Genomic DNA, 72,089 nt, shown 5'->3' on the forward strand with positions numbered 1-72,089 from the left:
GAAAGTCCTAAACTTTATTTTGTTGACAAAAAAGTCCTAATTACCGGCTAACCCGGGAAAAAGGGTAAAAGTGTCAAAAACTACCGGTAATTTGGATTTTACTATCAAAAAAATAAAGTTTAGGACTTTCTTGTTAAATCAATGAAAATATTGGGATTTTACTGTATATATCCCTATTGCGTTTCCAAAAGAAAAAAGAATGAAAAATCAACTCTTCAGCCTTCAGGTTCCTTTAAAAGATTGGGTTGCTTGTAAGCACCGTTTATTATATTTGGTTAATTATATGTTTATTGTATTTTTTATCATTAAAATTTGTCTATTTTGCCTTGGTAATCAATAAATTAAAGGACCATAATTTCGTTTTCACCGTCTTGTACAGTAATGCGATTAAATTATTCGAGGGACTTGATCATAGTCAACGGTTATATGTAATAATCTTTAAGCAAAGGGCAATATAGGCAGAATCTTTTAAACAATTTTAAGTTCAGTCTAGATATAAACATCTATATAAACAGGAATAACAAAGCTCCGTCTACCATACATAATTACCACGCATTGGTGCTTTCTTATTCAGTTTCTTTGTTCAAAAAAATCACCAACATATAAAAAAACAATGTCTTCTTCAGCGGAAAACCTAGAAAAGTATCGAATTCCACTCAAAGAGATCATGCGGGCCACAAGAAACTTCAGCTCAAAAACAATGATCGGAGATGGTGGATTCGGTTTTGTCTACACCGGACAACTCTCTGAAAAATGGAAAAAACGCACAGTAGCCATCAAACGCCTTAATCCGGGTGGTCATCAAGGAAACAACGAGTTCCGTAATGAACTCGATATGGTTTCCAGTTTCCATCATCCAAACATCATCACTTTCATTGGCTTCTGCGATGAGGCCAAGGAGATGATCATAGTTTCCGACTTTGCTATCAATAAAAGCCTTGATCATCATCTCCATAAGCCGGATAAGATGCGTAGAATAACATGGGCACAACGCTTGAAGATTTGCTTAGGTGCAGCAAAAGGGCTAAAATACCTTCACTCTGGTCTTGGGGAAGACAAAAGAGTAATTCACAGAGACGTGAAGAGTGCAAATATACTCTTAGATAACAATCTGGATGCCAAAATCTGTGATTTTGGTTTGTCAAAATTTGGTGCAAGAAATGAGGAAGATAGCCAAGTTCAAACGAAGGTTGCGGGGACAAGGTATTACATGGATCCGGTTTACAATGAAAGAAGCAGGCTCACGAAAGAGTCAGATGTGTACTCGTTTGGAGTTGTAATGTTTGAAATGTCGAGTGGGACATTGGTATATCATCCGAAGTGCTTTGGAAGTGATTCAAAGCCACAATTTCTCCTTGATGTGGTCCGAAGCTGCTATGACGATGTCAAGAATGCTGCAAGACCAGAAACGTTAATTGATCCTATTTTAAGAGATGATATTAATATTGATTCTTTTAATATATTTAACAAAATCGCACATGAGTGCATTAACCTGAAGTTAGAACAGCGCCCACCGATGGCTAGGATCATCAGGAAGATTGAGCATGCATTGCAAATTCAATTAGTAAGTCTTTTCATCTGAATCATTTTTAACAAAATATTTCTGATATTTTATGTACCAAAAATAATAAACACCAATCATATATTATACATATAAAAGAAATAAACATATTCTTATGAATGGAATACTTTCAGTTTTCTATAAGTATATTTTGATTATAAAAAAGACCCTACAACTGTGAGATGGCTAATATATAATTTAAAATTTTTACAAAAGATTTTATATTCATCAGAAGAAGTTAAGTATTCGATCTGATTTCCCAATTTATTCGATCAGAGGCCTATACCGACGCTTGAGGTCTTTTTTGGTGTATTGATCTTAAAAGTAGTTAAGTCAAATGTTTCAACGATTTTTTTTGTAGAAGCTCAGAGGCCTATATCTAAACATAAATTTTGTATAAGCTAAGGGTTTTATAGATTTTTTATAGTTGTTTTAGAATATTTATTTTATTTAATCAAAATCCAGCTTGTTCTATATCGAAAGTAGTTAAGTCAAATATCCGAAAACCCTATTCAAGCACCTATTATATGTCATGACAACCAGCAAAATTAATGATAGATATGTATCATTTCCCACTATGTCCCTGGCAACTATTAATTAATAGCTACGCTTGCGAAAAAAAATAATTTGAAATAAGTGTGATTTAATCTCTTTATATATCGTCACACGCATGCCCCTCTAATCAAACTCGGTTATGTTTTTATTCACAGAATCAACACGAATCACCTTCTACCATTCCCACACGAAGCCTAGAAAATTTTCTAATTCCATTGAAGGATATCAACTTGGCCACCCAAAACTTTGACGTGAAAACATGCATCGGAGTGTATGAACATTGCGTAGTGCACAAAGGAGAGCTCAATGGACGCACCATGGCCATACAACGCTTGTCTCCAAACACCGAGCATGAATTCTATAAAGAACTCAAGATAATTTCCAGTTTTCACCATCAAAACATCTCCACTTTCATTGGTTACTGTGATGAAGCCAATGAAAGAATTATCGTTTATGAATATTATGTCAATGGAAGCCTTGTTGATCATCTCGAAAACTGGAGCACTAAGTTGCCTAAACTAACATGGGCACAACGGCTGACAATTTGCCTAGGGGCAGCAAGAGGACTCCAGTACCTTCATTGGATCGGTGGGGAGGACAAGAACATAACACGCGGAAACATCAACAACTTTAACATAATGTTAGACGAAAATATGGAAGCCAAAATCACTTTTTTTGGTTTGTCAAAGAGACATCACATATATCATAAACTCCATGAACACATACCAGATGTGTACTCATTTGGGGTGATAATGTATGAAATGTTGAGTGGAATCACGGCTCATGAACTAGACAGATATGCTGAACGAGAAAACCAAATAGGCCTATTTCAACAGTACTATCGCAACAATGCACTCAACCAATTCATTGATCCCTTTATAAGAGATCAAATTGATAGCCGTTCTTTGAGTATACTTTTAAAAATTGCGTATCGGTGCATAAAGAGGGGAAATGAAAAGCACTTAATGAGGAACTATGCCGGGCCAGGTCCTGGGTGGGGGCCAGCTTCAAGTGGCAAGGATAAACGTGTACGCTTTATGATGGACGAAGTTGTTGAGGGGATTGAGGATGCAGCAGATTTTGAAGGAAATGAAAAGTAGCATTGATTAAAACATAACTTCAAATTTGTTTCTTGACATGTATCCAAGATAATATAATATATATCGTCATTATTATCATTATCTCGTTTAAATAGAGTTCATAATGCCTATCTACATTTTACATTGATTATTGTAAGAAGATTCACTAATATTGGTGACGCCTTTAGCGGTGACAGCCCCCTTTCGTGCCGTATGTTAACGCTAAAGGGGGTTGTCACCCATAAAGTCGTCGGCTCTATTGGTAATAAACCGTGATCCGTGTCAACCCCAGTAATAAACCCTGGTCGTTGATTTGTTCCTAATCCAATAGCTCATAATAGTCGTCATACATAGTAACAATGGGGACGCCTTTAGGAGTGACGCCTATCACCCATGGCTGCTGTTACTCAAAAAAAAAAAAAGACCGTGATAAATTCCCTCTAAAACGCATTGCTGCTAATTCGTTGTTGTCGCCACTTATACAAATCCCTCGCCCCTAATACCCATTATTGCTAAAGGCTTGATGGGATATACACTTCACGCAGTTGCTTTCCTTTCCTCTTATGCCTTCATTTTTCTATGATGATTTCACCGGCGAATGCCAACACAACCTGTCAATTTTGTGTTCTCTTACTTGAATTCTATCAATTTCATGAACTGTTCACATCATTAGCGATGAAGAAGCGTAATATCGGTGATGAGGAAGTAGAACATGCGACCACATAGTTTTCGGCTCCTTCTCCATCGATTTCATTTTCAATTCTTCTCCCAGGACTTAAGAGTCAGATTGTTGCAGCTCTCGTATAACATCCTGTCAAGAAGTTTCTTATTTTGAGATTTTAGACAATAAATTGATCAAGTAAAGACCTTGGGCTTCAAGGGAATACAGTTTAGACCCTACTAGATGTTGATAATATTGGTTATGCAATCCGAGCCTTTGGTTTGTGTTTTGGAGTCAAAGGGTAAAACAGTAAAAGTGATGTTTCCGACTTCTTTTTGGATAAGGATTTTAGTTCGGTATGTCTTAAGTTAAAAGTAATTAGGTATGTTTTAAGTTAAAAGTAATTTGATAGGATTGTGGGGCTCTTCAATACCTATCTGTGCATATAAAGATCATTGAAAACGGAGATGAAATAAAGAAATTATGGCTGCTTAAAGTTAAGGTGGAAATAACAAGTCTTGCCGTACGATGGGCATACACATATACACTAGCTAGTACGTTGGGCGTACTAGGTTGAAGAAATGTGTTTTTAGGTATTTCTTGAAACGATTACAAAGATATTCAAGTTCACCCTATACTATGCCTCTTATATTAGGCTACACCACATGATACTATCTATATCGCTACTTTAAATCTCGATCTTTAGATATATAGATCCTTACTCCTGATCCCTTGCATCGACCCTTGCTTCATCAAGGATAATTTGGAATGCTCTTCCCTCTGGCTTCGTCGACCTATTAGGCTTTGCAACCTCCTTCTTCTTCAAGGAGTCCCTAGCAACAAGCCTTTCTTCATTACATTTGTAATACACCTTGTTAGATGTACACTCATTGGTGTAATCACCAATTCTATTACACCCGAGGCAGCCAACGGAAACGCGGAGGTGCGCTACGTAAATCACTGATCACAGTTATTGAACATACATTTAACAGTACAAATATGTTCTTCTATTGTTACCGAAATAGAAATTACATTAATAATAACTATTGCTAAATCGAGACACTTGCCTAACAATCTAGTTTTTACAAATGTATACTAAAAATAACGGAGAGTCTTTTAAGTGAACACTTTTGACCTGCTAAATTACCTGAGAATAAATACATGCATTAAGATATGTCAACAAAAATTATTGGTAAGTTCTATACAGTTTGAAACAAAGTATTTTATAATAGAAAGTGTTTTATAAAATTTATCCGGCTGACCAGCTTTTATAAATACGTACATTTCTATCAAAAGTATAAAATAATTAAGGTGTAAAAATGCATTTGGACTCGTTTATACATACCATTTGTTCAAATCTAAAAGTACGAAATTTGGCAAAATACACATAAGTAAAAAAAATATATATATCAAATTTTACGGCTCCCGTGACCAAAAATGTCTTTTATATAAGGATTTTGAATACCAGTTTATATAAATTAAAGTCGTATCAATCTTTGTGAAATCGTAAAATATCCGCTTTCACTCTTGAAACCTTGTAAAAGCATTCGTATAGTTTATATGTAAAACCCATATGTTTCGAATTTATAAACATTGTAAAATTGTGTTGTAGTATTAATTAAGTGTTATCTTACTTAATTTGGGAACTGACACTTAACTAGTAGGGCAAATTCCTGCCACAAAAATATGGTGTTTTCGTATAAAAACAAAGAGTTTATATAAATAACTTATTAATTGTAAGTTATTAAACCTTAATTAGTCTTGTCATGATATTAATTAAGTGTTATATGACTTAATTTGTAGTATTGACACTTATCGTTTTGAGTCACAAACTATTCCACTACATAGAGTCTCTTTCAACTAGTTTAAGTGAACAAAAATCTCGTATAATTCTGATATCAATTCTATACGATAACAGGAAAAACCACGGGGTCCATAATGAGCTCATAACCGAACTGCGACGCGACACCTCTACACCATCGCTAAAAGGGCGTGCTAAAAGTTCCATAACATTAACATGGGCGTGCTAATTGTTCCATGTTAACGCTTTATCAACGTTGTGGAGTAAATAAATAGAAATGTGAACACCAAATCGTCTCATCAGATGATGGTTGTAGCTAGCAATAGTGGGCGGGATGTCTACCCGTATAAATAGTATTTTTGATCTGTGCCTAACGTTTCACGATCCATACGGATTAACGGTTATAATATAGAGGATTTTAAATAAGACCACCATTATAGTGTACAAAACAACATAGCCCATAGCTTAGGAAATGACCCAATCTCTTACGAATGTTAAAAACAAACATAGCTCATATAGTAAGTCATGTGGATGTTGGATCCTAACAATGTGTCTAGGAATCCTAATCCTAAACATTATGATATAAGACTCTTGAATACCTATAATTCTTTGATGTTTCCGTACGATTTTGATTTAATTGTTTTCGTATTTGAGATTCGTAACACTTAAACGATTTCCAAATTTCTATTGTCAGTTATGATGACATTTGGACAACATAAGGACTGCTTTTATAATGTTTTCCAGGTTGCAACCAATTAGAAACCATCCATTCTCATAATATTTGATAAGTTGCATAATTGATATGATATATAATTTATTGGGTAACGCTTCTTAAAATTGAAGAATCAGTTATGTTATCATATATGATGGAGATCATATTACAGTAAGAATAGTTTATATTTTTATAAGAATATGAGAATAAAATATTTTGTTTAATTAAAAATGATTTCTACATGATGATTAAGAGTATAATAATAACAATAATTGATTTTAGGTATATTTTCAATCAATTATTATGTATTTGTTCAATCTTCGTTCATAAACCGATTAAGGTAATGTACATTTGTTGTGTACATAAATATGTTTAATAACATATTTGGTTATATGAATAATGTCTTTTTCATGTTTTCTCAACATATATATATATATATATATATATATATATATATATATATATATATATATATATATATATATATATATATATATATATAAAGGCTTTCAATTTCTGTTTCGTCGACTATACTTATATCTTTATAGCAATCTACTTAAGACCTTGTGATTTTTATTAATATTAATTAATATATCACAACAAGATGTAATTGTATCATTTATAGCATTCTACTATAGCTTATATAATTTATTGATGATTTATACACTTGAGATTGGTATTACATAAACTTTTGACTAATAATAAAGTATGATGCTATTTTTTATATAAAACATGAAAATCATCAAAACTTTAATAGATAGGCATGTATTCTCCCCCCAAATATTAAAAATATACACGAGGGGTCGTAGAAACTCACCCTTGAAGCGCGAGTTTGATTCGTTCGAAGTTCGTTCATTTTTTAGAAGCTTTGGGTGGGAAACTGAAATTAACTCCTTCTTAAGCTAAAACAAACATCGAGACTATTTTTGTAATATTTTAAATCAAATGGACTTGTTTGCAAATACCATATGTTAAAAATTGTTTTCAAATTTAACTAACACAAAAACTATTTTTGAAATAAATTATGTCCAAAAGAGACCATTCTTGTAATGAATAAATCAAATATGACTTGATTTGCAAAGATTTATGTCAAGGGGTTGATTTTAATATAAAAGTAAAACGGAGGGACTGATTTGGTAACATCCTAAACAAATGAGGGGTTGCTTTAGGGAAAAACCATAAAAAGGGAACATGTATCCATCTTTAATGATCGTGAAAGGAAGCAGTTAAATTGATGGGGGAGCTACGACTCTATGCTGATCGGAGAAAAATGAGAAAGGCAAAGGCAGTCAACTGCCGCCAACCACCACGGCAGTAAGAGCTACTCCGGCGGCATCTCGATTGCCCCAATTATGATATCGTAGCAACACATTAAAGGTGAAGGAAGGTTGATCGAAAATCGAACAACAGCAGATGCCATAATCAAATATTAAATCCTTAATATAACACCCAAATCAAATATTAAGTTTAGGACTCAATACAATATTCTACGACTCGGAAGAGGGATGCCATAATCCAGTTGTAGAATATTTGAAGGTAGGTAAATGACGATTTACTAATTTCCACCATGAAAAACGAAAATGGAAACTTAGGTTTAAAATGAATTGAAACTCCTAGATATTTTGAGATTCATTGAACTTTTGAATGGCGTGTTTAATCTCGATTATGCCCTTCAAGTTTGTGACTAGGATGTCGAGGATAACAAACAAGGTGTGAATAACCATGGAAATTAGCTTTGTACTCTCGATGTTGATTACCACCCAATCAATGTGCCGGTTAACCACACACACTCCATTGATCAATGATAATCTTACGAGATACCCATTGTCATCCTTCATTTGTCCCATATTAGTGTGTCGGTTAACCACACACGCTCCACTAACGCCCAACAAGGTGTAATGTGTAGTTTCATGGATTAGCACCAAATTCATATTTTTCCTAAAGTAACTAAGATTTGGGAATTTATAAAGGTGTTTAGTTACTTCATATTTCATTATACTTATAATGGAAGCTTATGTCCTATCCTACCCGTTCGGATAACAACCCTCTACTGGTCAAGGGTGCGGTGGGTAAGAGTGGATACCCAATGGCAGTCATTTTACAGGTCGCTTCCTTAAACACCCCTTATAGACCAGCTTCGTGAATGAGGCCTACTAACGGTAAAACTGACCTTTAACTTATACATATCATGTATTAAACTTTTAATTTTATATAGTATAAGGGTGTATTTTATACATTTAAAATACTAAGTGGTTTAATCTATTAATAAATTAAACTTTTAATTTGATTAACCTTAAACCATATAATTATGGATTTATTAATTATCTCTTTTAATTAACCACTTAATTAATTTAATAAAACCATAAAGTTGTAATTTGAACTTTTTCAAAGTTACTAGGGTTTTAGAATTTAATATTTCAAAATTAATACCTTTTAATTAAATCTTAAATTCCAAAACTTAAGGACAAATTTTGAAACCTTTCAAAGTATTAGGGTTTAACTATTTAAATTTCAAAAACTAAAACCTTTGAGTTCAAATTTAAACTATAAAACCTAAAGGGGGTAATTTAAAATTTTTCAAACTTACTAAGTCAAATATTTGAATCCTAATAATCCTATATTATCCATATTCAACCAAATCCACCAAATCTAATAAGGATATCCATACCAATCATAAAAATTCGAATTTAGGCAAGAAAAACGAGTTTTGACTGTTATTCTCATCAAAATCTAGCCAGAATATCAAAAATCTCGGCACCAGAGCACTCAACTCGTCGATTCCACTATGGAACTTGACAAGTTCATGCAACTTGTCGAGTCCATACATAGACTCGGCGAGTCGTCCAGTCAGACAACAAGAATTTTTTATTTTCTGATCTTTGGCAGTTCACTTTTGCATCTATTCAATAGGAAAAGGACCTAGCCTTTAATACCACTATTGGGTTTTGAGCATAAACATCATTCCTAAGGTGTGCATTCAACCCTAATTGTTTTGGATCTAAGTTTTTCTAATTTGAACATACAACTATAAATACCAAAGCAATAACCCTATAACCATCATACATATATCAAAAATCACATATGCGTAGGGTTAGAAACTTTACCTCACTTGTTATATTGTAATAACAAGAATTCCTTGACCTTTGAAAGCTTAGTTCCCCAAGTTTTGCACCTCTAATGGAGTCACAAACACCACTAGCAACAAGGAAGAACAAGATAGAGAGAGAGAGACAGAAAGACAGACAGACAGACAGACAGACAGAGAGAGAGAGAGAGAGGAGAAGGCTTCAAAAACATCTAGGGTTCTCTTAGATACCTTGGGCGTGTTTTTGGCAGCTAATTGGGTCCTTTTATAGTTGAGGCTTCTAGGGTTTTGAACATGAAACCCTAATTCCCTTTGCTTATGCCCTAAGCAGCATATGGACTCCCATTGAACAAGCCTTGGACGAAATCTTTATGAACTCTCATAGAGAATTCGTCCACCTTATACCAATAAGGTCCATGAGCCCAAAATATAAATATTACCTATTTACATAATCAGTCCCCACTAATTTAATCAGTTCCTTTTGATCACCAAAATAATTTCTGATCAATACTAATTAAAATATATAATTTCTCAATTAATATACTATTCTTATAATATATTAATAAATCATAATTAATCCTCTTTCTCCTTAATTCATCATATCAGTTGCTATGGTGAAGGAAACCCAAAAGGATCATGCTCATAATTAAATCAAGTACATACCAAAAATAGTTATGTGCTTTGACACCTAATCCAACATTATTTACATTTGGTGTTATTACATTTCTGTTTGATTCATAATTGATCGTTCTTATTCCGCAATGTCATTTTCAATGAGATTCTTCTATATATATATATATATATATATATATATATATATATATATATATATATATATATATATATATATATATATATATATATATATATATATATAAAAGAATAATTACGGGATAATCACTCATTATAATTATCTTTTATATATATATATATATATATATATATATATATATATATATATATATATATATATATATATATATATATATATATATATAAAGTGATAATTATAGAAGAAAACGTAAAGATAGGAAATATACTTAACTGTACGATAACCTATCAAAGAAAATCTATAAAAGATAATTATTATATATCGGATTAAGAATATGTATGAATAATTATGATATCAAAGAAGATTTAGTAAAGAAAATATAAAACTATAAGTATACTTAATATTAGACAAACACGTGTTAGTGAGCTGTTATTATTCATCTTATAGCCTAATTAAATTCAGCTAAACCCCAAACTTACAATCGTTAATCTTGAGAGAGCCAATAAGATATGTATACATAAATACGAGGCTTAGACCCCCACCTACGATTGCTAGCTACAATCCCGACATGATAACTTTCTTATGGATAAAAGTATTATTTTTTTACATCCGATGAAGCATCATGTTGGGGTTATTTATCGGTCCACAACATCGATTACAGGAGCTCATGGTAATGATGTTTGGGAAATCTTAGCCTAAATGACTAAATGGACACCTTCAGTAGTTGTATGATTCAATTTAAAAAGGATTTTGATGAAAAAGTTATAAAAGTTTAGGATTGGTACTATGTCATAAAAAGAAAGATTTTTAAATAAAAAGGAAATCCAAATTTAACAAAAAAGGATAAAGTGGAAAACTTTAAAAACCTGAGAACTCACCAAATTTATGTTGATATTTTCAAAAACGTGTATTCTCAGGAATATGAGTGTGGATAGTAGTCGTGTAAGGAAGGAAGTTATCAAGGAAGTTGTTGGAAGTCGTTTTAGCTTGTTTTATATTTAGTTATTAATAGGATGTCTCCTTGAACTCCAAATAATGTAACTCTAAAATAATTTATAATAAATAAAATTAACGTTTGTGTTATACTTTTGTGTATTGTTCAGAGTATACCTGCTACTGTGATCCAATATCCCTACGTCGCACAGCGGCGGCATGGCCAGGGGTGTGTCATTTAAGCCATAGAGCAACAGAGAGTACTAAAAGAGAATGTGGTCCTGATCTCTTCCCTAAGCATATTTTAGTCTTAGAACTTACAAAATATGGATACAATGAATGGGAAGAGATAATGTAATCCATCTCAAACAACAAGAGTGGTTTGTATCAGGAACTAAGAACTATAGTAAGAAAACATATGGAGAAGGTCCAAAAACTTAATTATATTGCTCTAACTCCAACTTCTGAACCAACTCAAATGCAAAGAAGAAGAAGGATAAGGTTTGAGGAAGAAGATATAAATGGTCTAATTCCATTTGGATCTACACTTATCAACAACAGCTTGCCTCCTAATGTTTTCCCTAAATGATAAGGTTTATTGGCCGGACAATCTATAGGGTATTCTATTAAGACAATAATGGTAAGATGTGTTTTCAAAAGCAAAAAGATTTGCATATAGCGCCAACACATCACTTAGTTCATCTAAGAGATCTAATCAAAGGTAAATACGTCGCAAAAAACTATCATGTCATCTTGTCGGTGGAACTCACCAAAAGAAAATTAGAGCTGCTGAATAACTTTGCTTTTGTATAACCTAAAATTATAAGTGAAGTTGCAGAATATGAGAAGAGGACTGCCCCAACTCTTCACTTAGTTTTCTATTTATTTTATCTATACTTAATAATATGCATTCAATAAAGAGTTTTCTTCTAGTATAGTTATTGTTTACATGATCAAATAGGGGGAGATTGTTATGACCCTTATGATTTTATGTATCAAAAGTTGTCTGTCAGCAGATGTTGCCACTGATGGACATCACGTTGTGTATCAACTGATGTCATAGGAACCTTCATGAAGATCCGGAAGTAGATGAAACCATCCACTTGAAGATACTCTTTCTTTATTCAGATAAGGATCGCATTAAATAAGGGTTTCCATATAATAGACGACTCCTACTTTGTATGGGATTAGGTTTCCTTTCGTACCTATCAAATAGGATTCTATACTTTTGTTATATACATCAATACCCTCTTGTGTAAAGTGTTATCAATCAAGATTGTGTATGTAATCAGAGTCTATTCTCTAATTACCTTTTGGTTTACGAAACTAGTCTTTCAATATAGTTTGGTATCAAATTATTCTCTTTTTTACTATTATTGCTTAATATTCTTGGTGAATCTGTAGTTGATGGACCAACAATTATTTATTTCAATATAAATATATAAAATATAGGTATTTTCGTCAAAATCGATAGAACAATTGACATCATTCCACAATTTGAAGGATACCCATGGGACTTAATTCCTTCCACTTGCAACCAAAAGCGCCATCGAATGAAATTTACGATTCCAACAAATTTGGTCAAAGTTCACAAACTAAACACACCTTTAGGGTTTAATGAAACACTAACTTCCACTTCTATATACAATTGTGAAGGTCCAAATGTCCAATATACCAAGGTACCAATTTAGAACATCTACAACAAGAGAAGTTACTAGTGGAGATTTTTCATGAAAAAGTTCAAAGAAAAAAAGTTCATTGTATCCCTAACAATAGGATAATGTTTTCATAAAATAGTTTAAAGGAAAAAAGCTCATTGAGGGTATTTGAGGGTATTATTTTTTTTGTTAGTCTCATATTCATATCTAGATTTTATCTATCTATACCATTTGTCATTTGTAATTTTTATTTTGTGGGTTCTATATGATAATTCTTAGTATTCTTGTATATGTTAGGTTTTCATAAACCATGAGATGCTATCGTGTAAAACATAAGTAGCTTCAAAATTGATGTATTATATTTGACATCATGATAATTATATGTTATATCATAAAGATGTTATGGTTATTCTAAGATAAGGAAAGATACAATACCTTGAGATGTCCTTTTACTCTAATCTCATATGAATCATGGGCAATAATGTAATTTTAAACCACTTCAATCCTCATTTCCTAACAAGTGCAGACTTAAGATATAAGGATCATATAGTTACATGTGCAACTAGCCTCATAGGACTTACTATACAATACCCAACATGACAGCATCTATATTCCCATGTTAGTCATCTCCAAAAGATATATACATGTATCATAATAACACTTGTGACACATCGACATTACAAACTATGATTTTACTATGTTTGTTGCTATAAATTTTATTGTCGTTTTAAAAAAAAATGTTATATAATTTAATTCGTTACACGTTAGGGTTTAAGGGGATTTTTTTTTCCGGCTTGTCCTGGGCATTTGAATACTCAGGAGGACCGGCCTTGATTCCTTTTATGGGATGTTTTTATATAATTTTAATTAGTTACAATTGCTTGAAAAAAATATAGGACCCAAACAATCATTGAAAACTTATAAGAGAAGCTTCTCAATTAGCAAGAAACTTTAAAAAAAACATTGATTTTGAAAAGCTTTCCTTATAGCTTTTTCAATTTTCAAAAGCTTTTTGGTATGACAAAGCTATGAAAAATTTCCTACTATGGATACTCTTTTGAAACTGGGGTTTACTATTTCAGCATTCATGTATTGAAAGTTCATATATAAGCATGAGAATTTACATACATCATCATCGTTATCATCCTTCTTTCAGGACGGGTAGTACCACCTTCTTTATTTATATATAGCTTCATCCCACCATAGGATGTAGTTACATCAATATTCCTGTTCATAGAGTATCTGGTCCTTTTCCTCTAATCATATCTTAGAAAGTCCCAAGTCTTTAGACCTAAACGTGATTGAAACATCAAGATAAGTAATACAATTCTTGTGTAATTTTATGAGTTTTTGCTAGATGAGCACAAGCAATGATCACATCACACAACCACACTTCATAATCAAGTGTATTGAGTCCCGAATGAAAGTCATTCTTGTTTTCCAACTTCAAACGAAGAGTTGCAACAACTTCTTCAAAGGAGAATTCCACAAACTTAATCTTATCAATATCAACATTGGGTTAATAAGGTATTGGGATCTTTGATTTGTGTGATGCAGGGACGGAGACGGTCAACCTCTTACTTTTTTTTAATGTATTATTGTCATTAGTGCTCCTTTGGTTCATGTTGCGAGGTGGTGTGGCTTTTATATGCCCTTGCTTTTTTTTCTTATGTGGATCGACTAATTTGGTTCTCTTCTCTTCGTTTTAGAGTAGAGTGAAAAAACATTTAGGTTGTGTTTCCTTTATGGTGGCGTATATGGTGTTGAGGAATACACATCTGTCCCAAATTATAGTTCATCTTTTCTTTTTAGTTTGTTCCAAAATAATAGTCTACTTCTAAAAATAAATAACATTTTTATCAAAATACCCTTCATTATTAGTTAACCAGCTAAGCATTTAATAGAACATTAAATGTCAAGTTTCCATTAAATGTAAAATAAGAACAAAATTGTCATTTTATTATATAAAGTTAGTGATAATTAATGTTTTCTTAATCTGTGTGTTTTTTGGTTGTGGATAATAATTTTGAAACAGATGGAGTATATATCTAATAGGTGTAGCAAGGCTTGTCGATTGGTACTTCCTTTGTTGGGTGTACTAAGTTGATTGAGGTTTGGAAGTGCATTGCTACTTGGTGAAATGTTCGGTGCCAAACTCAGTTTTCTATGCAATCTCTTGTTGATTGGTCAGATACGGTCAACTAAGGAGTGGTCAAAGGAAGGTTTTTTTTATGACTGGTGATCATAACAACTTTTTGGCACTTGTGGAATTTTTGAAATTCCATTTTTTTTGGAAGTGTTATTCCTAGAAAATTTTACATTTTTGATGATATTATGCACAGGTCCTATTTTTGGATTTCTAATAGGTGTAGCAAGGCTAAGATTTGATGAACTTTGTGGTTACATAATCATCCTTCGCTTCTATTCCATTGTCCATTTGTAATAAATTAATTTGATAATCATATTCTGTAATCAGATAAGAGCACGTGTAGATCCAAACTGTAACAATATATTAACTCTATGATATGATGTTTGCAACATATTATCCATATGATGAACCACAAATATGAGGAAAATATGGATTTTATATATCAAATTCTCTTAACACAACCGCTGAATAGATTCAGATAGAATTAATTAACACAAACATTGCAGATAAACATGACTCATGATACCAACCCTTCATGCTCCTTATTCTCTACTCCTGCATATATGCACGGGAAGAATCGAAGACTTAACCCGTAAAATATTATGAAATATGCAAACTATATTTACTTTTTTTTATGTATATTCAATTTTTTAAAGAAATTTGAGTAAATTACACGAAAGATCCCTATGGTTTGGGGTAAATTACATGAATGGTCCCTATAGTTTAGGGCTTCGAGTTATATGTTTGGATTTCTTAAATTGGACTTATATTAGTTGTATTTAGGTGGGATAGTTTAAGCCCATGGGCTTTACTAATAAAAATGTATTTATGTGGCTTAGTTTAATTAAGCCCATGGGCTAAATAAATTCCATACAAATGTATTTTGGATTTTTCCGTTTAACTACTTAAATATTTTTTTGGTTTAAATAATTGAATGTTTGTTTATTTTTTTTAAAAGACAGCTACATAGAATTTTTATTTATTTTATAAGACCATTATAATTTAAAGAAGAATTTTTATATTAAGTAACCATTAAAATTTTGATTTTTCTTATAAAAACCAACTTTAATAAGAAAAATATTATCCCGATTGTTTTTTGCAATTCATTACAGGTAAAAGGTACAAACATTCGGTGTTTTCTTGAAAATAAAACAACTCTTAAACAAAAAAACAAACTTTAGTTGTTTCTATGAAATTTGGCCTATGAAAAAAATCGTAATCTTATCACGTGTTTAATTTAATAGAAAATGTAATGTCTAAACACACCTTTAGGGTTTGAGATAACCAAAACTTAAAGGTACCAATTTAGAACATCCACAATAGGAAAAGAGAGTTTTTTTAAATGCTTTTATATGTTATTTAGTTACAATTTGTTGAAAAATATGGAACCCACAAAATCATTGAAAAAGCTTATAAGAAGAGCTTGTTAATTAGCAAGCAACTTGAAAAAACTTTAGTTTTAAAAGACTTCCTCTGTAGCTTTTTCAATTTTCAAAAGTTTTTTGGTTTGAAAGAGAGTGAATCTCATAAAATACCTTAGGTTGCGTTTAGTTACGGAAAACAATTTTCATTTTCCGTTTTTTGTTTTCCCTTTTCAATTTTCATTTTCCGTTTTCATTTTTCATTGAAAAATTTAGAGAACGCGTTTAGTTAAACTTATTCATTTTTCATTTTCAGTTTTACAAAATTAGAAAATGTGTTTAGATGTCTATTTTTCTATCGGTTTTCATTTTAAAAAAAACGGTAATGGTAGTAGGGTGTGGGTGGGGGCGCGTGACGGTAGCGGATCGGCGGCGGTGGTGGTGATGACATGCGATGGTGGTGGCGGCGTCAATTTTGTCAGTGGTGGTGGTGCTAGTGACGGGTTAGTGGTGGTGATGGTGATGGTAGGTCGGTGATTGTTGTGGTGGTGTTGGGTGGGTGGGGGTGCGAGTGTGTGTGTATGTGTGTTTGTGGGGGTAGGTGTAGGTTTGTGTGTGTGTGGGTGTGTGTGTCTGTGAGGGTGGGGGTGGGGGTAGGTGTGGGTGTGTGGGTGTGTGGGTATGTATGTGTGTGTGTGTGTGTGGATGGGTATGTATGTGCGTGTGTGGGAGTTGGTGTGTGTGTGTGTGTGCGGGTGTGTGTGTGTGGATATGTATGTGTAAGTGTGTGTGTTTGTGGGTTGGTGTATGTGTGTGTGGGTATGTATGTGTGTGTGGGTTGGGGTGTGTGTGTGTGTGTGAGTGGGTATGTATGTGTGTGTTTGTGGGTTGGTGTGTGTGTGTGTGTGTGTGTGCGGGTGGGGGTGTTAAGGTGGGGGTAGGTAGAAGTGGATGGGGTGAAGTCGGTGTGTGTTTATAGAAAAATTTTGGAATTAGAAAAATATGGAAAACAATGATTATCAGTTTTCCAAAATTTTCCAACTTCTTTGTAATTTTAGAAAACGGAGTGAAAAATTTAGAAAAATAGACGAACTAAACGCGTTTTCAAAATTCTTATTTTTCTTGGAAAATTTTTCCGGAAAACGGTCCATTTTTCCGCAACTAAACGCACCCTTATATTTTCTGTATTTTCATGATTAAACTTCAACTTTCTTTTTTTTTTTCCTCTAAAAAAGACACTGAACTTTCTTTTTTTTTTCTCTAAAAAAGACAATGTATGTTTTCACTTTTTTCGATAAGACCCTCAACTTTATCTTTTTTTACAAAAATTATCAGCCTTCTGACTGTTTCCAAAAACCCATAAACTTTTTTAGTTTTTTCCAAAATTTAAAAAAAAAAAAAAAACTCACATTTTACAAGTTTTTCGGGTTAATATCATAAAAGACCATATATTTTTTGTTTTTTTCCACATTAAACCTCAAATTTATTTTGTCTGAAAAAAATCTTTTATTTTTTTATTTTTCCAATCTAACCCTTCTAGTTATTTTTTTCCAAAAAAATTTGTGAAATGCGATGGTTTTTTGAGAAAAACTAAAAAAAGTTAAGGGCTTATTTGGAAGCAGTTAGCAGTTCGAGGGGTTTTTTCTGAAAAAAAAAAGATAAAGTTGAGGGTATTTTCGGAAAAAATAAAAAAATACAAAGTTTTTTCAGGCAAAAAATAAAGCTAAGGTTTAATCCGGAAAAAAAAACACAAAATATAAAACCTTTTAAAGACTAACCCAGTTTTTTTTGGATAAATGTGGGCCACATAGGAAAAATTGAAAAAAAATGCATCGTCTCTTTTAGGAAAAAAATAAAGTTTAATCCGGAAAAAACGCAAAATACAACATTTTTTATGAGATTAACCCTTGAAAAAGCTATGAAAAAACTCCTAATGTGGATATAATTTAGAAATTTAGGTTATATTCATGTATTGAAAATTCATATGTAACACAATAGAATTCACATACCTCATCATCATCATCATCATCATCCTTCTTCTTAAGCCGAGTAGTACCACCTTCTTTCTTTATAGGCAGTTTCATCTCACCAAAAGGTGTACTTACATCAATGTTCCCTTTCATAGAGTATCCAGTCCCTTTTCCTCTAATCATATCCCAAATAGCAGAACCCAAATCTTTAGGCCTAAAAGTAATCGGAACATCAAGATAAGTAATCCCATTCTTTTCAAGCTTCTGAGTTTTCGCCAGCTCAGCACCTCCAATACTCTCCCCACACAACCACACCTCATAATCAAGCGCATTCAATCCCAAATCAAAGTCGTTCTTGTTTTCCAGCTTCAAATGGAGAGTTGCAATGGTTTCTTCAAAGGAGAATTTCTCAAACTTGATTTTATCAATATCAACATCGGGTTTATAAGGTATTGGGATCTCCCCTTTTTTCTCAAGAGGAATAGTGATTCTTCCGAAAACAGGGACATCAATGATTAGGTCAACTTTGATTTTGTAAGGTATGATGCTTCCAGGTTGAATTTCTTTATATGTGTTCTTGATGTCTTCGTAGATTAAACAGAGTGGGATTTGAACAGTTTCTGAACCATGTGCACGGATTGTGCCAGCATCAGGGATTAATCCAGAGATTAGTTTTCTTCCATCACTTTCGATTAAGTAGTTGATGTCGATGAGAGGAATTGGAATGGGGTTAGGGTTTGTGACAAGAATATCGACAATAAGATCACATTGTTTGAGGTTGATTTTGGGGACATGAATTGCAGAGACATCGGCAGTTGGTTTTCCAAATCCGATTGTCTCTTCAATCTTTTCCCCAATATCTTGAATGAACTCCTTTACTTTCCCTAGAAATCCAGTATTCTCTTCACCTTCTTCGTTTTCATTCTTCTTAGCACCTCGTTCGATTATCTCTGGTTTATCGTCTGATGACATACCTAAAATAACAAAAGACTAAGTATGACGCAAAATTCCAACGAATATAATGCAGAACAACAACTTGCTTACAACAGCTTGTGTTTTTTTGTTCTTATACTTTTGAAATATATCATACACCAATCGATCGGTCTACTATGTTTAAGTTCATAGAAATAGTCAAAGCGAAAATAGAAATACTAGCAAACAAATTGACTATGGAACTTCAACAAAAATTCTATCTTCATCCTTCAGCCGTTTGGCAATCGGATAGTTATCGAATGAGAGATCGAATCAAAGCAAAGCAAAACAAGAAAAGAATGGGATTACTTATCCTCGCATCAAAATTACCGATTGCTCAAAGATTACAGAATGAGAGATCGAATCAACGCAAAACAACAAAATTTTGACTAGATTGAGTGAATTGACTTCACGAGAGTTCACAGATTTGGATTCAGCTCATAAAAAATAAGTAATTGAAACTGCAACTAAAGATCAGGAACTTATTTTCGCATCAAAATTACCGATTGCTCAAACAAGTAACAGATTATAATAAGAAACAGTACCTGCAGTTTCTTTGTTAATCGCGAAATTGAACTTGAATCTGCAACGATCGGAGGAGATTACAATAAGTATAAGAATTAAAACGCAATTCTAGATCGGAACAAGTTGTGCAGATCTAATTAGATGTACGATTGATGAAAATAGCGAGAGGTGAGAGAGAGGGCACCTGTTGTAGTCTGAAGATCTCAACTGTGTGTTTGTGTGTGTCTGAACTTTTTATGATAGTCCCGCCTTAAATACGTCAGTCTACCGTCCATCTGATCACAATTTACACGCTTAATCCACGGCTATTTTAATTTTTTTTTTCTTCGATTTTTAAAATAAATTTGAAAAATAATCTGTCATTTTAGCAAGAATTCTTTTTAATATTTCTTTAAACACTTGTGTATTAAGTTTATTTTTTTGTATTATTTTGTTGTTTTGATCTATTTTTAGTCGTGTATCATTATTTATGTTTATTGAGGCTAACTTATTAAACTATTCCTATCGGTGAGGATGAGGATGATTCTTATGAGCTTTTTTTTTACCTTGTTTTATTGATTAATTAATTAATATAACAAAGATTATAAATTGTTTTTTTTATAAATTTGAGACAAATATATTCTTTTTAAATGCAATAACCCTTTTATATTACCTTAAAGAACGAAGGGCGCCTTTAGTACTTTATCATATGTTATCAAAGTTGTGAAGATGACGTGTCCTATTTTCATTATATAATTGATAGCGAAGATAACATCTCTAATCTAATAAAAAAACCTTAATTGCCACCTGTCCATTCTACATCAATTTTCTTGAAAAAGTCAAATTACTCTTATACCCCGGCTTCTTTTTTCTCTTTTCGTTTGATCCGTATTTTTGTAACTGATTTGTCATTTTAATATAATTTTATTGCATACCTTATTGAACTAGTTGCGATAAACGTTCTTCAATTTCGGCCTAAAATTCATCTCATCATTCAATAGGAATCCCTACAAAAAGGAATTGATAAGCTTTGAAATTTCTATTACCTTCGAATCTTATCTTCGAAACTATGAATTTCAAATTCCGAATAATCTGACGGTTAATATTAACATATACAATTTCAACTATTATATCTTCTATTTTAAATTAGACTTCCATCAATTATCTTGCACATTATCATTTATATTTAAGGTATAAATATTTCAGTTCTTTATAACAATCGATTAGAAAGACTTTCTGTCACAAATCATCTGCAAAAGACATAAGCAAAAAAAAGATCAGCCTTCTCATCACTCGATTTTGTCGAATCCTTTTAATCTGTGTAGGATGCATATACAATTTCAACCATTATATCATCTATTTTAAATTAGATTTCCATCGATTATCTTGCGCATTATCATTTCTATTTACGGTAGAAATATTCCAGTTCTTTATAACAATCGATTAGAAAGACTATCTATCGTAAATCCTCTGCAAAAGACATAAGCAAAAAAAGATCAGCCTTCTCATCACTCGATTTTGTCGAATCCTTTTAATCTGTGTAAGATGCTTTTTTTCGAAATTATATGTTTTTACTAATGTATATGTTTCTTGGTTGAATCCTTATAATCTGGATGTTTGATTATGTTTTCTATTTTACATGTTTTTTTTGCTAATTTATATATTTTTTGGTTGAATGTTTCACCTCTTAAGTTATTGTATTCATCTTAATATGGTTGTTTTTCATTTTTTTTTTTGGTTTCATTAATCAAATTTATTGAAAATTCTAAATACATTTTTATTCATCTGTTTCTATGTTTGCAACTTAACCAAAAATGGTAAAGTTATGAAGAACGAATAATGTTTTTTTATTTTGAGATGAACAAGTTTATAAAAACCAATAATGCCTTTTTTTTTAATTTCTTCCATTTAAATCATAACGTTCATTTACCTCATAGATGTGAAGTTTTGTAAGAACAATTGTTTTTATCTTTTTAATGAGGGGCAAAAAGAGGAAAAAATAAGATTACTCCAAACATGTTTTCATTATTGTCCTCTCTTTGCTTGCTTTTAACTTTTTCAACTTTTTTTAGGATAAATTTATATAAACCAGTAATGTTTTTATTATTTCTTTCTTTTAATTCATCATGTTTTGTGATTTACCTCGTTGATGTGAAGTTGTATACCATCCAAATTTTGAGCTTATTTATGGCTATAGCATGTTAAATCAACTCTTATCCATGCTGTAAAAATAACCATATTATCATTCATGTTTAAACTACATGTTTGTGATATGTTATTTCAGTAAAACATAGTGATCTATTATGTATTTTGTTTAACGTATATTCATAAAATTTTCAATGAACTCACTTTGATTTGTTTAATAGCAAAGCTATTTATCCGTTTTTATGTTTATAACTTTAAAAAAAAGGTAAAAGTTCTTAGACGAAGATGGGGAATAAGAACAATTGTTTCTATCTTTTTGACAAGGGGCGAAATAGAAATATTATAAGATAATTCCAAATATGTTTTCATTGTAGGATGTTATTTTTGGTAAAATAAGTTGATTTGATCGTTATATATATTTATGCATATCTGATTTCTTTTTCTTTTTTTTCTGAAAATCTATTAAGCGTTGAGCCACCGCGTCAAACTGAAAATCATAGATAAAATACACAATACATGATATAGCATATTATGGTCCTGTTGTGTAATATAATGACAATTCCTACAACTGTGATTTATAGGGATGATTCCTACATATGTTAGCATCTTACTTTCATTATATGTTGTATTTTTTTAAAATGAAATCATTGATAGGAAGTAAAAATTGGGTGTTTAATAAATATATTATGTTTAATAAATTATGTGATAATATATTAAACTATTACAAATCCTAAAATCTTAGTTTGCCATCCCACTTATTTGAAAGAGTTTTTCATTCCTTTAACTACTTTAAAGATCCAAATCGTAGTAACCGTATCAAATGCTTATACATTTCTAAAAAATAAAATATTTCACTTCTATTTGTATCCATCTCATAAAAACCATTTCTAGTGAATTTTATATTATCAACAGTTTTGGGTTATATTATTGATTTACTGAATATGTGCTTTTTAAGGGTAATGATTTAATTCATTTACTCCATTTTTAAAACATTTAACTTTAACTCAAATAATAACCTTATATTATGTACACAACTGTTATATATTCCAATACTGCCCCTTAAAAGTCAATCTGTTCACCATGTTATTTTTATCATGGACAATTCATGTAATGTAGAAATATATAATTATTTTATTTTTCTCGAAATTAGGGGATATTATATATTTACTTATTTAAAAATATAAATTCATCTAACAATCAAAATGTAAATTTTAAGCAACATCACCTAGAAATGCATCCGTTGCCTCATATATGGTTTTCGTACTTCAATGTATATGGGGTTCTTGGTTAACCTGATTAAAATTAAAATAACTAACGGATTATTTACAAAAAATGGTTCATTCATGTTACAATCTCCTAAATCAACATGTATGCAATAAATTGTGCCACAAGGACAATAATATAATTATATTTTTAATTTTTCATATATCAATGTCATTTTCATTATTGATTGTGTTTTTGTTTACAAATAATTCAACTTTATATTATGTTTCATAAATCATAATCATATTAAATGTCTTGGCATAGATAATGTATATCAGCTAATCAAATATATATATATATATATATATATATATATATATATATATATATATATATATATATATTAATTTTCAATGATCAATAATAAAGTTTTAAAAGAAACTAAAATCTTATTAATTTAATACAATTTTAAAAATATTTTACCTGTGATTCCCACGGGTTGTAAACTAGTAATAAATTATATATGAATCATTATATTTTTGGTAGTTTCACTGTTAATCACACTATTATTTTAATTTTAGAAAATAAGATCAATGTACTTGATATTCTTCATTTATGAATGAATTATTTTAAATTGTACCCATGTACTTGATTTTTGATTTTCTTCATTTATGAATGAATTATTTTCGATGATTAAGACTATGTTTTATGAACAACTGAAAAAGGTAGTAATGGCTAAAAAGCTAGATAGTAGTCAATAAACTACTTGTTAAAAAATAATATCCCGTAAAAACCAATTGAATAAGATAATTGTCACATATAAAATTGCATAAAAATATATGTATAAAAATTAGTGTTATATAAATAGTAAATGTCGATGTTATAAAAATCTCGACAATCCCTTATTACTTTTTGATTAATCCGCCAGGCAGTATGCAACTAACTATGCGGTGTTTAGCATTTAACCACTGCCTAGAAAACTAGTGAAGTTGTTGAAGCCGATAAATCTTTACATCTTAAAGAAAATTTACCTTAATAAATAAACTATTTGAAGAACTATTGGTGTTATATTAATCATACCAACTTATTTTGTTATCATATTAGTCATATTTACCTACTTTGTATGATATTAGTTATATTTATTTATATTAAATTTAATTGATTTGCAATTTAGAGTTCTTGACTAGTCACCGACTAATCTCTAATCGTTTATAGACCGATTTAGATCCACCTAGCGACTTTTACAATCTTGATAAATGTTGTTTTTTGTAAAATTTAAAAGGAAAAAAAAAACTTCAAAAGCTCATTGGAACACCATTTTGAGTAGCTTCTAAAAAAGTTAGTTGATAAACAACTCTTTTGTTTGTCAAACATGACAATCTAAAAAAGTTTGAAAAATAAATCAGCTTATAAGTCTGGAGGGAGTCCATCTCTCCCAACATACATGTCACCTAGGCGCCACATCATCATTTTTCTGTTTCGTCAACTCTATCTCTCTCAACCCACAACACATGGAATTCAACTCATTCGTTAGTATAATTTTAATGCATGTTGTGCACGTGTATGGAATAGACAATATGGGTTGAAGATAAGGTTTTCTAACACACACACACACATCATGTATATTTAGCGGTTCCACACACCAAGAAAAGGTGTTCAGGGAGGTAACACTGGTATATCCCCCATTTAGAGTTTTACCCAACTCGACTCCAAGCTCTAAGCTCGTTGTGATGTGCTAAACATAGTGTTTGCATACGATGTATAATTTTTTTATTATTTGCCACACAAAATCAACCTAGAATTAACATCCAATATGCTACTTATGATTTCTCCATTCTAGTTTTCTTCATCCCAAATCAAGCATAAAATCAAATCCAATCGTGGAAATGTTGAAGCAACCAAATGGAATAAAAACAAGGAATGTAATCCTTATAAAACAAGAACAAGAAATCAAAATCTTGAATAGTTGAACCTACCATAAAAAAATTAAAAAAAAAACAAACAAACAAACAAGAACTTAAAACTAAACCTTCGTTCCCACTCATATTTGATCAACCTCTAATGTTTTTTCTAGCCTTTAGATCCATCATTATTCATAAACCCCTTCAACAAATCGACCATGCAAGAAATCAATCCCCTTCAATAAACCTTCAAATAAGTTACAAACTTTGATGAACGTGTAAATCATACCCTTCAACAAATATACAAGCAAGATGTTAAACCCACGGAAGAAATCATTTTAAGAACATCATCACAAGAATGTTTACCAAGAAAAAATTTAAAATTTAGGAAAGAAATCATTTTGGTATCTACCCAAATTAGATTGTTCAATATCCTCTAAAAGTATACACAACATCAACTTTATTGTACTACCAATTATGCATGAACATATGTGATCACTTACAAAAAAATATATTAAAATAAAATGAAATAAATAATATATTTAGTATGGGTAAGATTTTATTACTAACATTTTGTGCAAGACTCAAAGAAACATACCATACAAGATCTTGACAGACATCTTGGTCACGATCATAAAGGTTATTGACTAATCTATTTTCTATTTTATAATATTCCTTCTACTTTGAATCATGTATTGAAAACGTCAACATAGACCTAGTCAAAGCGATACCCTCATGAGAAGTTCAAAATAAAAGACTTACTCTACTTAGATCTTAAAGGAGAAGATAAAGGTAGATTTTTAGCAAAGTAGTTAATAGTTTTTAGGAACAGTCATGTATAAATAAAGAGCTATTCCAATATATGTACACACACAAAACACTCTCACTAACTAGCAGCTATCAATAAAGCTCACTTACATTATACTAGTCCATTAAATCAATAAAATATATAAGACAACTTAATGATTGTAAGATCTTGAGGTTTTATATTAGAGATCTTTCCTAATATCAAGGGCTTTCCTCATACATCTTATGTGCATCATTTTCATTGTTTCATTTCTAAGTAATTATGGCACCATAACTTGAACATATTGAATAAATTGGTTGAAATCACCATTGGCTATTTATTTACCAAAACAATTTGGCACCTGCCATAGGGTTGTGGTGTTATTACTCCTAAAATTTCATTGACCAAATCGCCTCATGAAGAATGTCCACTTTATGTATCACAACCTTAACTACCATGACTTTGCAAAGCACCCCATATATCATTATCAATGGGTACAAATCATCTGGAAAGGGGGACAATCTACTTCATGATATGCATTCACATCAACCATGACAACTTCTAACATTCTGAGAGAAGTAATCGCAAGTTACCCATATTCTCATCTCCAATGAAGAAATTCTGAATACTCTTAATCAAAAATAGAAAGACACGAAATCCTGACTTTCATGGATGTATCCTCCCGATTCCAACATGTTGGGGTCAAAAATAGCTCAGTCTCAGTGATGTGTAGGAAAGGTTTCCTAGTCGCAGTCGAATGTCGTAGACGCTAGGGGGCGGAATGTGATATATGTACAAAGGTAGCGCCTTTCCTAACACTAATTGCTTTTGGGAGAGTTGGTAGCGCCCGAGTTCCAATAAGTGGTATTAGAGCTAGGGTCGCGAGTTCGATTCTATTAAAGAGCAATTTCTTGGGGGGGGGGGGGGGGTTGTTGGGTTAAAAATGGCTCAGTCTTTGTGATGTGTAGGGAAGGTTTCTTAGTCGCAGTCAAATGTCGTAGGTGCTAGAGGGCTGCCTGTGATATATGTAAAAAGGTAGCACCTTTCTTAACACCAATTGGTTTTGGGAGACTTGCTAGCGCCTGAGGTCTAATACAACAAACTCAAATGGAAACATCACACTAGGAGGACATAGCCTTCATGATTCCTGTAGGTACATATTGCTATATTGTTATGCCATTTGGTCTAAAATATGCAAGTTCAACTTATCAAAGATTTATGAACAAAATGTTCAAAGATAAAATATGAACAACCATGGAAGTATACATAGATGACATGGTGGTAAAATCCAAAATTTATGAAGATCAAGTGAAAGATCTTATGGAAGCATTATACATCCTAGAAAAATACAACGTGAAGCTCAACCCCACAAAGTGTCATTTTTGAGTAAGATAAGGAAAACTTGTGGGCTATATGGTAACTAAAAGGGGAATATAAGTTAATGTAGAACAAATAAAAGAAATTATCAATATAAACTCTCCAATGTCAACTAAAGATACTCAGAGGCTGACATGCAGAGTAGCAACACTCAATAGGTTCATTTTAAAATCATCAGAAAAAGGCAAACCATTTTACAAAATCTTAAGTATAAAAAGTTCGAATAGATAACAAAGCATTAAAAAAACCTTATATGAATTGAAATATATATATATATATATATATATATCCTCTTAGTATTAGTTAAAGTGATAAATGGAGAAACACTATATGTATACCTAAATGTCTCGTCAAGTGCATTGAGTGTTAGCAGATTTATATGTATTATTATTAGTGTCATTGTGTTAAACATATAAGGTAGAGAAGTGGGTTGGTTTGCGCTTCCAAGCCAAGCCCAAGGGGGATGTTGGGCCGATGTTGTTTCTGGAACTTTTCTAAAGGCCGGATGGTCTTGAGGATAATTATTTTTGGAGTGGGTGTGCATGGTTGGCCTACTGCTAAGTAGCCCATGGTTGTTAGAGGTAGGCCCGCTCTACATTTGGTTCAGCTAGAATGGAGGTGGTTTAGCCCACTGCTGAAGAAATAATGCATGTGGATATGCCCACTGTTGACAATTAGGCACCGATTGATGTGTGGGATAAAAGACCAATCGACCTTGGTATGAGTCTGTTGGTTGGAGTTAATCTTTAAATATGTTTCATATTGAGTTTTTATTCAAAGTGAATTTCAAAAACATAAGGTTTTAGTAGTGTTTAGAAAGTTTGGAAAGAAAACAACCAAAGATGATGAAAAATAAGACAAACTTTATAGAGTTTGATTCCTCAAGGAAGGCTTGAATGTTGTAGATGAATGAAAGTAAAATTTCATCTTTAGTAATCCATCAACAATGCTTCAACTTGATGTAGATGCTAGTCCATAAATTCTTAAGCACTTAAGCTTTATCTTCATAACTAAAATATAAACTTAAAGAGAGAAAATGCATGCAAGTATTCTACCACCTTTTACTAAAGAGAAGATAAAAGAAAGAGAGAGCGAACTTACGTTTCTGGCATACACAAATTGAAAGCCTTTCAATCCTTCATAAAGCTATTATTTTAAGCATAAGTCCTTAGAACTTTAAATATAACATGTCCCTAAAGTCTAGTTGTGTCCCATGCTTATTAAGACATTTTTTTTTTTACTTTTGATTAAAGAAATCAAAAAAACATTCTTCTTTTATTCATTCTTATAAAGATATAAAAGAAGAAAAAGTTTATAAATTTTGTAAACTTCTGTTATAAAATATAAACTTTAGCTTTTGGCTAAAAGAAAAAAAATCTTTCTAGTGCAAAATAATGTACATGACTTAATAAATCATATCATATGATATATTGTGTTAATTTCCATTTAAAACTAATATTTCCATGAAGTAAATAATTTTGAATTAATCATAAGAGTTTGTTGAATATTTATTAAAATCAATTTATAATAAATAATCAATTGTTGTTGTTAGTGTGACTCTTTAAGATCATATATTATCTAGCAATATCATTTTATAATGACTCTGGGTCATATCGATCTTTCATTTCCTCACATGCATCAATAATAGTCCCATCTCCATCTGCCATGATTTGTTAAAGTTTTACCAATGGTATGGGAAGCAACGTAAAGAAGGGAATGGGAGGAAGTGTTGCTTTCTTTGGTGGGTTTGATGACCGGATTTTTGGCTAATTGGATTTCCTCGACAGAGAGTGTGGATCGAAGCTCAAAAAGAGATGATTTAGGTTTTGGTATGCCAAGGAATATTTTCCAAACTATCAATTTTGTGATTAGACCGTTTAAGGCATATGTAATAAGATTTATGTACTTGATGGTTTCTCCTATACCTTCAAGAAGATCTACAAGTTTCTTCACTTTCTCACAATAGATGTGAATAGTAAGATCTCCCTCTGAACCACCATCTTATGACTTCCTTCATGACTCTGACATTTTTCCTAACCTTCATTAGATTCTATCTCCCATTTCTCCTTCATCTGACCCCCCGTAACATGCAGATGACCCCCTCCCCTAACTTCTTGTCCAGCTACACCACATCTCTCACCTCATCCGTTCCCTCCCCCTCCGCCAACACTCCCCTTTGACTCATCACATACACACTCATTCCAAAAGTGGCATCGTCAAACCAACCCAATGCCTTAATCTTCATACCGCCTCTCTCTCTCTCTCTCTCTCTCGTTATCTCTCTCTTATACTAAGGTTACATTTATAGGATTTCAAAAGATCTAAACTGGCATAAAGCCATGAATGAGGAATATAATGCTCTTATTACAAAGGTACTTGGGTTCTTGTTCCACGACCATCGGAAGTGAATGCAGTTGGATTTATGTGGCTCTTTAAAGGAAAGTTTAATGATAATGGTTCTCTCTCGGGCTATAAAGCACTTTTAGTTGCTAACGCTCGTAGACAACAACATGACATTTATTATGATGAGACTTTTAGTCTGGTTGTCAAACCGGCCACTATACAGATCGTTCTCAGTTTGGCTGTCTCTAAACACAGGCTTATTCATCAGCTTGACGTGAAGAATGCATTTATTCATAGTCACCTTCATGTGACAGTTTACATGCACCAACCCCTAGTTTTTGAGACTCCCAATATCCTTATTATGTATGTCATTTACAATGATCGTTATATGGTCTAAAACAATCCTTGGTTTGCTTAGCATGCTCTCTACATGAGTTTTCAGCATAGCTTCACCGATTCTTCTATGTTCATCCACCACTTGGGTGTATCTACTGCATACCTTCTTTAATATGTTGATGACATTGTGTTAACTGCTTCTTCTACAACACTCCTTCACTCCATCATTGTTCAACTTAGCAAAGATTTCTCCATGATTGACCTTAGGGCCCTTATTACTTTCGTGGGATGTTTGTAACCCGCTCCTCTCATGGTCTCTTCCTGTCTCAGCGAAAAATGTGCATCAAAGATCCTTGAGCGGGTTAATATGCTTCAGTGAAATCTAGCGCGTACAATTACAAAGACCACTCATAAGTTGGATGTTATTGGACCTCCCGTTGTGGATCCTTCTCTTTATCATAATCTTGCCGACGTTCTTCAGTACCTTACTTTCACCCGACCAGACATCGCTTTTACTATATAACAAAATTTCCTATTTATGCACGATCCCCGGGAGCCTCATTACCATACGCTAAAGTGCATCTTATGCTATCACCGGGGTACTCTAAACACGACTTGCAACTTCATGTTTCCCCACGTCAGATCTTCGCATTTACTCTGATACCGGCTTGCCGGTTGGGACGGCTTCCCTGTTTCTTTCCGCTTGACATCTGGATACTATGTTTTCTTGGTGATAAATTGATATCCTGATCTTCTAAATGACAGGGGGTTATTTCTCGTTTGAGTGTCGAGGCGGAGTACCACGACATCGCTACCACCATTACAGAGACATGTTGGGTTCATAATTTACTTCGTGAGCTTTAGATACCATTAGCTATGTCTACATGTCATCGAACCTAGTTCAACGCCAACGCACTAACTACATCGAGATTGATATTCATTTTGTCTGTGACCTGGTTGCTCAAGGAGTTGTTCCTGTTTTTCACGTCCCCTCTTCTGCTCAGTATGCTGACATCTTCATCAAAGGGCTTCCGACACAGCTCTTCAACGACTTCAAGATCATTTTAAACATTCGAAATTCTCCTCCCGATCAAACTTTGGGGAATGTTAACAAATGTATTATATGTATTATTATTAATTTGTTTAGTTAGCCCATAGATAGCCTGATGTATTTACCTATGTAATTATTTGGCTCAAGTGGCATGTATTTGTACAATATTCTAATAAAAGTATGATTCATGGGAAAATAAGTATGATTCATGGGAAAAAAACAATTAGCATTGATAGTCATCTTAATCAAAGATGAAGATGGTTCAAAGTTAAAGAAAAATAACTTAATTTTTGTAAGCCAAATATGTGAAAATCTTGATACATTTTTTGCAGTCAATGCTGTCATTTTCGCATCAACATCCCAAAACAACATTGTTTTGAAGAAAAAAAAGTTCGCAAATGACATCGATTCTGCGAAAATTATGGTTATTAACGTCAATTTCGTTCTTTTGACTATTTTATGATAAAAAAAAATTGTAAAAATGATTATTGTGATCATATAAATTTTCTTATAGGTAAGACAATCTCATTTAAACTTTATATTCCGGATAATGACTTGAAAGGGTAATGAGCTTTCGAATTTGTTCACATTTAGTCATTAAACATTTTTTTTTGTAATTATCTATTTGCCACTGAACTATTGAAACTATTCACATTTTACCCTTATGACCGGTAACAACAGTTTCAATAGTTCAATGGCAAATAAATACTGAAAAAAAGTTTAGTAACTAAATGTAAACAAAGTTGAAAGTTCGTTTTCTTCTTAAAAAAGTTCAGTGACTAAATGTGAACAAACTTTCTTTTGTATTATGGTTTAGCAAATTATGTATTTTTGTTAAATTTTAACAACATTTGTTGATAAAGAAATCTATGAAATATAAATAAATAAATAAAAAAAAAAAAACAAAAACCCCGAAAAAAGTATAAAAACGAAAAACGAAACCAATATTATATGTATAAGTTTTATGTTATAAAACTATGCAATATTATATGTATAAAAATTATCATAATATTATATGTATAAAATTTGTGTTATAAAATTATGTAACATATAAATTGACATACATTAAAGCATATATGTTGTTTATAAAAGAATACTTACATACATTGATACATTATATATGTTGTTATACTCCATGTATTATTGACAAGCATCATATTAATATATTTACTATTAAAAAGAATATCGATAATGAAAGTCAAGTTGTTTAGAATTTAGATATTTTTAATTTACCTAGATAATTGATTTATATTTGAGATTGTATGATTATTTAACTAGACATATAGAATTAAGTAAAACCGTTCACATGTTTTATGAAGTATTGTGTCTAAACCACCAATCCGTATTACCTTTGCAAAAATATTTTTTTTTAGAAAGAAAAAAGTTATATATTCAACAATTAAAACGACACTACTTTTCTTTCAAAAAAGTCACTCATAATTTTAGAAGGTCTTAGAAAAAACAATTTATATTTAAAATCATTTTAAAAAAAAAAATTAAGGTTTTTAATTTTTTTCTTCAAAATACAACTTAATTTCTAACCATAAAACACAAGTTTTTTAATAGCTATGAGTGAGAATGGTTCATTTTTTTGTTAAACCAAAATCAGATTGGAAATTTTGATTTTTTTATTTTGGAAAATACCAAACCATTGGTTTTTTATTTCGGTTTTCGGTTTTTCGTTTTTTTAATATATTTTTCGGGGTTTTGTTTTTTTTATTTTATTTTATTTTATTTCATAGATTTATTCATCAACAAATGTTGCTAGAATTTAACTAAAACAAATAATTTGCTAAAACATAATATAAAAAGAAATTTGTTCACATCTAGTTATTGAACTTTTTTTTTAAAGGGAAACGAACTTTCGATTTTGTTCACATTTAATCACTAATTTTTTTTAAATTATCTATTCGTCACTGAACTATTGAAAATGTTCATATTTTATCCTTAATACCGGAACTATTTAAATTGTTCATATTTTACCTTATGACCGGTAACAAAAAGTTTAGTAAATAAATATAAATCGGTCATGAGGGTAAAATATGAACAGTTTCAATAATTCAGTAGTAAATAGATAATAAAAAAAATTAATGATTGAATATGAAAAAATCGAAAATCCGTTATCATTTCAAGTCATTATCCGCTTAATATTCTTAGATTAATATCTATCCATATACTATTCCCTCTCCTAAAGAAATGAGGTATATGACGTGGTTGGACCTCATTCGAACAACAAATTTTTTTGGATATCATGCGATTGGAGAAGCCTTAAATAAAGGTTGGAAATAGTTAGTTAGTCAGCCTAAACCTAAATAATTTTATGACACCTAACAAATGAAAAAGAACCAAGAAAAAGAAAATGCATTCCAATTCTTTTACTTCAAGAAACGTAATGCAAAAAATACATGTTTCACATACTTCATCTTCAAAACAACAAAAAGATGATACAAACAAGAAACTCGCATAAAATATGCACTCTAAAAATACGTATAAATTTTCAACAAAAATTACTTCTGATACCATTTTTCCAAAGTTACGGTTATTTGTAGCCTACAACTTAGCCCTTAGCACTTGTTATTTTTTTTATCCATATGAGACGGGTTAGTAGTTAGTATTACAGTTAGTTATGCTATGTTTGACAGAGTAACTGAAAAGTTAGCCGTTCGGTAAAAACTAGTTGTGCTAGCTTCTAAGCTATCTAACAAAAAATGGTAGTTGAAAGATATAAAATGATATAAAAGAACATTTAGAATATTATTTTTTTATAATTAATTAAGGATATATTTAGAAATTTTTCAAAGCAGCTTTTAAAAAAGTTAGTTTAGCAACGACTTTTTGACTTGCCAATCATAACAGTTTAAAAAAACTCGAAAAAAAAAATTAACTTATCAGGCAGCTGTGGCGCGCCAAACATAGCTTTAACAGATACAATATCATTTACTAAACTTTTGTCTTTGTTATAATGCGAATTTCAATAGTAATCATCATATTAATTTTTTTTTGTAAAAATTCATGAATCAAACAAAACTGATAATTCTATCGAGTAAGAAGACCGTAGGAAGGAAGTTCCTCAATGCGGTTCACGTTATCTTGCAAAAGCTCTCTTTCTAGTTGACGGCGTGTTGATTTCATCACAGTCTGTATGAAGTCAAAAAGAAACAACGCCTTAATTTAATAATTTTTAAATAAATTAAAAATGAAAATTTGGAAATTAATCACATACATTGAAATCCATGTAAGATGCGTGCATCGCAAGCCATTGATGATCCATTAGCTTGAATGTGATGCAATACAAAAGGTCAAATGCTGACTCGTTTTCTGTCGTATTATAAATTTATAAAAAGCAATTTTGTTAGATCCTACGATAGAATTATAAATAAATAAATAAATATAAACGATAAATCATCTGAAGTTTAACTGGTTTGACAGGTTAACTGCTGATGTGGCATCTATGTGGTTATGACATACTTCCATTATTTCTTTTTATCACATCATTGTGCTTTCAATTTTCTTTACATTAATATCATAAAAGACCTTATGTATTATGTTTTTTTCTGGATTAAATTTCAATTTATTTTTCTTCCTGAAAAAGATCTTATATTTTTTCCGAAAAAACTCTCAACTTTGTCTTTTTTCGGAAAAGAACCTTCAACCTTCTAACTTTCTAACTGGTTCCAAATAAAACCTCAACTTTTTTATTTTTTCTCCAAAAACCCTCACATTTTACAAGTTTTTTCGGATTAAACCTCAATTTATTTTGTTCCTGAAAAAAACCTTGTATTTTTCCATCTTGTTCGATTTGGCCCTTTTAGTAATTTTTATTTCTGAAAAAACTTGTCTATTTTGAGGGGTTTTTTTTGAAAAAAAAGGTTAATCTCATAAAAGACCTTATATTTTGTGATTTTTCCGGATTAAACCTTAACTTTATTTTTTTCCTGAAAAAAACCTTTTATTTTTTCATTTTTTCGATCCGGCCTTTTTAGTCATTTTTTACCGACAAAAGTTGTAAAATGTTAGTTTTTTTTAGAAGAACTAAAAAAAATTGAGGATTAGAAGGTTGAGGGATTTTTCGGAATAAAAGACAAAGTTAAGGGTTCTTTTTGAAAAAAATTAGAAAATACAATGTATTTTTCAGGAAAAAAATAAAGATGAGGTTTAATATGAAAAAAACACAAAATATAAGGTCTTTCACGAGATTAACCAAAAAAATGGTCTTATGCAAAAAAAGTCTTATTATTTTAGGAAATTTTTTGATAAAGTCCTAAAAAAAATTGAACAGGAAAGTCCTGATTATTTAATATTCTGCCAAAATTAACAAAAAAGTCTTTATTGTTATTTTAACAGGAAACGACAAATTACCGTGTAAAATTAAATAATCAGGACTTTTCAGTTAACTTTTTTAGGACTTTATCAAAAAAATTCCCAAAATAATGGGACTTTTCTACATAAATCCCAAAAAGAATTTAAAGTTCATGATTGTTTTTCTGAAAAAATTAAAAGGTTGAGGGTTTTTTAGTGAAAAAATAAAAACTTGAGTGTTTTTTCTAAAAAAAAAATTGAGGTTAGATAAGGTTTTTTTTATCATGTTAATCCTATATTTGATTTAAAACTTACTAAAAATGAAATTTACTTTTAGTTATATATCTTATTATATATCATATCCTAATGGATGCCATTTAACACTTTAGGTCACTTATAATTTAATTATATACCTGAAAGAAACTTTAGAAAAGTTGCTCCAACAAAACTCCGTGGTTTTACTATACATTTGAAACACTATTAGTAATATATATATAAAAAAAAAAGAAATAAATTTCCAAATTTTCTTAAGGATTATTAACATTTTTATCAAACCTGCTTCAAGATCAAGCATCTGAATAAGCATGAATGTGATATTAACTCCAGCTACAGCAAAAGGATATTCCCACATGGCTCTATCACCTTCTTGCTTCCTAAGAAGATCTTGAAATGATTTCTACACAATAAATATCAATCTACTTTTATATATTTGTTTATTATATTTTATAATTTATAACATCCTACTTTCATTTATACTTGGAGGGGTATACCTGGAAATTTCTGGCAAAATATAGTAAGTTCTCCAGTGATATGAATCCACCACCCCTATGACAAAACTCCATGGTTTATGAATAGGAAAAGGGAATGATAGGATTCAAGGGCAAAATGGGAATTTTTTTACCGAAAATCTGTGGAAGGATCTTTCCCTTGCCAGCCCATTTCTTTCCATTGCTCAGAAATCAGATCATTGAGTTCCTCTTCAGGAAATGCAGCTTTCCATAATGCCTTTAATGCTTCCTACAACAACAAAATAGGTATATTATTGTATTAATGTCAATTCCCTTTTTATAAAATTAATAATATCTTTTTACAGATATAAAGATATGTACCTGATGTTCTGGAATTGAACTATCATAGGCTATGTCTAAACGGTTTTGCAGCCTTTGTAAGCAATCCTCCTGATAACATCAAAGAAAAACAAAGCATAAGTGTAGATCTATAATGGTGTATTGAAAACATATCAAATATATATATATATATATATATATATATATATATATATATATATATATATATATATATATATATCAATCATGTGAAATGGTATAACAAATACCTCAGCAGGTGTCAAATCAAATGAAGGGCGAGAGTCTCCTTCTTTTCTCTGAACACAAACACATGAAAGGCTTCTGCCAAGCCATGCTGTTGAGCCTGCAACAGCCTCATCTATTACAAGAAGAAGAAGATGACCAGAGCAAGTGAGTTTGTTCTAATTTTACCAAAAGTCATGATGTTGATGTCTTGATGAATAGGTATGTAATGGAAGTATGGAACAGGATCTATGAATCCCACACAGATAGAAAAACGATGCATATTGTTACAGATGGTGTTTAGAATAAGGGGAAATGAAAACCTAAAGTAGGAATCACTTTATGCTCAAAATGAAATGGAATCGGTCAATCAGAGCACATGAATTGAAATTTGAAATTTGAAATACTTAATCCCGATCAAAAAGCATGAATTGTAAGCAAAAAGATGTAGAGATTTGTTTGATTAGACGCAATAACAGGCTGAAGCTTTATCCATTTCATCCAATCGAACCAGATTGTCTTAACTAAAGTCGCTCGCTTGACAGTGATCCAAACTTTATACGCCATTGAAAGTTCAGTCTTATACAATCTCGAAGAAAGTTGGAATTCAATCGATATGTTTACAGTTCTAAGCAAGCTCAACTCGCGACACGAATAAATTCAACCAACACAGATCCAATGTTTTACAAAATCATAATGAAAAGTAACGTAGTTCAACGAATTTAATCGATGGAGATTTTGTATACCTGTTGTATGACAAGCATTGCTTCTATCAAGACCTTGCGAAATCCTCCGAACTGCGACAAATGATCCACCATCGTGTCCTCCTCTATCATCCATTCCCAGAAAATAAAAACACACACAGAGAGACAAAATACACACACACACAGACACTATATGAGGTTCATTTCCACCATTTTCAACCTGAAATACCGGCGAAGCATATCTTCAATTTGGCAATAAAATATTGAATCAACAAGAAAATCTAATCCGACGCATTTATATAAGGCGATGAAGTTCATATGAGATTGAGAAAGCGAGAGGTCAACTTAATTTTGACCGGATGTCGGTCAAGAGTTGACTATGTATTATGACTCCATTGATGCTTAAAGAAATACACATTTTAATCCGATTCCAATCCTTAGCACGTTTGGTTCATGATTCTAGGGAATCCCATACCTAATTGAAATTATGATTTTATATTGAGGTGACTTTTGTTATTTGATAAATGAAAAATCAATTTACAATAAGTATGGATAATGCACATGAAAATGGTTTGGGAGTATAATGAATTTTTTTATTTTATTTATATTTGAATAACTTTTATTTTTTTTAATATGGTTGTCCATCAAATTTGTTAAATGTGTTCAAATATTATCTTGCTAATTATTTTAGGTAACAATAATTATATTTGATTATATTTCACAAATTTGATAGTTAATTGTGTAAAAAAGTTTAATTATAAACAAAATAAAAAGTTCATGACCCACCTAAAGTCATTTTCACTTTCTCATTTTAGGGTGTTGTTTATATGGAGGTTGAGATTGATAATAGAAGTCCTCCTTTGAGCTCGAAATCCATAGTCACACTTAATAATTTATACTCAGTCGAAGTGCATGAACTCGGAAAATAGAATTTGAAAAGCAAGTAATGGATTGTTGGAGTTTTTCTTCAAATTGGGTGGACTCAAAGTAGAATGTGTCGGTAATCTATGTTTGATGTGGTTAGCATCTTAAATATATATTTTTGGATCTTGCTCAAAGACTTTGATATAATACTCGCAAAAACAAAAATAAAAACTAAAACAATTTTTTTTCGATTAAAATCATCATAGTACAATGTATTAAAATCATCATATTAAATTAATCATCGATGCAGAAATCATAATGGGATGTTGTGTAGTCAAGTTGGATCATTCCTTTTAGAACTGAAAGTACCTAAAAACGTTTAAAACATAAAACTGTAAGCACAGAGCTTATTATGTTTTCTAAAATACCACATACCATACATAACGTCGAGCCCCGCCCACTGTAACAGGCCTCGCCCACATAACGGGCCACACTCATCATATGTGTTGGCCCTGTCCAACATACAAATGGGCCCCACCTAACATAAAAATGCAAGAGTCATAAAGACAACTAGCATCCTACACAGTATAGTGAGAAGACTCACCCGACTCACGAAATCGGATAACCACATCTAAGTTCTGCGAGGCTGGTGCTACAACACACCTAATCATCAAACAAAGTCCAACTTTAGTCTATACCCAAAGGTCAACCCTAGGTCAAAAGTCAACGGTCAAAGTCAATATCATTCGACCTCCACATCATGGCTATCCCTTAGCCACATCGTGGCTAACGATTCCAAACCCGATCAAAATCCCACTAGAGTAAAAAAAAATAGCTTCAACAAGCCTCGACGTTGTGCCTAGGGTCCACGTCTTGGGTACTAAATGCCAAAACAGTCGGCTTCTTCCTCAGTTGCCATGTCGTGGAAGCCTAATAGCCATGTCATGGGAACTGGTCTAAGCATCTTAATTGAGCTAAGTTGTTTTCTTCCTAATCTAAGGGCTCCAAAGCCCAGGATCTAGCCCTTCCCCAGGTCCTGATGAATAAAGTTTACAACTTTATTCATTAAGACACCCCAAAGAGTCAAGATCTCAAACCCTAAGTTGTTAATGGCAACCTAAAGCATGCACTCACCCATTAAGCACTTAATCAACCAAAATTACTTCTCTCAAGTTCTAGAAAAGTTTCCCACACCTAGTGGACCATAAAAATCATGGCTTTATGGACATGCATGCCCTTACCAAATAAGGTCATATACATGAGAAAATAAACCCGACTTTGCGTACGAATCAAAATAAGACAAGAAACTTCAAATCTAAACCGTACAGCCTCAAAGAGACCATAAGGATCCATAAAGTTGTCAACTTTATTAGATCCATCCTTCTAAACTATCATAATACGAAAATCAAAGGACAAATGGCATAGATCGAAGAGTAAGCAACATAAAGCTAGGATCTTAGACACTTACAAAGGTCTAGAGAATGCACAAGTGAAGAATGATGAGGCTTTCTTGCTAGATCAACACACTAGAACACTTTCTTCTTCTTGTTAAAGCCACCAAAAGCACCAAAATGATCTAAAATCACCAAGAGAGGCTAAGGTTAGGGTTTCTGAGGTTTGAGCGTAACAGAGGCTGAGGAAGATGACCTAGAATGGAAGTTAAGGTGTTTATATACGAGAGAAACCCTAAAAATCTGGGTTTTGGGTTGCAACGGCTGCCACGTCGTGGCCATTCTTTGTCACGTCGTGGAGCCCACTAAAACACGCATTCTAGAATAACCTTGCCATATCGTGGCCTTCCATGCGCCTCATCGTGGCATGGAGTTTTTCCCAAAAGTTCCATCTTTGGTTATGCTAAGTTTTAAGCTACACCAACCTGAAAAACAGGTGTTACAACCACCACCACCACAACCCATATCATCCCACCTAATTTCTATTGTCCTCGTAGCCCCATACCCATGTCCCTTCACTAAAAACCTAATATAAGACAATGTCTTGACATATCTAAATGAAATCAAGGCTAAACAAATTTAAAAACAAAGCCTTCTTATGTCTATAGAAACTTCATTTTCAAGTAGTAGTCCTAAATGTAACATCTTAATTTCCAGGTATTCAATTTTTGACCTTTGTTTTGAGTATTTTTTGCAAATGTAGTCCTAAGGGGTATTTTCATAGTTTTTGGGTAAGGCTTGCGTATGCTGGGTATACGTTTCATATGTTGGGCGTACGTGGCCAAGGTGCAAACCCTAAATTTTAGGGGTTAGATCCTATTTAAGCATCAATATAGCCCCATACCCTTCCTTAACTCCAACCTCCATCTCTATCTCGAAACCCTAAAGTGTGTGAGTGTGTTTTGAAGATTGGAGAGTCATTTTGGTGCCATTTTGGTGCTTTTGGTGGTGAAGAAGGAACCTTGAATTTTTGGTGTTTCACTCAAGACTTTGGATCCAACAACTACACTCTCATGTGCATCTCTTGGAGGTATAAAGCTCCAACCTCGATGAATATTTCGTTAAGATCTAGTTTTAGCTTAAAGTTAGCACCTTTTTGTCCCAAATCTTGATCTTTGTGAGTATGGCATACTATATGACCTTTGAGTTGTCCTTTCATATGTTTTAGGGTGTGTTAAGTCATAACAATGTGATCTTGGACATTAGTTTCTTTCCTTGCATGATCTAGGTTGTCTTAATGGGCCAATAAGCTATGGTTTTTGATGTTAAGGTCTTAATTATTGGGTTTTGGTATAATACAACATCCTATGGTGCACATACAACCCTAAATATCTTGTATCTATGTTTTCACTAATTATACATGCAAAGGTGTTTCCAAGGTATTAATCCTATAATTAGCATGTAAAGATGTAAACTACACAAGATGCTAGTTAGTGTAACATACTTTTTCATATGGCTGGAAGTCTTGATGCATTTGGCCTTAAGAGCATAGCCCCAATAGTGTGGAAGCCTCAAATTAAGTCACAACAAATCAAGGAAAAAGGTAGGACTTGAGAGAGAATCTCCATGCACTCTAAAACCTTCATGAACTCCAAGAACATGCACACACACTAGGGTGGCGGTTTTAGGTCATCATATATGTATTTATATGTGTAGAATTCTAAGAGTCATGGGTATAACCCAAACCCATACCCATGGGTTTTATGATCCATGGTTCATGTGGCCTAACTCTTTATGTATCCATACATTAACTTGGTCCATCATGGATCATAAGCCCAACACATATAAATATAACTAATTACGATAATTAGTCCCCATAGATTTAATTAGTATCTTTTGATCACTAAATTAATTCCAAATTCATTTTTGATCAACACTAATTAAAAACATAAGATTTCATATTACTATATTATAACTTATAATATATTAATAAACCATAAATAACCTTCTCTCAAAAGTCCATCCTAACAAATTGTCCTGATGATATGCAACCCAAATGGACCATGCTACTCTTGTGTCGAGTACATACCAATAATAGTTATGAGCTTAGACATCTAATCCAACAATCTCCCACTTGGATAAGTTTAAAACTATTATTGCGTATGACTCCAAGATCTCGACTAGCAATCGTAGCTCTTAAAAGCAGTTGTCGTACTCTGAACAAATCAACAACATGTCCATTAGATAATGGATCATATATTCCTCCATTCTAGATATTATATGGAGTGAGACATGGATTATAATCATTCTTTCTGTCCATTTGTTGTTTCCCGATTTCCGATTTATGACGACTGACTAATTAAACAAATGAAATCAGTCTACGCCCGGCCGAGCACTTACGTTTGTCATCACTAAATCATCGAGGGGCCCACAGATATCGCTTTTATCCCTCCAAGGGTAAAAAGAATGGATAAACTTCGACTCATATGCTTGTACTAACCATTTGTCGAATCATACACAAAGGCAAGTTTTATAACATCAAGTTACTGATGTGTTTTCGTACAATCAATGTATGACCAACTCATAGTCAACAAATCATATCTCTAGGTTTGAAGAATATAAGATATTATCGTCTCATGATCACCCGTGATAAAATCCATGAAGTGATTCAAATGAGCATGGGTTTAATCCAATACTCAGACCTTATGAGCACTCATGAATGTTGCAACAACCATTTCCATGTGTAATACACCTTAGAAAAATCTTACAAGCCAAATTCATGACAGTCTTAATTCAATACCTACTTCCAACTTATGACCGAATGTGGAGAGTTTTGAATAACTTAGTCATTTAGAAAGAATAACCTAGCTATTCTGGAAGTCAAAACATGCAAAGTGAAGCACAAGAATAATACTAATCCAATATGGCCCCAAGCACCTTAAGAGTAAATAGAACACCTTTTATTCAAACACCATATTGATTACTCATTATTCATTGTATAATGTTTCAAATAATCAACTTTATACTTGAATCAAAGCAATAGTCATGTGATGCCTTAATCATGCACACTATGTTTATTCAAACTATAGTTATGCCATACACCAAGTATGCACACTATGCTTGTCTATGGTCCTTACTTTTTGGAATAGATCAAATGAACATAAATCCAATGATTCTCAGTTCACAATCCTAAATCCTTATTGTAAATATAAGAATTCCAAATTCCTGCCATTTATGAAAATCTGTTAGATCCTAAACTTATATGCATTGATCCTCTCGTAATGACTATGCATAAAGTCACAAAGACTTGTCAACAGACATTATAGAGTATTCCAATGAAGATCAATTCCATGGAAATGAAGTCACAAATTCAAAGTATATTTCTTTGAACATCCTTCTTGCATTAAGCTTTCTAATCTTACATAGATTTGAAGAACAACACCTATGGAAACCTTTCCAGATTCCAATTTGATTATCACTTTTGAACAAGAGTTACCTCTTTTCAGAATATGTCAATATGGTCCCTCCAAAATTAACACTTATACTTCCAACTGTCCATGAGAAACCAATCTTTGGTAAACCTCAAATTGTCCTCGACAACTGCTTAATCATTTTAGTCATATCGAATTCTAGATCTTTTCCCCTCTTAATGCCTTAGGCATTTAAAAATTTTAGAAAGGATAATATTATAGCACATGTAATTAATCCTATATCCGAAGCATATGAGACATGATTCATGATATCTCACATAAAGACGTGATCATAGACAGTCCTTTGCTACAATATTTTTTATTTGCCATGTTTTCAAATTTTGATTATGAAGAGGGATGCCATAATCTTAATCGAATTTTGAGAACGCAACATATATAGAATTTCGTTATGTTGAACCATTCCAACTTAAAATACATATATATATATATATATATATATATATATATATATATATATATATATATATATATATATATATATATATATCCTTGACTAAAGATGATCAAAATCTCAATCTAAGAATTTAGAATTGAAACAAATTATAATTTCCTCTCCCTTAATTATAGCAAAACAACTTTTCCCAATTTAAACTCTTGTTTTCTATAATTAACACTTAACATAATAATCATGCTGCCACTAACATGATAATTATTAGCATAACACTTATGCTCCCACTAGCTTTGACATGTATCCAGAAATCAACTGGACTACTAGAAATCAACACTTTATTGACTTTCTTACCAAAGTTCAGATTTCTAGTACAAGATGCTTTGATAAACTTTATCAAAACCATACACCTTTCCTTAGATAGCTCATATGAGTGTCTAAAAGTTTTTTGAACTATGAAAAGGGATGCCGTAATCATAGTCTTAATTTTTTTAGACCTTTTCCATTTCTCACAAGTCCGTGTTAGTGTGCCGGTTAACCACACACGCTACACTAACGACTTTGAGAATGCAAATATCACAATTGCTATATAATTAAAATCTACTTAGTGAAAGTGTTTCCTCACCATCATTTTCATGAATCGAAGAGAAACCTTAAGACACTTAGATTTTTATGGTGTATGTGTTCCTATCCATTTGAATTTGTCATAACCATAATCACAAGACAAGGTTAGTGACAAATCTAAACTCATATGGGCTGAACTTGTGCAATCTTAATATCTTGCCACTTGGCAGCACAAGGGCCTTCCATTGCTTCCAAGTAGTTATACAAACAAATAAGAACTTCTAGAACTCAGATGCATAGTCTACTTTAACCGGAATAATCATAGAAACTAGAATATGTCAACACGATAGGCTATAAGCCCCAAGTCGAGTGCTAGTGATAAACAACAAGTTTTATTCTTGATTAGTTCTTGAAACTTTTTCAAGATCTTTAAGACTCCCACTATCCTCGTGACATATAAGATTTTCTTGTCAAGAACCATTCCTTGACAAACAAATATTCAAGAGTTAGTACGGATTCTTATCAAGATAAACAATTCACTTAATTGGTCTCAGTTGGTATCTATCTTATCCAAGACATCACAACTTGCCAATTTCAAATGTACAATAATAAGAAACATCTCATTCTACATTTGACAAGTATTTTAAACCTTCTTAAGATTATGTCACTCAAGTTACAATCTTGGAGTATGACTCTAAGACTTGTCTTGGAACGAAGTATGATTCAACATTTTCATTTTAACCATTTCAACAATCCATGATTCCTCTTCTTAGTAAAACAAATGTACTAGGATGTCCTTAGAGAATCAATTGTGATATGGTTTCATTATCACTAAGATGATCACAAAACAAGATACTCAAGTACTCTCCAATATTGGAGAAACTTTTATCTTTCTGCCTAATTTGATTCTTCTCATCCGTTCTGCCTTACATTGATCCTTTTCCATTGTTTCAAAATTACACTTAAACTTGTAAGCATAACCATATTTACTAAAATTTAGCATATCATGACAAATAGTCTTATCGTTCTCTGTGGCGGACCTGACCACAGCACACTCAAGTGTTCCCGATCCCCTAATCCTTTAGTTGACTCACATATACATGTGATCAAGGAATTAGTCTTAATTTTTCAAATATGAAAATTCTCATTCATCATACAATACAAGCTGTATGATTCCAAGTTTCTATCCAACTGAAACTTGGGTGATGAGAATCTTTCCTTATTTGGTAAATTATGACACTACCACAAATGAAAGAATCAAATACATTGTTCCAATATTGCTATCAACGGAATCATATAAACAACAACTTTTTTTCCATTGTACGGATATTTAAAATAAATAAAATTAAAACCTTTTTCTTTTATTTTAAAACTTGCAAAAAAAACTTATCTTTATAAGGCAAATGCATATGAAAACAATGTTGTTATTTATTCCTAGGCAATCTATCACAACTCTTAAGCAACAGCTCAAGATTTTGAACACCAAACCATGCGATCGAAATCCATCTTCGCGATCAGAATCAACATATACTTCCTTTAAGCTTCCTCTCTTTTCTTTGAATCTTAAAACATCAACATGTGTCCTAGTCACATCATGTAATAAGAATCTCAGAATAGGAACTTAATAGAGTTAGATAGTGGACTTTACCCGAAGTGGAGTCAAACTTTTTGACTTTACTATCCTTATGAGCTTTTAGGTAAATAGGGCAACTTCGCAACCAATGCCCCTTCCATTAGCAATAGAAACATATGGACTCTTTGGGAATGGTACATGAGACTATCTCGGACTTAGCCTTTCTCTTTACCATTTGGTCAACCGAGTTGACTATGGTCGATACCTTTCCATTGGGAAGAGAAAGCTATTATGGATTTCCAACGTTACCATTGTCAATATCCATGAAAGTTTGGGAAGTCGATCTTCCAATAAAATTTTCTTTACTAGTGCTCCAAATCATTGTTGATTCAACAGCACCAAGCAAATAGGCAAGATCATCAAGAGTCATGTCAAAGTCTGTTACATAGTAGTCCTTAAAGAACTCCCTATATGACTTAAACACCCAACTCTTCCGACTCGTCAATATGTGACTTCATCTCCAAGATGTGGGCACACATAGAATTTTCTTGCCAATAGGGCTTGAGTGACCTTGAACTATTCAAGAACTTGTGGATTCGGGAGAATAATTGGAGGAGGTGGAGAAAACAGATTTGGGAAGATCATAGTTGTCTGAACCAGACATCTAAAATGGGAGATATTCAAGTTAGTTGATTTAAGTCCTTAATATAACACAAAATATGAAATATTAAGGCTAGGACCCAACACCTAGTAACTCCTCAGGGAAAACGTCCGAAAACTCGCACACTATTGGAACCTCGGCGATAGAACCCGACCTCTTTTTAGCAACCCGCGTATCCATCACATACGCCAAAAAGCCCATACAACCCTGTTGTAGACTCTGCCTCGCTCTGGAAGCAAAGTAGAAAGCTGATCCAGATTTGGTACCCTTTCCATACACCATAAGCACCCCTTACTAGGGTGTCGCATGCTAACCATCGGACACTCACAGTCGATCACAGCTCCAACACAGACTCAACCAATCCATGGCCACTATGACAGAAACATCACTCATCGCGATCGAAACCAGGTCTATCGGGAACTCAACAACAAAGATCTCTAGTACACATCCCCAGTATACAACAGTAGTAAAAACTGCATGCTCGTCGGCTATAGAAGCCCTCGTAGGTCAACTCAACGCCTCAAGTCGAATACTGATGTGACGACTAAAAGCTAAAGACACAAAGGATCGATTCGCACCCGCGTCAAATAACACCAAAGCATGTACAAAACTCAAAACAAAAGTACCTATATACAATACAGTATAAGCACAATAAATCTCAAAATAATATAAATAAAGAAATATGTACCAGCCATGAAATCAGGTGCTGTACGGATCTCTTCCGCTGTCAACTGAAAAGCTCTCCCACGAGCCCTCGGTGTCTCGACCTTCACTGGCCGACTTTCAGTAGCACGTAAAGCAGCAGGGGCGGAACCCTGAGCTGATCTCTGAATGAGCTGAGGGCACTTGGCCTTCTGATGGCCGATCTGGTTGCAGTGAAAACACACTACAAATCCCTTGGGGCAATCCTTCGCCGTGTGCCCCTCTTTGCCACATTTGTAGCAAATATCTGCCCAACACCATCCCTCGTGACTCTTGCCGCACTCGCCACAAGTGCGGCCTTTATGACCCCCAACTCTCGTATCAGCGGGCTTAGCCCGCTTCGTCGCCAGCTACGACTACATTAGTCTCCGATCCCAACCACATGACTCCTCCTCCTTTCTGGTCTGTAACTCTAGCTCAATCTCCCTCCGCTTAGCATTGGTATGAAGCTCAGCTAATGTCCGGTATGAAGAGTTCGCCATGAAATCCAGAATGTATCTCCTCAAAATGCTCAAATATTGACTCACACGTGCCTGCTCCGTGGACACATGCTCAGGGAAAAACAATGACCTCTCGTGGAACATCCTCGTAATTTCAATCACTGACTATGTCTTCTGCTTGAGAGAGAAAAACTTCTATGCCAAACATTCCTTACCCACCTAGGGAACATACTCATCTCGAAACAACTTGGTGAACCTCTCCTAAGTCACTACAACATGATCTGCAGGGGTAAAATTAGTCGTCACAAACTTCCACCAGCCCTTCGCTCCCAAGTGAAGCTAGTTCAGCGCAAACCAAAATCTCAAGTGATCTGGGCATGAACATGTATAGAAGCATCCCTTAATGTCATAGATCCATCTCATAGCAGCAAGCAGATCTTGTGTCCCATCAAACTCTGGTGGCTTTGTGTTGCTGAACTCCTGGAACAACAATGAGTCACCCCCTGTGGCCTAGCAACAGCGAAACTACGGTGGCTGCAGCAGCTACCGCCTCAGTAACAACAACATATCGCTCGTAAAATGTCTCAATCAGTGTGGTCTTGATATACCCAAGCATCTCCGGTATCGCCTCTCGAATGGCTGTTGCCACCTCCTCCGCAATGATCATGTGGATCTCCTCATCACTGGTCCCACTGCTCCCGGGGTTGGGGCGTGTAGCCATCATGATGTCTTTGAAACACAACCTAAAAATCATCAGAAACTCGACCGTGTATACTCACACTCGATTACCCATCCCTACTTTCTCCTTGGCATCATAAGGATTCTTACTTGGGTTGCATACAGATCCGGTGCTTTTAGTAGTACAGGCCCAATACTACCTTCCACACTAACATGTAGTCACCCCAAGTCCTCCTCCTAGGATCCCAATTCACAAGTACTCTATCTCTTACGAACAACATATTACTCTCTCAGTAGACACCTCATATGCTCATCTAGGTATCTCTCCTAGATTATCCATCAACTCAGAACTCTTTCTAAGTGATTCCTGCTAGATACTCCTACTCAACATATACTCAAGGGAAATAAAAGATATCAGCAACTCCTAGGCTAAGGCATCACAAATCAGGCAACTCTATCCCTAAATATGAAATAACTAGCCTATCCTCTAGCATGCATCCCTAACATCTCATAAATATCTCATAACACAAATAAGTAAGGGTATTTTGGGAAATCACCATTCGGACTCTGGCTGATTATACACACTATCCCTAACATCTCATAAATATCTCATAACACAAATAAGTTAGAGTATTCTGGGAAATCACCGTTTGAGCTCTGGTTGATTGTACACACTACTCCAACTTGTTTTTCTGTTAGAACTCTTTCTCATATTAGAAAAATATTTCATTTGAATTTTTTTCTCAAATCCTCAGTTTGAGTCCAAACATAGCCGAAAGTACATCCGAATCCATCAAACCAAGTCTCTAATATCAACTTGTAACACCATAAATTTTTAGACAAATTTTTTGTTTAAAAAAATCACTTAATTCTCACAGAAACAACTCACAATCCTCAAAATGATAATTTATCAAAAACACATATTCATAAATTGTTTAAATAAAATCTAGGATCCTCAAATCATAACTCCGTCTCGTGTGTACAATCAAGCCGGCGCATTCCCGCAATCCTGAGAAGTACCTAGAACACATATCATTACACGATAAGCATGAAGCTTAGTGAGTTCCCCAAAATACCACATGCACAAATAATAAGCCTCTCATGGCTATAACTCGGCATGGACCCTCCGGTCTCATGCGTCTCAGTGAGGACCCTCCGGTCTCATGGCTCAAGACCCTCCGGTAATGTGTGTCAGTGAAGAGCCTCCGATCTCACAACTCGGGTGGACCCTCCGGTCCTAACTTAGTAAAGCTCAGAATAATACACAACATAATAACGAAGACATAATGTAGGATATCACAATACTTAATATAAGCACATAAGACCCTCCGACCATACAAATATTACCACTCTAGGTAAGTATAGTGAGAAGACTCACCTCGTAAGTACGAAAATAAACCACGTACACGAATCAACGATCTAGCCTCCGCCTAACACATAGGATAATTATCTTTAATTAACATTTAAATCAAAACTATAAATAAACTAAGTTATTTCCTCTCTCTCTAACTCTTGGGATGGGAAAAAGACCATTTTACCCCTCCATGATCCCTATAATCCCTATCTGGACCAAACCCTAAAGCCAACAGAAGCCAACACTTGAGTCAACAGTCCATGTTGACTCGAATCATCAAGTGCATCTATGTGACTCATCGAGTCCCCTCGTTTCTTCAGAAATGTCGCAAAAATCCAACTTAACTCATCGAGTTGTCTCATCAACTCGCCGAGTTACTCATGTCCAGGATCGTCGGGGAAAACCCTAACCGACTCATCGAGTCAGCTCACCGACTTGGCGAGTCCCTTTAATTTATGTTCTCATTCAGACATTTTAAGGCAGATCTACAACCCCAAACTCAAGATCTAGCCTCTTAAGGCTGAATACCATGTAAAGCCATAATCTTTATGTCCATGCATGCCACTGAGGGCTTGAAATGCCAAAAAAAAAAAAAAAAAAAAATTCCATTTAGGGTTTTAAGCATAAAGGCTCTTCTATAGTTGAATAAAGTTGGAGCCTTTGGACTCTAGGGTCCTTACAAGGTCCAGATCTGAAGTCTCAGTCTCTTGATAAGCTTAACACAGTCAACTTCTCAATGGAAGATGGAAAAAGCTCTAAAACTCCATAGAAATGAGATCTAATCAAAATAATGTGTAAGGTGGAGACTTTTTACCTTCAACAGAAGCTATGGATCAAAATAACACCAGATCCAATAGTCCCTTCTCATTCCTTGCTGTGATTCTTCTATCTTCTCTTCCAAAAGATCACAAAAATGCCCAAGGTTAACTCTATTTTCTTTCCTAGCTCACTCTAGACGATTAGGGTTTCAGTCATGGGGGTAAGGTGGATAGTGGGGCGGAAATGAGGGATTAAGGTCCTTAAAATAGGACCTAACCCCGAAGATTTAGGGTTTTCACTCACAGCGCCAACTCTCCGAGTTGGTCTCTCCGATTCACGGAGTTGGTTGTAAAACCCACGTGGCCAATTCATCTCTACTCGACGAGTTGGGGCACCCACTCGTCGAGTTACTCAATCAACTCATAAATAAATATATAAATATTATACTTGGGAGTCGGGATGTTAAGAATAGTAGATATATATAGTACAATATTGCTATATGAGTTAATGAGTTTGCATAACAGACATTTATAGCTAAATCTTATTATACAAGATATTAAATCACTTGTGTGTGTGTGTGTATATATATATATATATATATATATATATATATATATAATTAATATTGATAGTTATGTATAGCTGTTTTCCATGATATGGTATGGAGAGAGAGAGTATGGTGAGTCAAATAACAAGTTGTGACTGTATTCAATGAGTATGGTGAGCCACATAATGAGTACTTGGTGGCAATACCGTTTGAGTAAATATGATATATCTATTTGTAGTTGTATTGTGTAGTGTGTTGAATATAATTTTTATATTTGATGCAGAGTAGAGAGTCAATATTTGTATATATAGTCTACAGTTATCGAGTAAGATACACCACATAACGAGTTCATTGTGATTTTATCTAAACAGTAAAGGCATACTATATAATGAAATCCTTATGGTATCGAGTAACAAGAGCGTTGAGGTTACATTACTAGTATCTTGTGAATACATGTAACTAGTTTGGCGAGCCTCATAACGAGTACTTTGATGGAAATTTCCAATGAGTAAAAAGAGTTTGACTAAGATTCTTGAGTTGATGTGTTTGAGATATAATAGCTCATCGTATACTTGGGTCTCTACACTGCCAAACCCATATTGTTACTACATATCCTATTTCCTCATAATTACCAATGATAATCATTCATCTTATACTTGGGTCTCTACATCGCTAAACTCATGGGAATAACCCAACTCACTATTAATCTAACCATCTAGACTAATGCTCCAAGTGACACACAACTCACACCCGAGTAATGATAGCACGGTTCACCGCGTTTGCTACTCTTACATTACAAAATACAAGTATTATACGATGTCGTTAAGGACTTATACAAACGGTGTCAAATACAATCGTCACACACCTCCCACATCCTACATGGTTTTTGCTTTCCTTTCCCCATAGAGCTAACATCATTACAGTTCACGCATCCTTGGTGAACCATGTGCTGAAGTGGTTATCTAAAAATCCATTTTATTAGGATTCGTCGTAAAGCCAACATTATACAACCAGATTTCCTCATAAAGCCCACATTATGCAGTTGTATTTCCTTGTAGAGTCATCATTAATCCAAAGGTATCTTTAAACACTTAGATTGGTGGATAATTAGGATAGGTTACCCGCCTATATAAGGTTACTAACCTTGTCCTATTACCTATGTTCCCCTTATATTAATTAATTACTTACATTAGTTACATACAAAAAGGCCATATGATTTCACAAGAATTATTCATCACTAAATATACATAATACTTCATCAACATTATTAAGCCATATTCCATCAATTGGATGCAATTGTACCAAAGTCATAGATAATCTAATATTCCAAAAAAAAAAAAAAATGCATGTATAACAGCATCATATAGCATATAGATCATTTAGTCTAGAATCTAGTGTGGGTTAAACATCATATCACATATCATAACATATCATTGTAAATACCATCTAGCATATATAACACCCTACAGGTCATACCACAACCACATTTTGAATTTTTAGTACATAACAGAAGCATGGCATATCATACACAATCCAGAATAATTCAGACCAACTGACTCGTTGTCAAGAATTATAGTTCTTGACATTATACTAAAGTTGTAAAATGGATTGACTCACCTTTAGTCCAAGTGTAATAGGCATGAAAGAGGAAAATCAATAACCCAACAACTATATCAAACACAGTATACCAGAATATAACAATTCGACAAGAAGATGACAAAATAGCAAAATGCATAGTTTTGTTCCTCAGGCATGCCGTGCCTTTAGAGGAGCATGTCGTGTTAAGTCCATGTTGCATTTTCGATCAACATGGAAAACCTGACCAGTCTATTCTACTCAAAATCCATATCTCTATGATGGTGATTCTCACTCAGGAGGAACATCCTTATGATTTCTATACCGATTAAGAACAAGGGGGTAGCAAAAAAAACACCCAATAATCATCACAAAATAACTTACTAAGTACACAATCCTAACCACCACCAATTCTAATTATTTATAACAGGAATGAGAGTAGAGGTTAATAACTAACTTATTGAATAAGTGGAGGATTTATAGTATTAATTCTTCCTTCGAAACACCGAAAAATACTCCACTACTTCCTTTGATCCACACCAATGCTCCAATGATGGAAACCTCACTATGAACCCTCTTTTAAGATCATTTTTGGCTATAAATATGGTTAGATTCCTGAATTTTAGGGTTTAAATACTCCATAAGTTACAATCTAGGCCCTCAAAGTTTGCCCAAATGATTCCTTAACCTGTGTACATGTTCAAGAATCATTTTACTACACTTTGGCCCCTATAACTTAGCTTTAAACCAAAGAAAAGGTTGATTTAACAAAATAACTTAATGAAACACTACGTTGATGACGAAAGAGAAATTTGGGTCGTTATAATGGTAGTGAAACTGTAAATCCATTGTCATTATTATTGAGTTTAATGGAATCTTGAGTAAATGTAATTCTATTTTGAGTATAATAGTTGCATGAGCATCCATAACCCGTGATTGGTGGTTGTATAATTATAAATTTGAAGTTGGAATTTTTAATCAATAAATGTATCTTGAGTAGCTATACATTTAGTGATTGGTGTATCTATATGTTTATACAATATATGACTATATACTAGTTTTGTGAAAGGTATCTGGAGATTGATTTGTGATGAGTTATTCATATAATCAATGTTTTGATTATATATGTGTATTGTTGTTAGGGTTACTCACTAAGCTCTTTGTAGTTTACCCTTTTGTTATTGTGTGCCTTTCAAGCAAACTCATTTAAAGAAGAGAGCAATAGTGAAACATGACTTGGATCATTGTATTTTTATTTCTTTGATGCAGTCCTTTTGATAATTTCTTGTATTGGATTGTTAATACAAGTTTATGTCAAGATTATTATAAAATAAAAAGTGAAATTTTGTGGGTCTCCCTTGCATTAAAAAGTCGGATGTTACAGTAGATTCATCCATTTCTTTGTCATTTAAACTCCAAAACATGTAAGATCTCATCAAAATGAAATTACTAAATAAATTTATAGAGTAATTTTATTCTAGTAGATTTATATGTTTATATTATAAATCTAGTGGTGTAAATTTCGTTCCATGGTTAATATAAGACCATGAAGCTTTAATGGTGGTTTTGTAACTTGGCTTCATGAATTCATCCACAAACCTTATGAAATGAGAATTTGACGAATGGATAGCCCAATGATATGATTTTCATGTAAGTTTATTGATGCAAAGTCTAATTTATGGTGTTGAAACCTCTAAGTTAATCAATGGTAGGTTTAAGAACTTTAATGGAGTTTTTAAGATGAATTTTGATTGGATTACCAATTAATCCATTATATGTTGATTGTATTGTGTTATTGATGTTTAATCGTACTTTGGAAATAGGTATTATCATCCTAATTTCAAGCCATAAGTGAATACCTAATCTACTGTTATTTTCTAAATAAGATGATATTGGTATTTATATATAAATTATGTATAAAATTAATGATGTTAATTATATTGTAATTAGGTGTTTAAACAACAACTTTAAACTCTAATTCATCATCATATGTCATTATATATCATTTAGAAATATTTGAATTGAATTGATTGGATTTAGGCTAGTTTGGAGGTCCAAGGATATTTTATATGTATTGTACAGGTTAGACAACTATGTGACCGGCCTACTTCAACTCAATCATGAAAATTTTGATTTATTTCCCCCTTAATTGAAGTACTTACATTTGTGAGTTTGTGAATGTTTGGTTGCATTGAATTCTTTTCTTATAACATTATAAGAGTGTCATGAGATATTTAACTTTTATCTAAGTTACAATCTAATTAGCTTGATTAGAGGTCAATTAACGTTGATGACTTATACTCATTATGGTTCTCTAGGTGATCATTGGACTCCTTTTTCTCTATTGAAATAGATTCTAAGCTCTCATACTCTTGTAAAGTGGGTTCGTTACCTAAGAACACATGTCACATATTATATTGTGGTATTTCAGCTTTTGATCTGATTCCTCGTGCATGTAATGTATGTGAATTACTATATGTAGTACATGTTGACTTGATGAAATGATTTTCTCAAGGTGTTTTCTATTAGCGAAAATACTTGGTTTGGAAACTTGAGTGGCCACTTATACAAGGGTACTGTATTATTAATGTATTGGTGTTGGGAAACCGATATGGCCTCACTTGCATGTTCAATTTACTACCCCTCATGTGGCTCATGTATTATGGGGTATGTGTTTCTAGCATATGGAGCCTAGTGGTGTATAGTATTTGAAGGGCAAACTTTACATCAATTATTTTCCTATTAAACTTTGGTGAGACGATTAAGACTTTGAAATTGACTTGGAAGTTGGAAATAAAAGCATATTATATTGCATTTTCTTGACGTTGATGATTTACTCCTAATGATATTTGATGATGCTTTGGCAATGTTTCTATTTTTAAAATGGTTCTTCGCCAAATATAAATTCTACTAATATATTGTTTAAAATAGGTTTTTGGGGTTTACGTTTTGTTTGGGATGTACAAGTTCCTTATACTAAAAATGTATAACCCTTTTAGTACTCACGAAGCTTTGTAAGCCATAGATATTTATTTTTACATGTGCTTAGATTAAGTCTTTAGTGAAAGACCAAAGATGGATTTAACATTTGGATATTTAGAAGATGTTTTAGCTTAAAATTTAAGATGTATCTAATGATGTTTATTGTACCTTTATCTCTTGATTATTTTGTTACGTCCGTGTATGTCTTGACACTTTAAAGTTTTTAGATGTTAATGAGACCATATTTTACAAACTGTTTTCTTAAATGATTATCGTTTCATAGAATTTACCTTTAAATTTGTTGTAAATATTAATTTCAAATAGTTCATACGAGGAATGGTATCAATTTTTCCCAATATGTAAAATGGACTCCCACAACTTGTCCTTTTTTCTGTGAAGATAGTCGTGGAATGATTTTTCCCAATATGTTATCAATTTTATTAATGAAAATTTCATGGCAAAAGGAATAACAATTAAATGAAGTTTAATGGACGTCATTTAATGTTAGATATTTTAAATATGAATGAATGGATTGATGAAAAAGATAGTTGCTTTATCATGAAATTCGCGAAATAGATCCTGAAATTAAGTTACATGTTGATATCGAATGAAGTAGAGGAAGACCTTCATAGTCTGCGATCCGGAGGAAGGAAACGATACGCATGAAGCTTTTCGTAATTGAATTGGGTTAATCCAAAGTTTAGTAATATCATATATTATTTTAAATTTGAGATAAGTTTTTCAATATTAAATTGATTTTATCCTAATTAAAATATGAGTTTGGATATAGATATGAACTTTATAGTTAGGCACACACGTAGTTTTAAATTTTGTATGGATAAATAAATAACATTTCAAATTTATAAGAACATAAATGAAAAATTTCCAAAAAAAACTAGTGAATACCACTACGTTCAATAAAGTATGCTTTAGTATCATATGTTCGTAGTTCATACGATATACCCCATGTAACTGAAAGCACATAATCATTTTCTAATAAAATACTGAACATAATACAACTTTTCTAATTGTATAGAAGTGTTTGATTTCATAGAGACATAATTTGCCCCCATGGGAAAAAGGCACAAAAACACAAACACTTATGAAAGTATCACGTGGGGATGTTGGCAAACGAGGGCCAGTCGCATGATGAGGAGCGGGTACCTATCATTCCTTGTGTACTAAGCATATTTTCATCCAGAAAGTTAAGATTGAATGTCATCCAACTTTATAAAACCGTTTAAACAGGTATTTGGATTAAAATGATGATAAAATAACATCAGACTTTAGTTGCATTATATAAAAATATAATTGATTTCATATTTAGCGAGTGAAAACATAAAACAATAAACTTTAAATATATGATTAAGAACGATGTGTTCTTTCACATGTTATGGTGGTGGTTTGAACGACATGAAAACCTCAACTGAATTGATTTAGGTGTAGTGGGTCACGAAAATGGTGGGTAAATTTATATATATAACTTTATGTTAATTTAAATATAATGAATTATTCATGAAAACGATGTCTTTAGAAGGCAGGTACATCATTAGGGTGGACGAAGTCGGTGTGATGGCGGCGTAGACGACGGGTGGTACCACCGATGAAATGATTCTGGTGATTGCAAGGTATCGTTGCTTTAATTCCAGGTGGGTTGTTTACCCGATCGGTGAAATGACTCACTCACTCTCTCTCTCTCTCTTATATATATATATATATATATATATATATATATATATATATATATATATATATATATATATATATATATATATATATATATATATATTAGACTACATTTATTTGTATGTCTATTTGTATTCTTTGTGTAGGGTATATGTAATTATTTTATGTCTCTTTGTATTCTTTGTGGGGGTTATATGTAATTATCTTCACTATATAATGAGCATAATCCTATCTCTTTTGATATGAAGATTCATTTACACATGATATTAGAGCCAACAACTCCCTTCCCCTCCCTCATTAAACTTTTGATTCCTCCTATCCTCTTCTCTTCTTTTCGGTTTTCTTCTTCCCCTCTCACCGGAATTCCATCACCACCGTCGCCTCATCATGTTAACATCCAACCCTAATGATACCACCTTTTTCATGAACACCACCCTTCACCTCATCACAATCCGTCTCTCCTCCACTAAATAACTTCTATGGGTGAATCAAATGACCCTACTCCACTCTTATCAATAATTTATTGTGTAGCACCTGGTACCTGGTACGTATTCCTTGTAATTAATATTTCTTAAAAAATGCATTTTGTCTTGGACTCGGCGACTTGAAGGACCAACTCGCCGAGTAGAAGTGGGATGAGACGCGGGGTTTGAGCCTTGGACTCGGCGAGTCGGTTGCCGGACTCGGCGAGTAGGCCCTGTTTGGGCAAAACCCCTAACCTGGGTGTTTTCACCCTATTTAAATCCTCTAACTCGGCCTCCCTTGTCCCTAACACTTCCAGAAGAGCTGTAGAGCGAAACCCTAGCCCTTTTTGTCCTTGTGAAGGAAGTTTGAAGCTTAAGAGAAGAAGAAAGAGGTGGAAGAGTGCAAGGAGGGCAAGTAGATCCGACATCTACCCTGCAAGAGGCTTCCATTCAGGTACAAAAGTCCCTACCTTGATGATTATTCCATTAGATCCCCTTTTTGTCCCTAGTTGGTGGTTTTCAAGCCCTAAAACACCAAACTCCATGTGTTTGTGCTCTATGATCTGAAAGGACATCAGATCTAGACTTTATGGACATCTTAGAAGTGTAAAGTCTCGGTGGTTGAAGTGATTGAGGTCCCTATTGGGTGTATGACCGCATAAAGAGCATGGAGTTGCCTTCATGAGCTTTTAGGGCCATGCATGCACGTAAAGTTTGCAACTTTACCTGATAAGCATGCCCTAGGAACATAGATCTATGGTTTGGAAGTGTTGCATGTCTCATATTTGATCTGTATGGGAAGTGGGTCGAAGGGACTCGGCGAGTCCCAATGTGGAACTCGACGAGTTCTATGAAGATGGTCTTAGACTCGGCGAGTTGGATGAACAACTCGGCGAGTCCTATGAAGATTGCCTAGAACTCGACGAGTTGTTCTTCAAACTCGGTGAGTCATATGAACTGTTACTGAGTAAGAGGGGTTTAGGTGTTGAAGGTCCAACCCCTCGTATCTGCATGCGGAATTAGCAATTTAACATGTAGCAATAGTCCCAAAAACCTAAATCCTCATAAAGGATGCTCTAGTGAGGATTTGGAAGCGAGGGAGAGGGAGATTGATTTGGAGCATATCCGTAAGAGGAATGCAGAGGCGCGACATGTGGCTGGGGCTTCGGGGAAGAAGCCCAGGGGATCAGATGGTAGGCCGAAAGGCCAAGGAGGACCGATCCGCTGCGAGAAATGCGGCAGGTCGCACGAGGGAGCATGTAGATTGGGATCGTCGAGCTGCTACAAGTGCAGCAAGACGGGACACTTTAGCAGAGATTGTATTGCCCCTGCCTTGGTTGTTCAAACATCTGAGTTGCTGTGTTTCCACTGAAACTAGAGGGGACACAAGAGGACCAATTGCCCCTAGTTGACAGCAACATTAGCACCGATAAAGGCGCCAACTCCAACGATCCTGAGGATCACAGATGGCCGGCAGGGCAAGTCGGAGGCTCCAGTGGTGAGGAGCCGGGCCTTTCAGCTGACTACAGAGGAGACATGTGCCATACTCGATGTGGTGACGGGTATGATTTCTTATTTATGGTTTATGTTATACTGCTGTAATTTTGATATGTTATATGTATGTGCTTTGTTTAGGATCGTTCCATGTGAACGGTATCCTAGTTTAGGTGTTGTTTGATTCAGGGGCTACCCGATCATTTGTTCTCTCTTGCGCTTAGCAAGAAGTTTCCTGAGTCCTCAGGCATGTTGGATTGCCCTCTAGAGGTTGAGATTGCGGACGACCGGTCGGTGCAAGCATCAGAAGTCTTCCGGGATTGTGTATTGAGATTGTTTGAGGAGCGGTATCTGGTCGACCTGGTTCCCATACCTTTGCAGGGGACAAGGGTATTATCGGTATGGATTGGTTGAGCCCCAATGGGGTAGTGATTGAGTGCGCGTAGCTGTTGATGCAGATTAGAACCCCAAGTGGGGGGAAAACTGGTGATTCAGGGCACGAGGCCACAGCGAGGACCAGCCTTATGTTCAGCAACGAGAGCTAGGCATTACTTTCAGCAAGGTTGATCAGGATATGTCGCTTATGTCATCGACACCCGGGGGTGGATAAGCGACAGTGGGCAATGTGCCCGTGGTTCGAGAGTTTACAGATATATTCCCCGAGGAGTTTCCTGGGATACCTCCGGAGCAATAGGTGTTCACGATCGACTTAGTCCCTGGTGCGGCTCCGATAGCCAAGGCACCGTATTGGTTGGCTCCTCCTGAGATGCACGAGTTGTCTTCACAGCTGTAGGAGCTGATAGACAAAGGATTCAATAGACCGAGTATTTCTCCCTGGGGAGCCCCGATCCTGTTTGTGAAAAAGAAGGACGGGTCGCACCAGATGTGTATAGATTATCGGGACCTGAATAAGGTGACGGTGAAGAACCGATACCCACTCCCGAGGATTGATGACCTCTTCGACCAGCTTCAGGGAGCATCTTGGTTCTCCAAGATTGATCTGCGTTTGGGGTACCATCAGATGAGGGTCAGAGAGGAGGATGTGCAGAAGATCGCATTTCGGACGCGCTATGGCCATTATAAGTTCGTGGTGATGTCGTTTTGGCTCACCAATGCTCCTGCCGCATTCATGGACCTCATGAACCGCGTGTGCAGACCGATGCTGGACCGGTCTGTGATAGTTTTCATTGATGACATCTTGGTTTATTCCAAGACGCAGGAGGAGCACGAGGGGCATCTGCGAGAGGTGTTGGAGACCTTGAGGAGGGAGAGCTTATATGCTAAGTTCTCCAAATGTGAGTTCTGGTTATGCGAGGTGTAGTTTCTTGGGCACCTTGTCAACCAGGACGGGATTTCGGTGGATCCGACCAAGGTGGAGGCCGTGATGAGGTGGGAGGTTCCGAAGTCTCCATCTGAGATTCAGATTTTTCTAGGGTTAGTAGGGTACTATCGGAGATTCATTCGGGATTTATCCAAGATATTTGTACCCTTGACGCGGCTAAAGAGGAAGGCCATTGTTTTCCGATGGGGGCCTGAGCAGCAGGCGGCGTTTGAGACGCTGATGCAGCGATTGTGCAAGGCGCCAATCTTAGACCTGCCAGAGGGCGTGGAGGATTTCGTTGTTTATTGCGACACATCCATCTTGGGTATGGGCGGGGTATTGATGCAGAGAGGGCATGTCATTGCTTACGCCTCGAGGTAGCTGAAGCCTCACAAGGCGAACTACTTGATGCATGATTTGGAGTTGAGGGATGTGGTATTCGCCCTCAAGATTTGGCATCATTACCTCTGTGGGGTTCACTGTATGATTTACACGGACTACAAGAGCTTGAGGTACCTTATGGATCAGCCAAACCTGAACATGAGGCAACGTCGGTGGCTTGATGTGGCGAAGGATTATGATTGTGAAATCCCTTACCACCCGGGAAAGGCCAATGTGGTGGCCAATTCGCTTAGCCGCAAGGCAGCACCGATCAGGGATGTCTGTTTGAGGATGACAGTGGTGACTCCCCTGCTGGAACAGATTCTGGAGGCTCAGCAGGAGGCGATGAAGGAGGAACATCGGAAGAGTGAGAGGATTGTTTGTCAAGTTTCCTCTTTCAACTATAACAGTCGAGGATTGTTGACACTACATCGTAGGGTATGGGTGCCGTACCATGGAGGCGTGCGCCAGGTCCTGATGGGAGAGGCGCACAAATCTAGATTCTCCATTCATCCCGGGGCGATGAAGATGTATAGGGATCTTCGTCTGGATTATTGGTGGCCCTGCATGAAGTCGGATGTGGCCTGGTACGTGGAGCGCTACTTGACCTTCAGGAAGGTCAAGGCCGAGCACCAAAGGCCACACGGTAAGATGCAGCCGTTGGATATCCCGTTGTGGAAATATGAAGATATTACGATGGATTTTATCACGAAGCTTCCTAGAACCACGCGAGGAGTGGATTCGATATGGGTCATCGTGGACCGATTGACCAAGAACGCTCATTTTATTCCGATCCAGGAGAGCATCTTGGCCGAGAAATTGGCTGACATCTATATCAGGGAGATAGTGGCTCGGCACGGGGTGCCAGTGTCAGTGATTTCAGACAGGGATGTGCGTTTTACTTCCAGGTTATGGAAGAAGTTTCATGACGAGTTGGGTATTCGTCTGCATTTCAGCATCGTTTTTCACCTGCAGACGGATGGTCAGAGCGAGCGGACCATCCAAACGTTAGAGGATATGTTGCGGGCATGTGATCTGGATTTCGTAGGTAGTTGGGATACCTACCTTCTGTTGGCGGAGTTCTCATATAATAATAGCTATCACGCGAGTATTGACCGTCCTCTTTTCGAGATGTTGTACGGGCGGAGATGCAGGACCCCAATATGTTGGGGTGAAGTTGGCTAGAGGGTCATGGGGAGCACCGAAGTGGTGCTCAAGACGACAGAGAAGATTCAACAAGTTCGGTGTAGGCTTCAGACTGCACATAGTCGGTAGAAAAGTTATGCTGACAAGCGCCGTTCAGCCTTGGAATTCCAAGTTGGGGATATGGTTCTTCTGAAGGTGTCACCATGGAAAGGTGTCATCCGATTCAGAAAGCGAGGCAAGTTGGGCCCAAGGTACATCGGACCATTTAGGCTTATAGCCTGGGTGGGCAAGGTGACATATAGGTTGGATATGCCAGCCGAACTCAGCCAGATCCACATCACTTTCCATGTCTCTCAATTGTGGAAGTGTTTGGTGGATGACTCGACAATGGTGCCTTTGGAGGATATTCAGTTTGATGACAACCTGAATTACATCGAGCGGCCTATGGCAATCCTCGACAGGAAGTTGAAGGATCTGAGGAACAAGAGGTTGGAACTCGTGAAGGTGCAATGGTAGCACCGGAAGGGATCTAAGTGGACTTGAGAGCCGGTGGAAGAGATGATGTAGCACTACCCCGAGCTGTTTCAGGATCGAGCAACAGACTTCGAGGACAAAGTCTAAAATAAGTGGGGGAGATTTGTAGCACCTGGTTCCTGGTACGTATTCCTTGTAATTAATATTTCTTAATGAATGCATTTTGTCTTGGACTCGGCGAGTGAAAGGACCAACTCGTCGAGTAGAAGCGCGATGAGACGCGGGGTCTGAGCCTCGGACTCGGCAATTCGGTTGCCAGACTTGACGAGTAAGCCCTGTTTGTGAAAAAACCCTAACCTGGGTGTTTTGCACCCTATTTAAACACTCTAACTCGGCCTCCCTTGTCCCTAACACTTTCAGAAGAGCTGTAGAGCGAAACCCTATCCCTTTTTGTTCTTGTGAGTGATTTTGGCCTTGTGAAGGAAGTTTGAAGCTTAAGAGAAGAAGAAGGAGGTGGAAGAGTGCAAGGAGGGGAAGTAAATCCGAAATCTACCCTGCAAGAGGCTTCCATTCAGGTAGAAAAGTCCCTACCTTGATCACTATTTCATTAGACCCCCCCTTTTGTCCCTAATTGGTGGTTTTCAAGCCCTAAAACACCAAACTCCATGTGCTTGTGCTCTATGATCAGAAAGGACTTCAGATCTAGACTTTATGGACATCTTAGAAGTGTAAAGTCTTTGTGGTTGAAGTGATTTAGGTCCCTATTGGGTGTATGACCTCATAAAGAGCTTGGAGTTGCCTTTTGGAGCTTATAGGGCCATGCATGCACATAAAGTTTGCAACTTTACGTGATAAGCATGCCCTAAGAACATAGATCTATGGTTTGGAAGTGTTGCATGTCTCAGATTTGGTATGTATGGGAAGTGGGTCGAAGGGATTCGGCGAGTCCCAATGTGGAACTAAGCGAGTTCTATGAAGAAGGTATTAAACTCGGCGAGTTGGATGAACAACTTGGCGAGTCCTATGAAGATTGCCTGGAACTTGACGAGTTGTTCTTCAAACTCGGTGAGTCATATGAACTGTTACTGAGTAAGAGGGGTTTAGGTGTTGAAGGTCCAACCCCTCGTATCTGCACGTGGAACTAGCAATTTAACGTGTAGCAATAGTCCCAAAAACCTAAATCCTCATAAAGGATGCTCTAGTGAGGATTTGGAAGCGAGTAGGAGATCTTCTTGTGGGGACTCGGCAAGTTGTTCTTGGACTGAGCGAGTCGGATCGCGAGTCGGTTCTTTCATCCCAAATTATGAGTTAAGGGTGACTCAGTGAGTGAGAAGAGGGACTTGTCGAGTAGGACCGGGTTAGTAGGAGAAGGACTCGGCGAGTCCAGTCAACTGGAAGTTGACTTTGACCAAGGAGTTAACCTTGGACCAGGGGTGGGTCAGTAATCCAAGCTAAGGGTGTTTATGAGTGACTAATCTATGTTTATGATTTATAGCCGGAGGATTACCGGTTCAGCAGTCAGGCGCTTAACAAATAGACTTTCAGCAGCTACTTTTCGAGGTGAGTTTCCTTCCAGTAGGAACGGGTCTAAGGCACCAAGGCCAGCACGTATAGATGATATGATAGTATCGGAGTGTGGGCAGAGCCTGTATCTCTTAGTTGAGTCTGATGATGATATATGCTAGTGTGGTCGAATTTTTTATACTCGTTGTCTGTGTGATACTTGTATGTTATGGTTTAGTAGCGGAGTGGGGGCGAGGCCCGTATATCCCAGATAGCGGGGTGTGGGCGAGGCCTGTATCTCCCAGCTAGCAGAGTGTGGGCGAGGCCCGTATCTCCATGAGTGTGGGCGAGGCCCGTATCTGCTAGCTGTTCAGTATATGATTGTATGGTATGTGGTATTGTGGGGGAACTCACTAAGCTTCGTGCTTACAGTTTACAGTTTTGTTTTCAGGTACCTCTTCATCAAAGGGGAAGGAGCTGGCATGGTTGTGACACATCATACACGCACATTGTTTTCCGCACCATGAGTCATTCTGGGATTTTGTACTCTGATATTTGATTGTTTTCGTATTTCGGTTTTCAGACACGATGTATGTTATGAAATGGTTTGATCATACAATGTTTTATTTACAAATGTTTTCTAAAGTATTTATTTAAAAAGAAATCTTTTGGACGTGAAATTCGGGTCGTTACATATTGGCCATGTTGATGGCTCTCTAATGCCCCGCCATCATCTCTTACGATTGATAAGAAGACCACCGTAAACTCGGAGTTTACTAAGTGGCAAGCCACGGACCGACGCGCCCTCATTTTGCTTCAAGCATCTCTCACCGAAGAGGCATTTTCTAAGGTGGTGGCTCTCTCCACTGCCCGTGCTGTTTGGACTGCTCTCGAGTCTTCCTACGGAAACTCTTCTATGGAGCGGGTTCAGAATCTTCTTGATCAACTCCGTCTCCTTTCTAAAGGTACCGCTTCTGTTTCGGATTATGGTCGTTGTTTTAAGGCTATTTGTGATCAGCTAGCGGCTATTGGTCATGCGGTTGATGAATCAGACAAGTGCTATTGGTTTTCATGTGGTCTTGGTGGCTCTTTTGAATCCTTTTCTGTGGCAATTCATGCATCCCGTCATGCTCACCTTTTCTGTGATTTGCTTGCCCAAGCCGAGGGGCATGAAATCTTTCTTACCTCGCTTCATGGTTCGTCGCTGCCTCCCGTTGCTTTCACTGCCGAGACTCCTCCCGGGCGCACCTCATCGATTACTGAGCGAGGTTGTGGGGATCCTCGTGGTGGCGGCGCTCGCGGTGGTCGTGGATGTGGGTGTCGTTCCCCTCATTGTCAACTATGTCGTACCAATGGCCATTATGCAAATCAATGTCTGCAACTATCCTTGTTTGGCTCTTTGGCTGCTGTGAATGACACCGACTAGGTGAAAGCCTTTCCAGCCAAATGTAATGTCAATAGTACTCCCGGCCCATATTGGTATGTTGATTCTAGTGCCTTGGATCATATGTTGTCTTCCTTAGGATTGGTTTCTCAACTCGCATCTTTCCATGGTGATGGCTTGGTTCAATTTGGTAACGATAATACTCTTCCCATTTTATCTATTGGACATTCTTCTATTGCTAATGGACTTCAGTTACGGGATGACTTAGTGGTTCCCCATCTCTCGAAAAATTTACTCTCCATTAGCCGGTTAATTTATGATAATGACGTGGATTTTCTTTTCTCTAAATATTATTATGAAAATCAGGACCGGGAAATGAAGCGGGCTCTAGCTCATGGATGATGTGATCATGGGCTCCACATTCTTCCTAATAAACCAGTGGCACGTGCTTTCTTTGCTTGGAATTGATCGAAGGCCTCTTTTGAATTATGGCATTCCCATTTGGGACATGTGTCATTTGACACAATTTCTTTGTTAAATAAACTTGGACTTGTTTTGGTGTCTTCTATCTTACCTAAACCGGTTGTATGTTCCCCGTGCCAACTAGCGAAATCAAATCACTTACCCTTTTATAATAATGATAAACGTGTCACTTGTGTTTTAGATTTGGTACATTGTGACCTTTGGCACCCATCTCCGGTTACTTCGGTTGATTCTTATTGCTATTATGTGACCTTTGTTGATGATTTTTTCCGGTTCATATGGCTTTATCCGCTTAAGTCCAAATCAGACTTTTATATGGTGTTTGAGATTTTTATTACATTTGTTGAAACACAACTTTCCACTAAAATTAAAACCTTTCACAATGATGGGGGTACCAAATTTTTGAACAAAAATGTTAAAATTCTTTTGAAAAAACATGTGATTTTTCACCAAATATCATGTCCGTATACCCTACAACAAAATGGGCGGGTTGAATGGAAACATCGTCATATTGTGGAAACCGGGCTTCCTATAATTTTTCACGGGCACATTCCTGCATCTTATTGGGTGCATGCTTTTAGTTCTGCCGTGTTTATTATTAATCGGTTACCCACCAAGGTTCTTGACATGAAGTCACCATTTGAGGTGTTGTTTCATCGGGTGCTCTCATATGACACTTTCTGTCCTTTTGGATGTCGTGTGTATCCTTATTTGCGTGATTATGCAGCTCATAAACTCTCTCCTCAGAGTATACCATGCGTCTTCATTGGTTATCATCCGTAATATAAAGGCTATCAATGTCTTGACCTGGTTTCCTCATGCATCTTTATTACTCAACATACCCGGTTTGATGAGACTTATTTTCCCTTTGGTGGGTCTTCCGGTGCGGATCCCATGGCCTCTTTTCCATTACATGAGTTTTTTGGAGATGTTTCAAGTATCTTGATGCCCTCCTCCCCGCCTACAGCTCCTCCAAGGCCGGCTGCCCCGTCTCCGCCAATCGCTCCATGTGCAGTTTTCCCAGAGCTTGTTTTTGTCATACCTAAGGTCACCGAGCCTCCCTCCATAGCCATTGATCCCGCCCCTGATGCCGATGCCAAACTGGCCCTCACCTGGTCAAGCTCTTCTTCTTCCGACAACTCTTTTGGGCCCGAATCGGACATTGATCCCACTAACGAGTCTGCTTCAGCCCCTCCCAAACCCGAAGTACCCCCCTCGTCATCATACCCCATGACCACTCATGCTAAGGCGGGGATTCTTAAGCCATGTTATCAGGTCGATCTTGCGCACCTCCAGTCCTCTGGTCTGTTATCGGATGTGCTCTCTTCTCTGGATCCGGATTCTCATGTCACTGCCTTGCGTGGCCCTAAATGGTGTAATGCTACACTCTGAAATACATGCGTTGCACCACAATAATACTTGGATGTTGGTTCCTCGTCCGCCTCACTCTAATATTGTAGGTTGCAGGTGGTCTTTTCATACTAAAGACCAGGCAGATGGTTCTATTTAGCAGCACAAGGCTCGTCTTGTTGCCCAAGGTTTTAGTCTGGTGTCAGGTCTTGATTTTTCGCATAATTTCAGTCCTTTTGTCAAAGCTGCCATGATCCGTGTTGTTCTTTCTCTCGCTATTGTTAATGGGTGGCAGTTGCATCAACATGATATTAATAATGCTTTTTTACATGGCAAGTTGGGTGATACAATTTATATGTACCAATCCTCGGGGTTCGTTGATACTCTGTTTCCTAATCATTTTTGCAAGCTCAGCAAAGCTATCTATGAGTTGAAGAAAGCCACGTGTGCGTGGTTTCATCAGTTGAGCTCTTTTCTAGTTACTAATGGATTCTCTTGTAGTCGGGCTGACCCATATTTATTTGTTTTTCGCCAGGATCGCTGCATTCTTTACTTGTTGGTGTATATGGATGACTTTATCCTCACTAGATCCAACACCTCCGTTATGTCTAGCTTTATTTCCAAGCTTCATGTTGAGTTCTGTATTAAAGATCTTGGGCGCTTAAGCTATTTCCTTGGCCTCGAGGCGATGTCGCTTCAACACGGTCTCTTCCTCTACCAGGCTAAATATGCTCATGACATTGTTTCTCGTATAGGTCTACTTGATGCTAGGCCCATGACGACTCCCCTTGCCACCAATGCATCTCTTGTGAGTGATGGTCCCCTTTATGAGGACCCCACGCGCTATCGTTCGTTGGCCGGAGCACTTTAGTATCTGACGATTACTCGACCAGACATTGCCTATGCTATGAATCAGGTCAGCCAATATCTTGCTGCTCCAATTATCGCTCATTTTCAAATCGTAATGCATCTTACTCGTTATGTGAAGGGAACCCTCACTTTTGGTCTCACTTTTTCTCGACCCAAGTCCACCTCTATTATAGGCTACTCTGATACAGATTGGGCTTGTTGTCTTGATACCCGATGTTCCACTTGTGGCTACCAGATAATCCGGGGGGGGGGGGGGGGGTAATCTTGTATCTTGGAGTGCTAAGAAACAACCTACCATTTCTCGCTCTAGCTGTGAATCTGAATATCGGGCCATGGTGAACACTACCGCAGAGATTACTTGGCATACTCATCTTCTGTGTGACCTTCATGCTTTGCCTTCCGGTCGACCGACCCTTCGTTGTGATAATCAGAGTGCGCTCTTCCTCACCCATAATCCAGTTGATCATAAACATACCAAACACATTGACCTTGATTATCATTTTGTTCGTGAACTCGTTTCATCTGCAAAACTTATTACTTGTTCTTTTAAACCAAGCTTCAGGTTGCGGATATCTTCACCAAAAGTCAGTCTCGTCAGCAGTTTGAGAAGTTTCTTCGAATGTTGCGCCTTGGTCCACCACCTGTCGCTTGAAGGGGGATATTAGACTACAATTATTTTTATGGCTCTTTGTATTCTTTGTGTAGGTTATATGTAACTATTGTATGTCTCTTTGTATTCTTTCTGGGGGTTATATGTAATTATCACCACTATATAATGAATATAACCCCATGTCTTTTGATATGGATATTCATTTACACACATGTAAATATATATATATATATATATATATATATATATAGAGAGAGAGAGAGAGAGAGCGAGAGAGAGATAAGTTCTTTTAACAATTTAAAGATTTGGGAGAGCTCAACAATTTGTAATACATTCATCATTTTTCAAAACGAAAATAACCATTAGACTCCTTAGAGTTGTGTCTAAGAGAGATACATTATCAGAAAAGAAAATTGACGATTTTTTTTGAAATGTGCATATATGCACATCTATATGTGCATATACGCAAATTTATGTTTTCTCTGTTTTGTTTTTGACGTTTTCAAGTTGATATTCTTGTAAACGCTGAGATTAGAGTTTTATTGGTGTTTTGGTTTTGAAAATGTTTGAAAATAAAATACTAAATGGGAATATATTCACATATGTTAACATTTAAATGTGCATATACGCATATTTAAAAAAAAATTGTCATTTTTATAAGCTTGGATCTCTTTTAGACGCAAGTGTAAGAGTCCAACGTTACTCTAGGTTTTGAAAAATGATATATATATATATATATATATATATATATATATATATATATATATATATATATATATATATATATATATATATATATATATATAAAACCTTTTTACAAAGAATCCATTTTTGTTTTCGTTAAAAATCGATCAAATGTTATTCAACCAAATTGTATGATAGACTGTGGTGTTCTAGTTAAAGTAAATACTAAATTGAGAACAAAATCGCACAAATGGTTGACAAGGAAAGTTGTTGATAATTGTTAGGATCTCCGATACAAAAACATTGGAGGTGACAATAATCACATGCATTGTTTAATTGTATTGATTAAAATATGCGTTGCAAAAATAGAATTGAGTATACGAGTATAAATGTTGCAGTAAGTTTAGTTGTGTATAGTATGCGTACTACATGCATATATATAGTCGAGTCTAGGTAACTAAAAGTTTGATATTTCTAGGAACCTTTTAAAGAAATATGAACATGTTCACTTGACTTGGTATTTTCAGGTCTTAAACCTGATGAAATCGTTTCTTCGTTGAGAATGAATCTTATTTTGACCATTTTTGCAAATGAGATTCGGGGTCCTTAGATATATTTGAGATTCGAGATCCTAAACAGAGTTAAGGATCTTGACCCTAACAATTTCCCCCAAATTAAACTTATGAAATATTTATGTTAATTCCGAATATTTAAAGGTGTAATTTTATTTAAACAGAGATAAGGTTTTTGAAATTCAAATCCTAACATATAGAATTTTGTCTGTTTGATTCTTATGATGATACGGTCAAATCAACTCTCTCTCTCTCTCTCTCTCTCTCTCTCTCTCTCTCTTTGATGTTACTAAGATAAACAGGGGTAAATAGTGAAGGATTTTTCTTTACATCCTCTCGTGTCCTTCCAATCATCACCAACTATCTCCGAAGGTATCTTTCTTACTCATTTTCTTTTGTTTTTCCAATCTTTCGATAATGGGCAAAAAGATCGCTCGTTCTCGTGCCAATATCACCACCCCATCTAATTGTGACTTCATTGATGAAAAGCTATTGGTCTATGATGAGACTTATTTCTTTGATGATGAAGATATCCGATTCTTAAAATATAATGTGGCTTTTCCCACAGATACAATCTTTAAGCCCTATGATGCTTTGATCCAACCGGACTTTGTTTCACCGTCTTGGGTATGTTTCCGTGAATACCTATTTTCTTTGGGTTTGAAATATCCTTTCTTTGGCATCATCTCTGAGCTCTTTGAAATCACTAAGATCCTTTACTAGAAACTACCCTTTAATAACACGCATTACGTGTCATAAAAGGTACATATGAGATGCAAATGCGTGTCAAGGAAGCCCCTTGTCATAAAGGAAGCCGACGCCCAGCTGCTTGTCGTAATCTTACGACACACATTTGCGTGTCGTAACATTACGACACGCATTTACGAAACACATGGATGACATGCAATGTGTATTAAGGAAGCCCCTGTCATAAAGGAAGACGACACACATTTGAATGTCGTAACCTTATGACATGCATTTACGACATGCATTGTGTGTCATAATTTTAAATGTTTTAAAAAAATATATTTTTTAAATATTTTTTTTTATAGATTTACTAATTTTCAAATTAAATGACAGTTAATGTCTCATACCACAACGTAAATTACATTATATAAAAAAGATATATATGTCATACAATAAATGTACCAAGATTCATTTATCTAATCTAATTTGTTTCATACAAAAAATCTATTTCATACAATAAATGTACGATCAAAAGAAACCATTATCTTAATTCCTCTTTACAACCTATATAGGAAGAGAATAAGACAGTAAATTGGCTTTGTATATCTAATCTTTAAATAAGCGAAGCTTTCTTGATATCTCAGCACCTCTTCATGATGCATGTAACACATAAAAGATGTAGGATCATAGTATCATTCAACTATAGTTGGAGCCAATAATATCCAAAATGTAGCAACAAAAAAGTGAACTCAAGATCATGCCCACCCTAATAACCATAATCTTTTATCTGCAAAACACACATGGCACTGAATAATGGACTATGAGACCTTTCATTTATCATTTGCTATAAAAAAAAGGTAAAAGTATGAACCTTAGCTACAGGTGATTTGGTGGCATGAACTTGTAAAAATCTATGTAGCCAGGTGATTTAGTGCCCAAAACCAATAATTGCATATATATGGGTTCTATAGCCTCAAGAGGTAACAAAAACAAAAACACTACACTCTATGGATTATAGTTTGTGTGAAAGTAGTCTTTTACCAAGGGTATTTTAGGAAATAACAAAAAAAACAAACATTATAGTTAATGTCAGAAGTGCGAAGTGGGGCAATAACCTCATCGTATTCCTGGTGCCTGCCTTGATCCAATAGTTCTTCAAGTTTTTGCAACTCATTCAATCTTACCTTGGCATAAAATATCACCAAAACAATTATCTGCCAAAAGCTCTAATCATTATACCCTTGGAATAACAAATTAACAAACAACACAAGGGTATATAATTGGTAATACATGTAAATAAACCAAAAAGTTATAAAAGAAAAAAAAAACTTATACATAATAAGCAATGCAATTTCTCTATTAATAAATTAGTAAACATATACCTTTTATACCCTCTCCTTCTTCCAGGCACTTGTGTCTTACGTAATCTTTTATAGGTCAAATAAATAGAAAAAATATATTTATTAAAACTTAATTATCAACAAAAAAAAATAAAACTAATGCTATGGTTGAGTAAATTTTTTGAACTTCAATGCGTTAACAAGAAAAAAATACAATACGTAATATAAAAAATGAAAGTAGGATGCTATAAAACAAAATTATATAAAAGTAATTTACATGTAACCCTATACATAAACACAAAACTAGCTTTTGAAACCTTGCTACCACCCAAAAAAAAACTAACTTATATAACCGAAGGTGGTTTCACTTTCCACATATAACTCAAAAATTAATTTTAGAGTTTGAATCGAAATTGCAAATGGACTAGAGTGAATATTTGCA

General features: G+C 34.8%; 3 protein-coding genes across 5 annotated transcripts; 1 reads left to right on the top strand and 2 right to left on the bottom strand.

The window, feature by feature from the left end:
* The first annotated feature begins 540 nt into the window (after positions 1-540).
* On the top strand, positions 541-3,308 carry LOC145040257 (proline-rich receptor-like protein kinase PERK15). The gene is made up of 2 exons (XM_078988211.1): positions 541-1,564; positions 2,272-3,308. Exons 1-2 carry the CDS (start codon positions 614-616, stop codon positions 3,214-3,216), a joined length of 1,896 nt encoding a protein of 631 aa, XP_078844337.1. The 5' UTR covers positions 541-613; the 3' UTR covers positions 3,217-3,308.
* Positions 3,309-15,384: 12,076 nt separating this feature from the next.
* On the bottom strand, positions 15,385-20,095 carry LOC145040262 (Late embryogenesis abundant protein, group 2). 2 transcript variants are annotated; one of them, XM_078988219.1, is made up of 4 exons: positions 19,979-20,095; positions 19,815-19,852; positions 18,337-19,271; positions 15,385-15,518 (listed from the first exon to the last, which is right to left on the bottom strand). In XM_078988219.1, exons 3-4 carry the CDS (start codon positions 19,267-19,269, stop codon positions 15,516-15,518), a joined length of 936 nt encoding a protein of 311 aa, XP_078844345.1. In that variant the 5' UTR covers positions 19,270-19,271; positions 19,815-19,852; positions 19,979-20,095; the 3' UTR covers positions 15,385-15,515. The 2 variants fall into 2 exon arrangements, with proteins under 2 accessions (XP_078844345.1, XP_078844342.1); XM_078988216.1 differs by having other exon boundaries at positions 15,385-15,521.
* A 13,757-nt stretch (positions 20,096-33,852) lies between these two features.
* Positions 33,853-37,602, bottom strand: LOC145040274 (uncharacterized). 2 transcript variants are annotated; one of them, XM_078988231.1, is made up of 9 exons: positions 37,272-37,602; positions 36,552-36,646; positions 36,325-36,393; positions 36,117-36,232; positions 35,986-36,040; positions 35,771-35,891; positions 35,629-35,676; positions 34,140-34,234; positions 33,853-34,054 (listed from the first exon to the last, which is right to left on the bottom strand). In XM_078988231.1, exons 1-9 carry the CDS (start codon positions 37,363-37,365, stop codon positions 33,953-33,955), a joined length of 795 nt encoding a protein of 264 aa, XP_078844357.1. In that variant the 5' UTR covers positions 37,366-37,602; the 3' UTR covers positions 33,853-33,952. The 2 variants fall into 2 exon arrangements, with proteins under 2 accessions (XP_078844357.1, XP_078844352.1); XM_078988226.1 differs by having other exon boundaries at positions 36,552-36,661; positions 37,272-37,600.
* Positions 37,603-72,089: the final 34,487 nt, after the last annotated feature.

The sequence above is a fragment of the Lactuca saligna genome, chromosome 1 (assembly GCF_052625555.1).
Source record: "Lactuca saligna cultivar CGN05327 chromosome 1, ASM5262555v1, whole genome shotgun sequence".
Classification (NCBI taxonomy): domain Eukaryota; kingdom Viridiplantae; phylum Streptophyta; class Magnoliopsida; order Asterales; family Asteraceae; genus Lactuca; species Lactuca saligna.

Bases quoted from the DNA above. Each gene is read 5' to 3' on its own strand.
- LOC145040257 (XM_078988211.1), top strand. From the start codon at position 614: ATGTCTTCTTCAGCGGAAAACCTAGAAAAGTATCGAATTCCACTCAAA. The intron at 1,565-2,271 runs GTAAGTCTTTTC...TTTTATTCACAG, and splicing joins ATGCATTGCAAATTCAATTA to AATCAACACGAATCACCTTC.
- LOC145040274 (XM_078988226.1), bottom strand. From the start codon at position 37,365: ATGGATGATAGAGGAGGACACGATGGTGGATCATTTGTCGCAGTTCGG. The intron at 34,235-35,628 runs GTATATAATTAA...ATAATACGACAG, and splicing joins TTTTCTAAAGTTTCTTTCAG to AAAACGAGTCAGCATTTGAC. The intron at 34,055-34,139 runs GTATGTGATTAA...GACTTCATACAG, and splicing joins CATCTTACATGGATTTCAAT to ACTGTGATGAAATCAACACG.
- LOC145040262 (XM_078988216.1), bottom strand. From the start codon at position 19,269: ATGTCATCAGACGATAAACCAGAGATAATCGAACGAGGTGCTAAGAAG.